The sequence below is a fragment of the Somniosus microcephalus genome, chromosome 28, assembly GCF_052327205.1.
Source record: "Somniosus microcephalus isolate GS21.2 chromosome 28, FLI_Smic_1.0, whole genome shotgun sequence".
NCBI lineage: Eukaryota > Metazoa > Chordata > Chondrichthyes > Squaliformes > Somniosidae > Somniosus > Somniosus microcephalus.
The window spans coordinates 19,446,876-19,518,406 of record NC_141014.1 but is presented as its reverse complement, the minus strand read 5'-3'; the positions used below and the strand labels follow the sequence as shown (position 1 = coordinate 19,518,406).

Genomic DNA, 71,531 nt, shown 5'->3' with positions numbered 1-71,531 from the left:
GTGAGAGAGAGGATGGTGAGAGAGAGGATAGTGAGAGAGATAGTGAGAGAGAGGATAGTGAGAGAGAGGATAGTGAGAGAGAGGATATTGAGAGAGAGAGGATAATGAGAGAGAGGATAGTGAGAGAGAGAGGATAGTGAGAGATAGAGGATAGTGAGAGAGAGGATAGTGAGAGAGAGGATAGTGAGAGAGAGGATAGTGAGAGAGGATAGTGAGAGAGAGGACTAAGCGACCACCAACTGGAAATTGAAAAAGGCAGATACAAGAAATCCTGGCAGCCTAGAGAGAATAGAATATGCGATCAATGTCTGGCTGGCGAGGTTGAAACAGAAATGCATTTCCTCCTAAAATGCGAAAAATTCAACACATCAAGAAACATATTATTCAACAAGCTAAGCCAAACAACCCCAGATTTCAAGGAATTGGATGATCTGTCAAAATTGAGATTAGTCCTAGGAGAAGGAGACAGACCATACCTTGGGGCCAAATATGTAACAACATGTCACAACCTGAGGACTGTTTAAAATTAAGACTGTTTAAAATTAATATTGAACGTACCAAATGAAGTACAAAGACTGTTTAAAATTAATATTGTTTAAAAGTAATATTGTATGTACCCAACAAATGTCAAATCGATTGACACCTACAGAATGTTGGAAAACTGTACCTTTTTGCTATGTAAGCTTTGGCAATATGGTTCTCTGTAAACTTTCATGCCAATAAAGCATTTTAATTGGAATTGGAATTGGAATTGGATAGTGAGAGAGAGAGGATAGTGAGAGAGAGGATAGTGAGAGAGAGGATAGTGAGAGAGAGGATAGTGAGAGAGAGGATAGTGAGAGAGAGAGAGGATAGTGAGAGAGAGGATAGTGAGAGAGAGGATAGTGAGAGAGAGGATAGTGAGAGAGAGAGGATAGTGAGAGAGAGGATAGTGAGAGAGAGGATAGTGAGAGAGAGGATAGTGAGAGAGAGGATAGTGAGAGAGAGAGGATAGTGAGAGAGAGGATAGTGAGAGAGAGGATAGTGAGAGAGAGGATAGCGAGAGAGAGGAGATAGTGAGAGAGTGGATAGTGAGAGAGAGAGGATAGTGAGAGAGAGGATAGTGAGAGAGAGGATAGTGAGAGAGAGGAGATAGTGAGAGAGAGGATAGTGAGAGAGTGGATAGTGAGAGAGAGAGGGGATAGTGAGAGAGAGAGAGGATAGTGAGAGAGAGGATAGTGAGAGAGAGGATAGTGAGAGAGAGGTTAGTGAGAGAGGATAGTGAGTGAGAGGATAGTGAGAGAGAGGATAGTGAGAGAGAGGATAGTGAGAGAGAGGAGATAGTGAGAGAGAGGATAGTGAGAGAGAGGATAGTGAGAGAGAGGATAGTGAGAGAGAGGATAGTGAGAGAGAGGATAGTGAGAGAGAGGGTAGTGAGAGAGAGGATAGTGAGAGAGAGAGGATAGTGAGAGAGAGGATAGTGAGAGAGAGGATAGTGAGAGAGAGAGGATAGTGAGAGAGAGGATAGTGAGAGAGTGGATAGTGAGAGAGAGGATAGTGAGAGAGAGAGGATAGTGAGAGAGAGAGGATAGTGAGAGAGAGGATAGTGAGAGAGAGAGGATAATGAGAGAGAGAGGATAGTGAGAGAGAGGATAGTGAGAGAGAGGATAGACTGGAAATTGAAAAAGGCAGATACAAGAAATCCTGGCAGCCTAGAGAGAATAGAATATGCGATCAATGTCTGGCCGGCGAGGTTGAAACAGAAATGCATTTCCTCCTAAAATGCGAAAAATTCAACACATTAAGAAACATATTATTCAACAAGCTAAGCCAAACAACCCCAGATTTCAAGGAATTGGATGACCTGTCAAAATTGAGATTAGTCCTGGGAGAAGGAGACAGACCATACCTTGGGGCCAAATATGTAACAACATTTCACAACCTGAGGACTGTTTAAAATTAAGACTGTTTAAAATTAATATTGAACGTACCAAATGAAGTACAAAGACTGTTTAAAATTAATATTGTTTAAAAGTAATATTGTATGTACCCAACAAATGTCAAATCGATTGACACCTACAGAATGTTGGAAAACTGTACCTTTTTGCTATGTAAGCTTTGGCAATATGGTTCTCTGTAAACTTTCATGCCAATAAAGCATTTGAATTGGAATTGGAATTGGATAGTGAGAGAGAGGATAGTGAGAGAGAGAGGATAGTGAGAGAGAGGATAGTGAGAGAGAGGATAGTGAGAGAGTGGATAGTGAGAGAGAGGATAGTGAGAGAGAGGATAGTGAGAGAGAGAGCATAGTGAGAGAGAGGATAGTGAGAGAGAGGATAGTGAGAGAGAGGATAGTGAGAGAGAGGATAGTGAGAGAGAGGAGATAGTGAGAGAGAGGATAGTGAGAGAGAGGATAGTGAGAGAGAGGATAGTGAGAGAGAGAGGATAGTGAGAGAGAGGATAGTGAGAGAGAGAGGATAGTGAGAGAGAGGATAGTGAGAGAGAGGATAGTGAGAGAGAGGATAGTGAGAGAGAGGGTAGTGAGAGAGAGGAGAGTGAGAGAGAGGATAGTGAGAGAGAGGATAATGAGAGAGAGGATAGTGAGAGAGAGGATAGTGAGAGAGAGGATAGTGAGAGAGAGGATAGTGAGAGAGAGAGGATAATGAGAGAGAGGATAGTGAGAGAGAGGATAATGAGAGAGAGGATAGTGAGAGAGAGCATAGTGAGAGAGAGGATAGTGAGAGAGAGGATAGTGAGGGAGAGAGGATAGCGAGAGAGAGGATAGTGAGAGAGAGGATAGTGAGAGAGAGAGGATAGTGAGAGAGAGGATAGTGAGAGAGAGGATAGTGAGAGAGAGGATAGTGAGAGAGAGGGTAGTGAGAGAGAGGAGAGTGAGAGAGAGGATAGTGAGAGAGAGGATAGTGAGAGAGGATAGTGAGAGAGAGGATAGTGAGAGAGAGAGGATAGTGAGAGAGAGGATAGTGAGAGAGAGGATAGTGAGAGAGAGGATAGTGAGAGAGAGGATAGTGAGAGGGAGGATAGTGAGAGAGAGGATAGTGAGAGAGAGGATAGTGAGAGAGAGGATAGTGAGAGAGAGGGTAGTGAGAGAGAGGATAGTGAGAGAGAGAGGATAGTGAGAGAGAGGATAGTGAGAGAGAGGATAGTGAGAGAGAGAGGATAGTGAGAGAGAGGATAGTGAGAGAGTGGATAGTGAGAGAGAGGATAGTGAGAGAGAGAGGATAGTGAGAGAGAGAGGATAGTGAGAGAGAGGATAGTGAGAGAGAGAGGATAATGAGAGAGAGAGGATAGTGAGAGAGAGGATAGTGAGAGAGAGGATAGACTGGAAATTGAAAAAGGCAGATACAAGAAATCCTGGCAGCCTAGAGAGAATAGAATATGCGATCAATGTCTGGCCGGCGAGGTTGAAACAGAAATGCATTTCCTCCTAAAATGCGAAAAATTCAACACATTAAGAAACATATTATTCAACAAGCTAAGCCAAACAACCCCAGATTTCAAGGAATTGGATGACCTGTCAAAATTGAGATTAGTCCTGGGAGAAGGAGACAGACCATACCTTGGGGCCAAATATGTAACAACATTTCACAACCTGAGGACTGTTTAAAATTAAGACTGTTTAAAATTAATATTGAACGTACCAAATGAAGTACAAAGACTGTTTAAAATTAATATTGTTTAAAAGTAATATTGTATGTACCCAACAAATGTCAAATCGATTGACACCTACAGAATGTTGGAAAACTGTACCTTTTTGCTATGTAAGCTTTGGCAATATGGTTCTCTGTAAACTTTCATGCCAATAAAGCATTTGAATTGGAATTGGAATTGGATAGTGAGAGAGAGGATAGTGAGAGAGAGAGGATAGTGAGAGAGAGGATAGTGAGAGAGAGGATAGTGAGAGAGTGGATAGTGAGAGAGAGGATAGTGAGAGAGAGGATAGTGAGAGAGAGAGCATAGTGAGAGAGAGGATAGTGAGAGAGAGGATAGTGAGAGAGAGGATAGTGAGAGAGAGGATAGTGAGAGAGAGGATAGTGAGAGAGAGGAGATAGTGAGAGAGAGGATAGTGAGAGAGAGGATAGTGAGAGAGAGGATAGTGAGAGAGAGAGGATAGTGAGAGAGAGGATAGTGAGAGAGAGAGGATAGTGAGAGAGAGGATAGTGAGAGAGAGGATAGTGAGAGAGAGGATAGTGAGAGAGAGGGTAGTGAGAGAGAGGAGAGTGAGAGAGAGGATAGTGAGAGAGAGGATAATGAGAGAGAGGATAGTGAGAGAGAGGATAGTGAGAGAGAGGATAGTGAGAGAGAGGATAGTGAGAGAGAGAGGATAATGAGAGAGAGGATAGTGAGAGAGAGGATAATGAGAGAGAGGATAGTGAGAGAGAGCATAGTGAGAGAGAGGATAGTGAGAGAGAGGATAGTGAGGGAGAGAGGATAGCGAGAGAGAGGATAGTGAGAGAGAGGATAGTGAGAGAGAGAGGATAGTGAGAGAGAGGATAGTGAGAGAGAGGATAGTGAGAGAGAGGATAGTGAGAGAGAGGGTAGTGAGAGAGAGGAGAGTGAGAGAGAGGATAGTGAGAGAGAGGATAGTGAGAGAGGATAGTGAGAGAGAGGATAGTGAGAGAGAGAGGATAGTGAGAGAGAGGATAGTGAGAGAGAGGATAGTGAGAGAGAGGATAGTGAGAGAGAGGATAGTGAGAGGGAGGACAGTGAGAGAGAGGATAGTGAGAGAGAGGATAGTGAGAGAGAGGATAGTGAGAGAGAGGATAGTGAGAGAGAGAGGATAGTGAGAGAGAGGATAGTGAGAGAGAGGATAGTGAGAGAGAGGATAGTGAGAGAGAGAGGATAGTGAGACAGAGGATAGTGAGAGAGAGGATAGTGAGAGAGGATAGTGAGAGAGAGGATAGTGAGAGAGAGGATAGTGAGAGAGAGGATAGTGAGAGAGAGGATAGTGAGAGAGAGGATAGTGAGAGAGAGAGGATAGTGAGAGAGAGAGGATAGTGAGAGAGAGGATAGTGAGAGAGAGGATAGTGAGAGAGGATAGTGAGAGAGAGGATAGTGAGAGAGAGAGGATAGTGAGAGAGAGAGGATAGTGAGAGAGAGGATAGTGAGAGAGAGAATAGTGAGAGAGAGAGGATAGTGAGAGAGAGGATAGTGAGAGAGAGAGGATAGTGAGAGAGAGGATAGTGAGAGAGAGGATAGTGAGAGAGAGGATAGTGAGAGAGAGGATAGTGAGAGAGAGGATAGTGAGAGAGAGAGAGGATAGTGAGAGAGAGGATAGTGAGAGAGAGAGAGGATAGTGAGAGAGAGGATAGTGGGAGAGAGGATAGTGAGAGAGAGGATAGTGAGAGAGAGGATGGTGAGAGAGAGGATAGTGAGAGAGTAGTGAGAGAGAGGATAGTGAGAGAGAGGATAGTGAGAGAGAGGATATTGAGAGAGAGAGGATAATGAGAGAGAGGATAGTGAGAGAGAGAGGATAGTGAGAGATAGAGGATAGTGAGAGAGAGGATAGTGAGAGAGGATAGTGAGAGAGAGAGAGGATAGTGAGAGAGAGGATAGTGAGAGAGGGGATAGCGAGAGAGAGGATAGCGAGAGAGAGGATAGTGGGAGAGAGGATAGTGAGAGAGAGGATAGTGAGAGAGAGAGGATAGTGAGAGAGAGAGGATAGTGAGAGAGAGAGGATAGTGAGAGAGAGGATAGTGAGAGAGAGGATAGTGAGAGAGAGGATAGTGAGAGAGAGAGGATAGTGAGAGAGAGAATAGTGAGAGAGGGATAGTGAGAGAGGATAGTGAGAGAGAGGATAGTGAGAGAGAGAGGATAGTGAGAGAGAGAGGATAGTGAGAGAGAGGATAATGAGAGAGAGGATAGTGAGAGAGAGGATAGTGAGAGAGAGGATAGTGAAGAGAGAGGATAGTGAGAGAGAGAGGATAGTGAGAGAGAGAGGATAGTGAGAGAGAGGATAGTGAGAGAGAGGATAGTGAGAGAGAGGATAGTGAGAGAGAGGATAGTGAGAGAGAGGATAGTGAGAGAGAGAGGATAGTGAGAGAGAGGATAGTGAGAGAGAGGATAGTGAGAGAGGATAGTGAGAGAGAGAGGATAGTGAGAGAGAGAGGATAGTGAGAGAGAGGATAATGAGAGAGAGGATAGTGAGAGAGAGGATAGTGAGAGAGAGGATAGTGAGAGAGAGGATAGTGAGAGAGAGGATAGTGAGAGAGGATAGTGAGAGAGAGGATAGTGAGAGAGAGAGGATAGTGAGTGAGAGGATAGTGAGAGAGAGGATAGTGAGAGAGAGAGAGGATAGTGAGAGAGAGGATAGTGAGAGAGAGGATAGTGAGAGAGAGAGGATAGTGAGAGAGAGAGGATAGTGAGAGAGAGAGGATAGTGAGAGAGAGGATAGTGAGAGAGAGGATAGTGAGAGAGAGGATAGTGAGAGAGAGAGGATAGTGAGAGAGAGGATAGTGAGAGAGAGGATAGTGAGAGAGAGGATAGTGAGAGAGAGGATAGTGAGAGAGAGGATAGTGAGAGAGAGAGGATAGTGAGAGAGAGGATAGTGAGAGAGAGGGTAGTGAGAGAGGATAGTGAGAGAGGATAGTGAGAGAGAGGATAGTGAGAGAGAGGATAGTGAGAGAGAGAGGTTAGTGAGAGAGAGAGGATAGTGAGAGAGAGGATAGTGAGAGAGAGGATAGTGAGAGAGAGGATAGTGAGAGAGAGGATAGTGAGAGAGAGGATAGTGAGAGAAGAGGATAGTGAGAGAGAGAGGATAGTGAGAGAGAGGATAGTGAGAGAGAGGATAGTGAGAGAGAGGATAGTGAGAGAGAGGATAGTGAGAGAGGATAGTGAGAGAGAGGATCGTGAGAGAGAGAGGATAGTGAGAGAGAGGATAGTGAGAGAGAGAATAGTGAGAGAGAGAGGATAGTGAGAGAGAGGATAGTGAGAGAGAGAGGATAGTGAGAGAGAGGATAGTGAGAGAGAGGATAGTGAGAGAGAGGATAGTGAGAGAGAGAGAGGATAGTGAGAGAGAGGATAGCGAGAGAGAGGATAGTGAGAGAGAGAGAGGATAGTGAGAGAGAGGATAGTGGGAGAGAGGATAGTGAGAGAGAGGATAGTGAGAGAGAGGATAGTGAGAGAGAGGATAGTGAGAGAGAGAGGATAGTGAGAGAGAGGATAGTGAGAGAGAGGATATTGAGAGAGAGAGGATAATGAGAGAGAGGATAGTGAGAGAGAGAGGATAGTGAGAGAGAGAGAGGATAGTGAGAGAGAGGATAGTGAGAGAGGATAGTGAGAGAGAGGATAGTGAGAGAGAGGATAGTGAGAGAGAGGATAGTGGGAGAGAGGATAGTGAGAGAGAGGATAGTGAGAGAGAGAGGATAGTGAGAGAGAGAGGATAGTGAGAGAGTGGATAGTGAGAGAGAGGATAGTGAGAGAGAGGATAGTGAGAGAGAGGATAGTGAGAGAGAGGATAGTGAGAGAGAGGATAGTGAGAGAGAGAATAGTGAGAGCGGATAGTGAGAGAGAGGATAGTGAGAGAGAGGATAGTGAGAGAGAGAGGATAGTGAGAGAGAGAGGATAGTGAGAGAGAGGATAATGAGAGAGAGGATAGTGAGAGAGAGGATAGTGAGAGAGAGGATAGTGAGAGAGAGAGGATAGTGAGAGAGAGGATAGTGAGAGAGAGGATAGTGAGAGAGAGAGGATAGTGAGAGAGAGAGGATAGTGAGAGAGAGAGGATAGTGAGAGAGAGGATAGTGAGAGAGAGGATAGTGAGAGAGAGGATAGTGAGAGAGAGGATAGTGAGAGAGAGAGGATAGTGAGAGAGAGGATAGTGAGAGAGAGAGGATAGTGAGAGAGAGGATAGTGAGAGAGAGGATAGTGAGAGAGAGAGGATAGTGAGAGAGAGAGGATAGTGAGAGAGAGAGGATAGTGAGAGAGAGAGGATAGTGAGAGAGAGAGGATAGTGAGAGAGAGAGGAGAGTGAGAGAGAGGATAGTGAGAGAGAGGATAGTGAGAGAGAGGATAGTGAGAGAGAGGATAGTGAGAGAGAGGATAATGAGAGAGAGAGGATAGTGAGAGAGAGGATAGTGAGAGAGAGGATAGTGAGAGAGAGAGGATAGTGAGAGAGAGGATAGTTAGAGAGAGGATAGTGAGAGAGGATAGTGAGAGAGAGGATAGTGAGAGAGAGAGGATAGTGAGAGAGAGGATAATGAGAGAGAGGATAGTGAGAGAGAGGATAGTGAGAGAGAGGATAGTGAGAGAGAGGATAGTGAGAGAGAGAGGATAGTGAGAGAGAGAGGATAGTGAGAGAGAGGATAGTGAGAGAGAGAGGATAGTGAGTGAGAGGATAGTGAGAGAGAGGATAGTGAGAGAGAGGATAGTGAGAGAGAGGATAGTGAGAGAGAGGATAGTGAGAGAGAGAGGATAGTGAGAGAGAGAGGATAGTGAGAGAGAGGATAGTGAGAGAGAGGATAGTGAGAGAGAGGATAGTGAGAGAGAGAGAGGATAGTGAGAGAGAGGATAGTGAGAGAGAGAGGATAGTGAGAGAGAGGATAGTGAGAGAGAGGATAGTGAGAGAGAGGATAGTGAGAGAGAGGATAGTGAGAGAGAGAGGATAGTGAGAGAGAGGATAGTGAGAGAGAGGATAGTGAGAGAGAGGATAGTGAGAGAGAGGATAGTGAGAGAGAGAGGATAGTGAGAGAGAGGATAGTGAGAGAGAGGATAGTGAGAGAGAGGATAGTGAGAGAGAGAGGATAGTGAGAGAGAGGATAGTGAGAGAGAGGATAGTGAGAGAGGATAGTGAGAGAGGATAGTGAGAGAGAGGATAGTGAGAGAGAGGATAGTGAGAGAGGATAGTGAGAGAGAGAGGATAGTGAGAGAGAGGATAGTGAGAGAGAGGATAGTGAGAGAGGATAGTGAGAGAGAGGATAGTGAGAGAGAGAGGATAGTGAGAGAGAGGATAGTGAGAGAGAGGAAAGTGAGAGAGAGAGGATAGTGAGAGAGAGGATAGTGAGAGGATAGTGAGAGAGAGGATAGTGAGAGAGAGGATAGTGAGAGAGAGGATAGTGAGAGAGAGAGGATAGTGAGAGAGAGAGGATAGTGACAGAGAGGATAGTGAGAGAGAGGATAGTGAGAGAGAGGGTAGTGAGAGAGAGGATAGTGAGAGAGAGAGGATAGTGAGTGAGAGGATAGTGAGAGAGAGGATAGTGAGAGAGAGAGGATAGTGAGAGAGAGAGGATAGTGAGAGAGAGGATAGTGAGAGAGAGGATAGTGAGAGAGAGAGGATAGTGAGAGAGAGGATAGTGACAGAGAGGATAGTGAGAGAGAGGATAGTGAGAGAGAGGATAGTGAGAGAGGATAGTGAGAGAGAGGGATAAACCAGGGAATTACAGGCCAGTGAGCCTAACATCTGTGGTAGGGAAATTATTGGAAAAAATTCTGAGAGACAAAATTAGTCTCCACTTGGAGAGGCAAGGATTAATCGGGGATAGTCAGCATGGCTTTGTCAAGGGTGAATCATGTCTGACCAATCTGATTGAATTTTTCGAGGGGGTGACTAGGTGTGTGGATGAGGGAAATGCTGTGGATGTGGCTTACATGGACTTCAGTAAAGCTTTTGACAAAGTCCCGCATAGGAGACTGGTCAAGAAGGTAAGAGCCCATGGGATCCAGGGGGCCTTGGCGCGTTGGATCCTAAACTGGCTGAGTGGCAGGAGGCAGAGGGTGATGGTCGAAGGTTGTTTTTGTGACTGGGAGCCTGTGTCCAGTGGGGTACGTCAGGGATCGGTGCTGGGTCCCTTACATTAATGATTTGGATGAGAATGTAAAGGGTATGATCAGTAAGTTCGCGGATGACACGAAAATTGGTGGGGTGGTAAATTGCGAGGAGGAAAGCCTCAGGCTACAGGACGATATTAACGGGTTGGTCAGATGGGTGGAAAAGTGGCAAATGGAATTTAACCCAGAAAAGTGCGAGGTGATGCATTTTGGACGGACAAATAAGGCAAGGGAATACACAATGAGTGGTAGGACCCTAGGAAGTACAGAGGGTCAGAGGGACCTTGGTGTACATGTACATAGATCCCTGAAGGCAGCGGAACAGGTAGATAAGGTGGTTAAAAAGGCATATGGGATACTTGCCTTCATTAGCAGAGGCATAGAATATAAGAGCAGGGAGGTTATGATGGAGCTGTACAAAACGCTGGTGAGGCCACAGCTGGAGTACTGTGTGCAGTTCTGGTCGCCTCACTATAGGAAGGATGTGATTGCTTTGGAGAGGGTGCAGAGAAGATTCACCAGGATGTTACCTGGGATGGAGCGCCTCAGCTATGAAGAAAGACTAAACAGGCTGGGGTTGTTTTCCTTGGAGCAAAGCAGGCAAAGGGGGGACCTGATTGAGGTGTACAAAATGATGAGGGGCATAGATATGGTAGATAAAGAGGAACTTTTCCCCTTAGTAGGGGGGTCAATAACAAGGGGGCATAGATTCAGGGTAAGGGGCAGGAGATTTAGAGGGGATTTGAGGAGGAACTTTTTCACCCAGAGGGTGGTTGGAAGCTGGAACTCACTGCCTGAAAGGGTGGTAGAGGCAGGAACCCTCACAACATTCAAGAAGCATTTGGATGGGCACTTGAAATGCCATTGCATACAAGGCTATGGACCGAATGCTGGAATATGGGATTAGACTGGACAGGGATTGATGGACGGCGCAGACACGATGGGCCGAAGGGCCTCTTTCTGCGCTGTAAAACTCTATGGCCTAGAAATTCAGTTGCGTTTGCGCCCAATTAGGGGCGAAAGAGTGGGTTGCGCCGGAAGTTGCGTCGCGCCCGAAATTAGGTGGGCCCTAACATCGGCGTTAGCCGGTAGCGCTGCGCCGGCACCGATGACGTCATCGGTGTGCGCAGTGCCCCGGTACCGCCCGAAACCACGCCGATCCCCATCTTCAGTAGCGGCCGCCTCTTCCGTGGCGGGCGCTAACAACATCTGGAGACCGGGTCCTTACTGCAGCCTTAGCGGCGCAAGTTAAGGTGGAGGTGCGGGGCGGCCGCTTTTTCGGCGGCCGCCTGCCCGCACCTCCTTCCCCGGCCTCCTCCACCCCCCGCCCCATTGCCAGCTGGTTTCCGTGGAGCCCGGCACTTCTCCGTTGTGCCGGGCTCTTTGGCCGGCACTTGCAATCGGGGCTCCGGCCGTTGCAGGCACCTCCCCCTTAAGAGAAGGGGGAGGCCTGCAGTACAGCAGCCTGCCGCACTGCATCGGGTGGCGCAGCGGGACCGGGAGCGCTGAAATTCACTTTCAGCGCCCCAAGCGGGGCGGACACACCCTGTACCAGTGCCCGGTTCCGCTTTGGGGCGCTGAAAGTGAATATGGGGCGGGCACAACTGGCTCCGCGAAATTTTCGGCGCAAACGTGCTGGCGGGGCTATACCCAATTTCTAGGCCTATGATTCTATGACTCTATGAGAGGATAGTGAGAGAGAGGATAGTGAGAGAGAGAGGATAGTGAGAGAGAGGATAGTGAGAGAGAGGATAGTGAGAGAGGATAGAGAAAGAGAGGATAGTGAGAGAGAGGATAGAGAGAGAGAGGATAGAGAGAGAGGATAGTGAGAGAAAGATCCAAGTGAAAGAGAAAGATTGCGAGTGGTTTTAGAAGAACCTCCCAAACACAAGTTTAGTGCAGGTTTACCTCAGTCAACAGTTTGGGGGTTCAAGCCCCACTCCAGCACTTGAGTGCATAACTGTGGCTGGCGCTTCGGGCCAGTGCTGAGGGAGTACGCGAGGTTAGAGGGGAAGCTTTTATTCAGATGACAGGTTTATTTGAGCTCCTATTCTGGTGACATTGAAGGTCTGCTGGCACTGTCTGAAGGAGACCAGGTGGTTGACTGTTACCTGCCCTCTGATGCAGCCTGGCAAGCCACACATTTGTTTCTCGGGGCAGCCAACAAATGCCAGCCTTGCCCACATCCTAAGAATGAATAAAAAGGACAGTTGCACTTCAAGGCTAAAGAGGATAATCTTGGGAGAAAGTATTGGGTTTGGGAAAGAAAAACTAACATCTTTGAGATACAAACATTGTGCCTGTAGTTCTCCTGGGAGGGCGCTGCTGGTTTCAAACGCTGGCGGCCCTCCGGCCTCTGGGTGTCGCTGTGACTCTCCAGCGCTCGCTAATTTTATTCATCGATTGCCAAAGGCGTCATCCGGCCCTGACGTCAGCATTAGCATATTACGCTGACGGCGCGCAGGGAGACGGTTGGCGGCGAGCGGTTCGCGCGCTGGCAGGGATGTCGGTGCTGAGAGCGCTGAGCAAACACCCGGACCTCAACACCGCCACCGCGCTGGTGCGGACCTGCCCCCCTCTCTCTCCATCCCTCCCTCCCTCTTTCCTCCCTCCCTCCCTCTCTTTCTTTCTTTCCTTCCCTCCCTCCCTCTTTCCTTCCTTCCCTCCCTCCCTCTTTCCTTCCTTTCCTCCCTCCCTCCCTCTTTCCTTCCCTCCCTCTTTCCTTCCTTCCCTCCCTCCCTCTTTCTTTCCTTCCCTCCCTCCTTCTTTCTTTCCTTCCCTCCCTCTCCCTTTCTTTCCTTCCCTCCCTCCCTCTCTCTTTCCTTCCCTCCCTCCCTCTTTCCCTCCCTCCCTCCCTCTCTTTTTCCCTCCCTCCCTCCCTCCTTCCCTCTTTCCTTCCCTCCCTCCCTCTTTCCTTCCCTCCCTCCCTCTTTCCTTCCTTCCCTCCTTTCTCCCTCCCCTGTCGCTCTCTCCTCTGTCCCTCTCTTCCCCTCTCTCCCATCTCCCTCCCCTCCCTCCCTATCACCTCGCCTCTCCCATCCTCTCTGTCCCACATCTCCACCCCGCTCTCTAACCAGTTAATGAATCTGCCTCCGGGGGTAATGGTGGACTTCAGTGCCCTCAGGTTCAGGGAAGAGCAGGATCAGGCTTGGCCATGAGTCTCCTCTTTCCCCCCTGGGTTGAATATCCTGCCAAGGCTTCGTATGAAGGATAGCCACTTGGGTGACGGTACCAAGCGTGCCCATCAAGAATTGGCGTCTTCAATCTGCGTGGTTGTATGTCACGATAGATGGTTAATGCATGTAGGATAATTCAGAATTGAAGAGATTAATATATTTCTTCACTTTGCAGTTAGTTGGGGCGGACAGTCTTCATCTGGATCAACTTGCGGCGGCGATTCTGAAGGAGAACAAGTCCTTTGAAGTGAATATGTAAGTTCTGCTGACGATCACAAAGGGGCACCAAAATCATTTAAACATGCTCCTGACTTACACTGTAGCAGTCATTGGCTGAACCAAAGAGCTGGCACAGGCATGATGGGCCGAATGCCCTGTGCTGTATCATTCTATGACCACAGATGGATAGGGCCTGTTTCAAAATGGGGAAATTGCTATTACAGGAACAGAAGGAGCCCAGTCAGCCCCTTGTGCCTGTTCCGTCATTCAGTTAGTTTGTGGCTGACCCGTGCTTCAATTCCATTTAAAGAAAGAAAGACTTGCATTTATCTAGCGCCTTTCATGACCACCGGACATCCCAAAACACTTTACAGCCAATGAAGTACTTTGTTGAAGTGTAGTCACTGTTGTAGGAAACGCAGCAGCCAATTTGAGCACAGCAAGCTCCCATAAACAGCAATGTGATAATGACCAGATAGTTTGTTTCAGTGATATTGATTGGCCAGGACACCGGGGAGAACTCCCCAGCTCTTCTTTGAAATAGTGGCTGTGGGATCTTTTACGTCCACCTGAGAGGGCAGACGGGGCCTCAGTTTAACGTCTCATCCGAAAGACGGCACCTCCGACAGTGCAGCACTCCCTCAGTACTGCACTGGAGTGTCAGCCTAGATTTGTGCTCAAGTCCCTGGAGTGGGACTTGAACCCATGACCTTCTGACTGAGGCGAGGGTGCTCCCAACTGAGCCACTGGCTGACGCTAACTAACAATTTACCTGCCTTTGCCCCATGTCCCTTGATACCCTTATCCAACAAAAATCTATTGATCTCAGTCTTGAAAATTCCAATAGACCCAGCCGCCACAACCTTTTGCGGGGGAGAGTTCCAGGTTTCCACTACCCTTTATGTGCAAAAGTGCTTCCTGATTTTCAATCCTAAATAGTCTCGCTCTTATTTTAAGATTGTGTGCACTTCTGGATTCCTTCACCAGAGAAATAGTTCCTCTGTGTCGATCCCTTTAACATTTTAAACACCTCGATTAGATCACCCCCCTCAACCATCTAAACCCAAGATAACACAAGCCAAGTTTAAGCAACCTTCCCTCATAAATGAATCCATTGAGCCCTCGTCACATTCTGGTGAATCTGCGCTGTACTCCCTCCAAGGCCGATATATCTTTCCTGAGGGCTGAATGCGGTGCTCCCGATGCAGTCTGACCAACGCTCTCTACAACTGAAGCCTCACTTCCTCACTTTAGAATTCCAATCCCTTTGAGATAAAGCCCAGCATCCCATTCGCCTTTTCGATTAGCATGTGCACTATCTTTTAGTGATTTGTGTGCTTGAGAGACTCAAATCCCTTTGCTTTTGCACAGTTTCGCACCATTAAGAATATATTCTGATTTGTCTTCCTCAGATCCGAGGCGGGTGACCACACATTTCTCCACAGTGATCTCCATCTGCCAGTGTTTCGCCCGCTCACTTAGTCTGTCAAGTCCCTTTGTAAATTCCTGTTACCAGACACGCCACTGACTGTGCCTCCTTACTGAGTGCCATTTGCAAACTTGAATATGCAGCTCTCACTCTCGCTTCACCCAAGTCATTAATGCATATGGTGAAAAGCTGAGGCTGCAGAACAGAGCCCCGGGGAACGCCGCTTGTCACTTCCCGTCAGTCAGAGAAGGAACCCTTTATCCCTACTCTCTGTCTCCTACCCGCAAACCAATTACTGACAGTTTGGGGATGTTTTGGAAACTTATACATCAAGTTTTTTTTTTTGAGACTGTGTGGTGCTATAATCAGCACACTGCCCTTCTGGGATTTTGGTATGAGTCGAAATCAGACTGACAGGATCCAAGTCAACTTTGTCATTGCTGTAAAAGGTCTTTAATGCCGCTGTAAGTATTAACAACCTCTTTCCATCGAAGGCATCAAAACCCACCTGGGCCCGGCTTTTCATTTGCTGTCTGATGGAAACCGCAATAGTGATGTTTAGGCACAGACATGGTGATTACTCAGCCCAGGGGCAAAGGCCAGGAATATACTTTCCGTGTTGCTGGACTGAGCTTGGACTGGCAGTCGCAAGTGTGACTTTACAGTAACTGCACCTGTGCAGTTTGCCCTATCTAATCTGCTTGGAATATAAATAGGGCACATTTCGCACAACCGAAATTGGTATATCTTACTGAAGCAACTCTAGTTTCAGTAATATGAGGTATAACGGGGAAGAGGAAAATGTGGCGGGTGATTATCACAAAAAAGGTTTTTAAACTTTAACCTCTCTTTTCCCCCCCCCCCCCCCCCCCGGGTGACTGGTACAAGAAAAATCCGCATTCTGTAGAATAAACATCAAAGAGAATTCAGGTCCTAAAGGCTATCCGAGGCACAGAGTTCATGTCTGGCTGTTGTCGGGTGAACAAGTGTACTGTGCAGGTTTGCACAGTGGCAGATTATCATGAGCTGGCTTAGAGTGGCACAAAAAAGCAAACAAACGACTGCTTTAAAGTAAGTGCAGCTAGTTTCGTGCGAGAGCTCGCTGGGTAAATCTCTCTGCAGTGGGAGTTACCCTTTGTATTCGATGTGCCAGATAAATAGGGAAGTAGTTTTTCTGCCCAGTTCCAGGCCATGCACTTCTGTAAGCTCGCATCACTTTTTCAGTCCTTTGCGAGTGCGGCTCTAAGCCAGCCACAAGGAGTCACGTTACACAAAATACGAGGGCAACTCGTCCTCTCCCTCATTTTAACATTGTGGGATGTCAACAGTAGAAAAAACTCACTGACGTTGTGCAACTGGCCCTATCAAACTTAACCAAAGATCAGCTAATTAACAAAAAACACACAACCCCCCCCCCCCCCCCCCAACCTAAGGCTTTGACTAAAAATTAATATTCATGTGTCTATTCACTGAAGAAATGACAACTGACGCGTCGTCACCTTCAGGTATTAGATGATTTGCAGTCGAGGTCCCAGTATAACACGCCAGCTCTTTTCTTTCAGTCATTTGGCGAAGCGACTGCCGTTACCTGTGGAGAATGAGCACACCAGGCCGAGGATCGACCTCATTGTCTTCCTCATGGATCTGCGGAGTCAGCACAGGTGAGCTGAAGTTGCCTTTAAAGCTGCGTCGCCTGTAGCAACTTTAATCCATTTTACTGTGTAAAAAAAATAATAATCTGGCAGTGGTATATTGCCCCACGATGCTGGGTGAGCAGCACTCGTGGAAACGGGCTACCTGCGAGGGTGGCTCTTCTGATTTTTTTCTTTGGCAGTGTGCTCACCATTCTTACTGAGCCAGTTGATCAGAGGTCTGAGTGTCCCACTGCCTCAACAGCCATAAAAATCAGATCGCTCATGGCCCCGACTTCATTTTATGCCAGTAGTGTGTTGTTAACATGGGACGACGGACCTCTTTGACTCGATCATCTTACTGTAACACATCTGAGATTTAACAGACTATTTTTTGAAAAGTACAGGAAACTTTTTTTTACCCGGCACCAATGGGACCGGCGCGGTGACGGTTTATCAAAAAGTCCGGATTACAGAGCGGTATAGTAAAAGGTACGAGAGCTTCGTACACAGCAACAAATCCAGGCTTCCCTGTTGCTTAGCAACAGGTGCAGGAACTCTGGCCACAAGATCCAAGCATCTCTGTTGCTTAGCAACAGGTGCAGGAACCCGGCCACAGATCCAGGAACGGCCACTAATATGAAGTAAAACTTAGCTGAACCTACTCCTGAATATTGCCGGTTAACAGAGATTTCCGGTTATTTAGGTGCCGGCAAATCGAGAGTTTCCTGTATTATATTTGAAATATTAAACAGGCAAAGTTGAAGGCACTTTATCTAAATGCACGCAGCATTCGCAACAAGGTGGATGAATTCATGGCACAAATAGAAGTCAATGGGTATGATGTAATTGCCATTACAGAGACATGGTTGCAGGGTAACCAAAGCTGGGAACTGAATGTTCCAGGGTACTCAACATTTAGGAAGGACAAAGGAAAAGGAGGTGGCGTAGCGCTGTTAATAAGGGATGAGATCGGCACGATAGAGATAAAAGATCTTGGCTTGGCAGATCGTGATGTAGAACTGGAATCAGTTTGGGTGGAGCTAAGAAACAGCAAAGGGCGGAAAACATTGGTGGGAGTTGTGTATAGGCCACCAAACAGTAGTGGTCATGTAGGGCACAGTATCAATAAATTAGAAGTGCATGTAACAAGGGCAATACAGTAATCATGGGGGGACTTTAATCTACATATTGACTGGGGAAATCAAATTACCACTAATGGTGTGGAGGACGAATTCTTGGGATGCATGCGAGATGGTATGTGGAGGAACCAACCAGGGAACAGGCTATTCTGGATCTGGTACTGTGTAATGAGAAAGGGCTAATCAATAATCTTGTGGTAAAGGGGCCTTTAGGGACAAGTGATCATAATATGATTGAATTTTACATTAAGTTTGAGAATGATGTAGTCCAATCTGAAACTAAGGTGATAGCAAAATACTGCAGATGCTGGAAATCCGAAATAACAACAGAAATTGCTGGAAAAACTCAGCAGGTCAGGCAACATCTGTGGAGAGAAATTTGAGTTGACGTTTCGGGTCGAAACCCTTCTTCAAAACTGGAAAGAAAAGAAAATAGATTGAAGGCAGGGCTGCGATCGAACAAAAGAAGTAAAAGAGACAATAAAAGGTATTCGAAACCAGACGAGATGGTAATAGGCCTGTGGAGACAAAAGGCAGCTGAGATTAGGTGTGAAGTGTACTGGCAGGATAGGAGACAGCTGCCAGGTGGGAGAGAGAAACAAAAGGAAAGGGGGGGGAAAAAGGAAGACCCAAAACAAAGGGGTGGAAAAAATTATAAGTAAAAAAGTAATAGGGGCCGAGGTTATGATCTGAAATTGTTGAACTCGATATTGAGTCCGGAAGGCTGCAAAGTGCCTAATCGGAAGATGAGGTGCTGTTCCTCGAGTTTACGTTGAGCTTCCGTGGAACAATACAAGAGGCCAAGGACGGTGAGGCCGAGTGGGAATGGAGCGGTGAATTGAAATGACAGGCGACCGGAAGCTCGGGGTCACCCTTACGGACTGAACGGAGGTGTTCCGCAAAGCGGTCACCCAATCTGCATTTAGTCTCCCCAATGTAAAGGAGACCGCATCGTGAGCAGCGAATACAGTATACTAGATTGCAAGAAGTACAAGTAAATCGCTGTTTCACCTGGAAGGGGTGTTTGGGGCCCTGGACAGTGGGAAGGGAGGTATAGGGGCAGGTGTTACATCTCCTGCGCTTGCACGGGAAGGTGCCAGGCGAAGGGGAAGGGCTGTTTGGAGTGAGAGGAGTGGACTAGGGTGTCTCGGAGGGAGCGGTCCCTACGGAATGCTGAAAGGGGAGGGGAGGGGACGATGCGTTTGGTGGTGGGATCACTTTGGAGGTAGCGGAAATGGCGGAGGATGATCCGTTGAATGTAGAGGCTGGTGGGGTGAAAGGTGAGGACAAGGGGAACCCTATCGTTGTTTCTTCCCCTTCGCCTGGCACCTTCCCGTGCAAGCGCAGGAGATGTAACACCTGCCCCTATACCTCCCCCCTCCCCACTGTCCAGGGCCCCAAACACCCCTTCCAGGTGAAACAGCGATTTACTTGTACTTCTTGCAATCGAGTATACTGTATTCGCTGCTCACGATGCGGTCTCCTCTACATTGGGGAGACCAAACGCAGATTGGGTGACCGCTTTGCGGAACACCTCCGTTCAGTCCGTAAGGGTGACCCCGAGCTTCCGGTCGCCTGTCATTTTAATTCACCGCTCCATTCCCACTCGGACCTCACCGTCCTTGGCCTCTTGTATTGTTCCACGGAAGCTCAACGTAAACTCGAGGAGCAGCACCTCATCTTCCGATAAGGCACTTTGCAGCCTTCCGGACTCAATATCGAGTTCAACAATTTCAGATCATAACCTTGGCCCCTATTACTTTTTTACTTATAATTTTTTCCACCCCTTTGTTTTGGGTCTTCCTTCCCCCCCCCCTTTCCTTTTGTTTCTCTCTCCCACCTGGCAGCTGTCTCTTATTCTGCCAGTACACTTCACACCTAATCTCAGCTGTCTTTTGTCTCCACCGGCCTATTACCATCTCGTCTGGTTTCGAATACCTTTTATTGCCTCTTTTACTTCTCTTGTTCGATCGCAGCCCTGCCTTCGATCTATTTTCTTTTCTTTCCAGTTTTGAAGAAGGGTTTCGACCCGAAACGTCAACTCAAATTTCTCTCCACGGATGTTGCCTGACCTGCTGAGTTTTTCCAGCAATTTCTGTTGTTATTTCTGAAGTCTTCAATCTAAACAGAGGAAACTACAAGAGTATGAGGGGCAAGTTGGCCATGGTAGATTGGGAGACTACACTATAAGGTATGAAGGTGGACATACAATGGCTAACATTCAAGGAAATAATGCATAATTTGCAACAAACATATATTCCTCTAGGGCATTAAAAACCCAAAAGGAAAAGTGATCCAACCATGACTAACAAAATAAATTAAAGCTAGTATTAAGTCAAAGGATGAAGCTTATAAAGTTGCCAGAAAAAGCAGTCAGCCTGAGGATTGGGATCTTTTCAGAAATCAGCAAAGGGGGACCAAGAAATTGATAAAGAGAAGGGAAAATGGAATATGAGCACAAACTAGTGAAAAATATTAAAACGGATTGTAAAAGCTTCTATAGGTATGTGAAAAGGAAAAGACTGGCGAAGGTAAATGTAGGTCCTTTACAGTCAGACGGGAGAATTTATAATGGGGAATGAGGAAATGGCAGAGAAATTAAATAAATACTTTGTTTCTGTCGTCATGGAGGAAGGCACAAAAAAACTCCCAGAAATACGAGAAAACCAAGGGTGTGGTGAGAATGAGGAACTTAAAGAAATTATTATTAGTAAAAAAAAAAAGGTACTAGCAAAATTAATGGGACTAAAAGTCGATAAATCCCAAGGACCGGATGACCTACATCCTAGGGTTTTGAAAGAGATGGTCATTGGGATAGTGGACGCATCGGTTGTCATCTTCCAAAATTCTATAGATTCTGGAACGGTTCCTGCAGATTGGAGGATAGCAAATGTAACCCCGCTATTTAAGAAAGGAGGGAGAGAGAAAAGGTGGAACTACAGACCTGTTAGCCTCACATCAGTAGTTGGTAAAATGCTGGAATCTATTATAAAGGATGCAATAACTGGGCACTTAGAAACTAATAGTAAGATTGGGCAGAGTCAACATGGATTTATGAAAGGGAAATCCTGTTTAACAAACCTATTGGAGTTCTTTGAGGATGTAACTAGTGGAGTAGACAAAGGGGAACCGGTAGATGTGGTGTATCTGGATTTTCAGAAGGCCTTCGATATGGTCCCACACAAGAGGTTGGTGAACAAAATTAGGGCACATGGAATTGGGGGTAATAAACTAGCATGGATTGAGAATTGGTTAACAGACAGAAAACAAAGAGTGGGGATAAACAGGTCTTTTTTAGGATGGCAGGCTGTGACTAGTGGGGTACCGCAAGGATCGGTACTTGGGCCCCAGCTATTCACAATCTATATCAATGATTTGGATGAGGGGACTAAATGTAACATTTCCAAATTTGCTGATGGCACAAAGCTAGGTGGCAGTGTCAGTTGTGAAGAGGATGTGAAGAGGCTTCAAGGGGATCTCGACAGGCTCAGTGAGTGGGCGAGAACATGGCAAATGGAATATAATGTGGATAAATGTGAAGTTATCCACTTTGGTAGAAAAAACAGAAAGGCAGAGTATTTCCTAAATGGTGAAAGATTGGGGAATGCAGATGCTCAAAGGGACCTGGGTGTCCTTGTACATGAGTCACTGAAAGTGAATGTGCAGGTGCGGCAAGCCATTAGGAAGGCAAATGGTATGCTGGCCTTCATTACAAGAGGATTTGAGTACAGGAGTAAAGAAGTCTTACTCCAATTATATAGGGCCTTGGTGAGACCACACCTGGAGTATTGTGTACAGTTTTGGTCTCCTTACCTAAGGAAGGATATACTTGCCATAGAGGGAGTGCAACGAAGGTTCACGAGATTGATTCCTGGGATGGCGGGACTGTCGTGTGAGAAGAGATTGAGTAAACTAGGCCTGTATCTCTTGAATTCAGAAGAATGAGAGGGGATCTAATTGAAGCATACAAAATTATTACAGGGCTTGATAGGGTGGATGCTGGGAGAATGTTTCCCTTGGCTGGGGAGTCTAGAACCAGGGGCCACTGCCTCAGGATAAAGGGTCGGCCATTCAGGACTGAGAGGAGGAGAAATTTCTTCACACAGAGGGTGGTGAATCTTTGGAATTCTCTACCCCAGAGGGCGGTGGAGGCTCAGTCATTGGGTATATTCAAAACAGATAGATTTCTGACTAGTAAGGGCATCAAGGGATATGGCGATAGGGCCGGTGAATGGAGTTGAGGCAGAAGATCAGCCATGATCTCATTGAATGGGCCGAATGGCCTACTCCTATTTCTTATGTTCTTAAGTCTTAAACTTGTGTACCCTGATGCTGAAACAAAGCTTAATATTTTATAGTAATAAAGTAATTCGTCTATCAGAAGTAGCGTTAATGTTGTAATTTTAACTCGCTACTGCCAGAATAACACCCCACACACTTGTCGATAAATGTATTTTAATGTCTTCTGCTTGCACTGTTTTCCCTTCTTCCCCTATTGCTCTTATATTTTTATTTTAGCTTTACTTTCTCTTTATTTCTAAGTAATGTTTCCTGATTTAAATCTTGTATTGTTTATATATAACGAAAGAACGAACTTGCAGTTCTACAGTGGCTTTCACGACCTCAGGACGTCCCAAAGCACTTTACAGCCAATGAAGGACTTTTGAAGTGTGGCCACTGTTGTAGTGCAGGAAACGCGGCAGTGACTTTGAACAACAAGGTCCCACAAACAGCAGTGAGATAAGTAACCAGTCAGCCAGTTTGAGCTGGTGGGTGAATATTGGCCAGGACACCGAGGAGAGCGGCACTGGTCTTCGAATAGTGCTGTGCATTTTTTTACGTCTACCTGAGAGGGCAGACGGGGCCTCGGTTTAACGTCTCGCCTGAAAGGTGGCACCTCTGACAGTGCCGCACTCCCTCAGTACTGCACTGGAGTGCCAGCCTAGATTACATGCTCACGTCTCTAGTGGGACTTGAACCCACGACCTTCTGACTCGGAAGATGAAAATGCTACCATTGAGCCAAGGCTGACACTTATGCTTAATTTATCCCCTCAAGTTGTTCATATTACACAATCTTAAAGTGTTGAATTCAATGTGATATTTCTCCTTTAGTATATCAGGACCAACACACTAAATAAACTCTGATAGCACTGAATAATATAATAGCAATTCTCTATGAAAGGGTCACTCTCCCTGCTCTGTTAATCAGTGCTAAAATTATGTCTGAATATAGCTGATATGACTTAATTCAATTCATGATGGGCTATAACGTTTGCCCCTGATTATTACCCCACAAGAATTATGCAAGTGGATTATCCTGCCTTCCAGCCTATCACAGACCTTCCCTTTTGTTCTTTCCTCCCCTCCCCCCTTTCCCTGCCCCTACACTTGCTTAAAAACCTGTTACATCTCTTAATTTTTTCCAGTTCTGATGAAGGGTCATCGACCTGAAACGTTAACTCTGTATCTCTCTCCACAGATGCTGCCTGACCTGCTGAGTATTTCCAGCATTTTCTGTTTTTATTTCAGGTTCCCAGCAGCCGCAGTATTTTGCTTTAATATAAACCGGTAGCTTTAATCAAAAACAGGTGAAGATCTTGAAAGTATGGATCTGTTTTTATACAAAGGGGCATAAAACTGCGAAGAACTGTAATCATGTTTCTGTGCCATTGTGTCAGCTGTGGCTCAGTGGGCAGCACTGTCTCGCCTCTGAGTTGAAGGTTGTGGGTTGAAGTCCCACTCCAGAGACTTAAGCTCAAAAATCTAGGCTGACACTCCAGTGCAGTGCTGAGGGAGTGCGGCACTGTTGGAGGTGCAGTCTTTCAGATGAGACGTTAAACCGAGGCTCCGTCTGTCCCCCTCAGGTGGGTGTAAGAGATCCCATGGCACTATTTCGAAGAAGAGCAGGGGAGTTATCCCTGGTGTCCTGGCCAATATTTATCCCTCAATCAACATCATTAAAAAAAAAACCCAGATTATCCCGTCATTATCACATTGCTGCTTGTGGGAGCTTGCTGTGCGCAAATTGGCTGCCGCGTTTCCTACATTACAACAGTGACTACACTTCAAAAAGTACTTCATTGGCTGTAAAGCGCTTTGGGACGTCCGGTGGACATGAGAGGCGCTATAGAAATGCGAGTCTTTCTCTTATTAGCACCATTGTACTGTTTCTTTTTTTCTTGTCTTATGTGAGTGACCAATAAAGTCTGAGAAAACGGTGGTATAGTGGTTAGCACTGTTGCCTCACAGCGCCAGAGACCCGGGTTCGAATCCGGCCTCGGGCGACTGTCTGTGTGGAGTTTGCACATTCTCCCCGTGTCTGCGTGGGTTTCCTCCGGGTGCTCCGGTTTCCTCCCACAGTCCAAAGATGTGCAGGTTAGGTTGATTGGCTATGATAAATTGACCCTTAGTGTTAGGGGGATTAAATACGTGGGGTTACAGGGATAGGGTGGGATATGTGTTGGTGTAGGGGTTACAGGGATAGGGTGGGATATGTGTCGGTGCAGGCTCGATGGGCCGAAATGGCCTCTATCTGCACTGTGGGGTTTCTGTGATTCTGTGATACATTAAGCCCTATTTGTTTTAATTTCAGTGTCGAAACTGTGAGGTCATCGCTTGCCTACGTTGATGTGAATTTCTTTCTTGGGAAAGTTTGCTTTCTTGCAGTTGGGGGTAAGTTCTAAATGAAAATCCGGTGGAATCTTTGAGAGGCTCCCATCTGCTGTCACAGTCTGATGTCGCTCCTACTTTCCTGGACCGTAGTACTGTGGAACTGCTCACCTTTTCCCTTTTCTCTTGCACTCCCCAGGCTTTTAAAAGCCAAATTTGTGCTAACCTAATCCCTGGTACTTGATTCACCTTGTCTTCTCGCACTCCTTGGTGTCCTGCGTGCTGGGTCTTGGCCTCTCAAGTTGACTCCTCAGTTGCTGTTCTATTTTGACAGTTTAATCAGCTTAAATACAATTCTGAAACTCAGTAATGACCAGAAGTCAAGTCTAGATTAGTAGAACCTGCTGGGGGAGTGGGTGAACAGAAAGTAAGGAATAATGGAACCGGAGAAGATAAAGGTCAGATGCTGTAGAACGGAGGACCAGAGATCGACAGCACGGAGTACAGTACTGAGGTAAAATTGCTGCATCTGTAAAGTCCTGCTCGGTGCCGATCGAGGCGTAATCGGGGCGAAGTCCACCGTGTGAACTCCAGGTCAAGTAAACTGCTTTGAAGTGGCCAGGGCAAAGATCAGTTGAACAGCATCCACCTGAGACTTTGGTATTCCAGTTCAAATCCAGTTCAGTGGTGTTCCTCAGGGGTCGGTACTAGGACCACTGCTTTTCTTGATATATATATAAAATATAAAAACAGATAGTAAGAGTTTTTATAGTTATATAAAAAGAAAAAGGGTGGCTAAAGTAAATGTTGGTCCCTTAGAGGATGAGACCGGGAAATTAATGGTGGGAAATATGGAGATGGCAAAAACACTGAATGAATATTTTACATCAGTCTTTACAGTAGAAGACACTAAGAATATCCCAACACTGGACAAACAGGGGGCTATAGGGGGGGAGGAGCTAAACACGATCAAAATCACTAAGGAAGTGGTACTCGGTAAAATAATGGGACTCAAGGCGGATAAATCACCTGGACCTGATGGCTTACATCCTAGGGTCTTGAGGGAAGTGGCGGTAGGGATTGTGGATGCATTGGTAATAATTTTCCAAAACTCCCTGGACTCAGCAAAGGTCCTGGCAGACTGGAAAATTGCTAATGTAACACCCTTATTTAAAAAGGGCAGTAGACAGAAGGCTGGAAACTATAGACCGGTTAGCCTAACATCGGTGGTAGGTAAAATTTTGGAGTCCATTATTAAGGAGGCAGTAACAGGACATTTGGATAATCATAATTTAATAGGACAAAGTCAGCATGGTTTTATGAAGGGGAAGTCATGTTTGACAAATTTGCTGGAGTTCTTTGAGGAAGTAACATATAGGGTGGATAAAGGGGAACCAGTGGACGTAGTGAATTTAGACTTCCAAAAGGCATTTGACAAGGTGCCACACAAAAGATTATTGCTTAAGATAAAAAATCACGGGATGGGGGTAATATTCTGGCATGGATAGAGGATTGGCTATCTAACAGAAGGCAGAGAGTTGGGATAAATGGTTCATTCTCAGACTGGCAATCAGTAACTAGTGGTGTTCCGCAGGGGTCAGTGCTGGGTCCCCAACTCTTTACAATCTATATTAACGATTTGGAGGAGGGGACCGAATGTAACATATCAAAGTTTGCAGATGATACTAAGATGGGAGGGAAAGTAGTGAGTGAGGAGGACATAAAAAACCTGCAAGGGGACATAGACAGGCTAAGTAAGTGGGCAGAGATTTGGCAGATGGAATACAATACTGGAAAGTGTGAGGTTATGCACTTTGGCAGGAAAAATCGTAGAGCAAGTTATTATCTTAATGGCAAGAAACTGGAAAGTACTGAAGTACAAAGGGATCTGGGGGTCCTGGTGCACGAAACTCAAAAGGTTAGTATGCAGGTGCAGCAAGTGATTAAGAAGGCCAATGGAATGTTGGCTTTCATTGCTAGGGGGATAGAATATAAAAATAGGGAGGTATTGCTTCAGTTGTACAAGGTATTGGTGAGACCGCACCTGGAATACTGCATACAGTTTTGGTGTCCATACTTAAGAAAAGACATACTTGCTCTCGAGTCAGTACAAAGAAGGTTCACTCGGTTAATCCCGGGGATGAGGGGATGGACATATGAGGAGAGGTTGAGTAGATTGGGACTCTACTCATTGGAGTTCAGAAGAATGAGAGGCGATCTTATTGAAACATATAAGATTGTGAAGGGGTTGGATCGGGTGGATGCGGGGAGGATGTTCCCGATGATGGGTGAAACTAGAACTAGGGGGCATAGTCTTAGAATAAGGGGCCGCTCTTTCAAAACTGAGATGAGGAACTACTTCACTCAGAGGGTGGTAGGCCCATGGAATATGCTGCCCCAAAAAGCTGTAGAAGCTACATCATTACATAAATTTAAAACAGAAATAGACAGTTTCCTAGAAGTAAAGGGAATTAAGGGTTACGGGGAGCGGGCAGGAATTTGGACATGAGTCTAGGTTCGGATCGGACATGGCCCTGTGGGTAGCGGAGCGGGCCCAGGGGCTGTGTAGCCTGATCCTGCTCCTGTTTCGTGTGTCTAATTCTGTTAGATTCAGGAGATGGTTCTGTGATAGTAGATTGGCAGTTAGGATCAGATCAGCCATGATCTGATTGAATGGTGGAGCAGGCTCGAGGGGCCGATTGGCCTACTCCTGCTCCTATTTCTTATGTTCTTATATATAAATGACTTGGATGTGGGTGTACAGGACACGATATCAAAATTTGCAGATGACACAAAGCTTGGAAGTATTGTGAACAGCGAGGAGGATAGTGATAAACTTCAAGAGGACATAGCTGGTGGAATGGGCGGACACATGGTAGATGAAATTTAATGCAGAAAAGTGGTACATTTTGGTAGAAAGAATGAGGAGAGGAAATATAAACTAGAAGGTATAATCCTAAAGGGGGTGCATGAACAGAGAGACCTGGGCGTATGTGTGCACAAATCGTTGAAGGTGGCAGGGCAGGTTGAGAAAGCGATTTAAAAAGCTTATAGGATCCTGGGCTTCATGAATAAAGGCATAGAGAACAAAAGCGTGGAAATTATGATGAACCTTTATATAAAACACTGGTTCAGCCCCAACTGGAGTATTGTGTCCAATTCTGGGCACCGCACTTTAGGAAGGATGTGACGACCTAAGACAGGGTGCAGAAAAGATTTACGAGAATGATTGTAGGGATGAGGGACTTCAGTTACGTTGATAGACTGGAAAAGATTGAGAGGAGATTTGATAGAGGTGTTCAAAATCATGAGGGGTCTGGACAGAGTAGAGAGAGAGAAACTGTTCCCATTGGCGGAAGGGTCGAGAGCCAGAGGATACAGATTTAAGGCGATTGGCAAAAGAACCAAAGGTGACATGAGAAAAAACCTTTTTACTCAGCGATCTGAAATGCGCTGCTTGAAAGGGTGGTGGAGGCAGACTCAATCACGGCTTTCAAAAGGGAATTGGATAAGTACCTGAAAGAAAAACTTTGCAGGGCTACGGGGAAAGGGCAGGGGAGTGGGACTGGCTGAGGTGCTCTTGCAGGGAGCCAGCACGGGCTCGACGGGCCGAATGGCAGCCTTCCGTGCTGTGACCATTCTATGATTCTAATCTTCTTTCCATTTGCTTTCCTGGCACAGACAAGGCTGTTAAGCACCAGTCGATAGAGATGTACACTCTGAAGCAACTGGCAGATTCCTACTCAAGCCCTCTGATTCATGCCGAGCTGGAGGTAAGAATCATTCCGAGACCGTTCTTGTGTTGGTCGCGGTGTCACTGCCACATGCAGGACATTATTTCCCTGTTGGGGGGATCACCTGTCGCTGTATCTTGCTTCTCTTGATTGACTTTCATCTGTTCCCTGGGTCTGGCTGCATAGTGGGGAATGCTTTACGGAAGTGTGGTGTTCTCTTTCAGAGAGGGAAGAAGATAAACCAACTTCTCATTGCTATTCTACATGGCCAATCAGAGGTGGCAGTTGTAGGGAAGCTGTGCCTGTCAGCTGCAGTCTGTGCGAGAAAGGAAAGACCATTTTAAGAAAAGAGCTGCCATTTTCATCACTGGCAAACTGAACTCTTTCCCGATAATGTATGCTGCTTCCTGGTTTATGATGGTGCGGTCTTGCAGATCCATTCTGATGTTTTTCATGCAAAATGGTAGCAAGCTGGTTTCTTTCCAGGATTCCCCATTTGAGAGTCTCGGCTCTCCGCTGTGCTGCTGCAGGGAGAGCTCGAGCAGCGACCATTCACTGCCCGACGGGGAAAGCAGGCGATCTGTAGGAAAGTTGCCCGGAGCTGTGGTGACAATCTGGGATTGGAAGACCTTGGAACAGGTTTTGTCCTCTCCTCTGCTTAGTATAAAGGGCTGGGGGATTTTTTAATGTTGGTATTGGTGCTATGCAGAGTCACGTAAAGGAAGAAGAAATGAACGAGTTAGAATTTTCAGTTTGAGGGCCAAAAGCTTGAATCATTCAGTAAATTATATCTACTTTTTCATACTAAGGCCTGGCTCTTTCTGTCGAGGCCCGAACATTTTAATACTACTGGTTTTGCATTATAGACTGATTTGGAATTTTCTTTCAACCACTATGCAAAGATGTGAATCAGAAAATATCGTACAGCACTGAGATGCTGTTTCACAATGGGCGTGGGGGCGGGGTGAGGTGAGGTGGGGAAGAGGAAGAGTGACACCAAAGCAGCAATGGACTGGTCTCATTATTGGGTCAATATTAAACCAGGAGAAAGTGGTGCTTTTAGTATGCTCATTCCTGGGGAAGGGGATTGGCTCAGTGTCATCAGTAGCTTTCTTGCCTATATTGCTGTGAGCTACGTCTGATGTGGGATTCACTGCTCCTTACACATGTGACTATATGACTGCCAAGGCACCTTGATTGAGAAAGTATACGGCGAGTCGTTGACAGTATCCTTTGTGATAGACATTGTAGATGCTCTAACTCCTAGGGGAGAATTTTAACTTTTTGACCGGGGTGGGTGGAGGGTGGCAGTCGCAATCTTAGTTTCCCCCGCACGCTGTGGGGTTTTAACTCCACAGAGTTCGTCTGATGTCACTGAAAGATCCCTTGCCCGGAAGTCAGCCTGATTGACAGGCCTGGCTTCCAGTCGGAAAGGAAACGCTGGAGAAGAGGCCGCAGGACCGTGTAGGTCCGATCCCTGTCCACGGGGGGGGGGTTGGGTGGAGGGGTCTCTGATGGTGGGGGAGCTTAGAGAGGAAGCACTCCTCCTCCCCGGCCTACAAGGAGTGCTCCGCGGGGATATCCTCGCCTCGCTGCAGCTGCCGGGTTTCCCCGAGGCCCAGGAAACCCAGCCGGCCACAGTTAAACCTGTACAGCAGGTTAAATCCGAGGCTTCCAGCCTCATTAACATATTTAAAATGCCAACCCGTCTCCTGGGAGTGGCTTGGCTTCCCGCCCCTTGCCCCGCCTGAGTAAAAGCCGAAAGTCGGCGGTTTGGAGCCAGCTTTCCGACACGCTTCTATTTTTTGGCAATTTAACCCCCACCTGTACCCAATCCCCCCCCCCCAGAGGCTGATTTAACAGTGCAAAGTATTAGACTAGGGTTAGTGCCCAATTTCTGGCATTTTTAAAGCATTTGTGAAGAAGGAGGATTTTTGGGGTTTATTTTTTGCAACATTTAATTCCTTTTTTGCAAATACGGAGGGGCCAAGTGTTAGTTTCTTGAGGAGAGGGGTGACGACGGCAGGTTTGAAGGAGAGGGGGACAGTACCTGAGGCGAGTGAACCGTCAACAATGTCAGCTAACATGGGAGTCAGAAAGGGAAGTTGGGCGGTCAGCAGTTTGGTGGGAATAGGGTTGAGGGAGCAGGAAGTGGGACTCCTGGACAAGATGAGCGCGGAGAGATCATACGGGGTGATCGGAGAGAAACTGAACAAGTTCAGGGCTAGGGCAGGGGGGAGCCTTCGAGGTGGTTTTGGACTCGAGGGGAATCGAGGGATATGGAGATCGGGCGGGAAAGTGGAGTTGAGGTCGATGATCAGCCCTGATCTTATTGAATGGTGGAGCAGGCTCGAGGGGCCGTATGGCCGACTCCTGCACATATTTCTTATGTTTTCCCCCCCCCCCTCCTTGCTTCACAACCCTGCACCCATTGTGTTCAGTCCCAAGCTAGAATACCTGTACTGTGTACAGAACTGCATTTACTGACGCCTTGTTCCAAAGATCACTAACATCTAATAGAGGAACGAGTGCGCAGAGCTGAGCAGATTCACAATTTTTATCTTTGGGTGTGAACATATTTATACGTTTGGAATAAATATAATTTTTTAAAATCCAGCTGGTGCCCATGAGATTCTCATACCCAGCTTTGGGGCTGTTCTCGGTCATATTGGGAGGGAAAATGACTGAGTGGATCTGGCAGCAGGTTGCCTGCTCACACTCTCGATGGTTTGAAGCCAGATCAAAAGGAACAACTACTTGTCCTCCTTGGTTTGGGAATGGTACATGATACAGAGTGAAAAGGTTAAATGTTGTAAAAAGTGGGCCCAATAAAACCCATCAACCTTTGTGGGTAACTAGGCACGAAAAGGACTTCTTGTGCGGGTTGTGGAGTTTGTAATTTGATCCTTGTTTATTGCAGTATGCCAACAGGATAAAACGGGGCCGGAGTAATGAACATTTTATTATTTAGTCCACAGAGAGGAGAGCTGTGATCGCCCAGAGACTTCTCCAGATGTTGAAGGTTGCGGCAGGCCTGGTACCCGGTGTCTCTGCCCTTGCTCTCAGCTCTTTGATCAGACCCTCCTTCATGACCGAAATAGAGAGATGCTAAGCAGCATAGTGTGTTATGGGCAACTCTTCTCTTCAGCTTAGTTATGCTTACGGAGCCACCCAATTTTCTTTTTACCATATTCACGTGTGTGTGCCATTGAACTTCAGTTTATCTTTTTACTTTAATGTCCTGCCCCATAAATATACTTTGGAGCTTGAGCAGGGTGCAAGGCCTTGGGAGCGCTCACCTGCAACTTTGTCTCCCTTAACTATAATCCAGATGTTGACCGTGTCCTTTGCTGGTGTGGCTGAATTGGTGGTCTCGCCATTTAGGAAATTATTGGTCAAAACGCGTACCTTGCTGCTCCGTGATGCAGCATTTCTGGAGCAGCGCTGTGCTGTCTGTGAACAAATCTGTATTAGAGAGAGGATGGAGGAAAGAAAGAGCTTATATCCAAAATGGAGAAAGTTTGAGTGAGAAAAACGCTATTAATCGTTACAGTTCTAGCCTCATTGTGCTTAGAATCTCTTTATTCAAAAAATCATTGTAATGTAGATTCATCTGTGGGATTCTCCAAGGAGATTGTTTCTTCCAATTACTTTTGTGAAAATATTTGTATATAATGCCGAGCACAATAGAAATAAAGTGTATATAAAACATTTGTCCAGTTTGTTTCATTCAGGTTATGCCATGTGTCTCCATAGGTTTTTCTAATTCTGCTGGTTAGCGTGCAGTATTCAGAAAGGATGGCTGGAGTAGCCAGTTGCAGTGTAACCAAACAGTACAGCCTTGAACTTTGGCCTTGGCCAACATTCAAACTCTTTAATAATTAAAAACAGAAAATGCTGGAAACACTCAGCCGGTCAGGCAGCGCCTGTGGAGAGAGAATCAGAGTTAACGTTTCGGGTCGATGACCCTTCGTCAGAACTGGAAAAAGTTGGAGATGGAACAGGTTTTAAGCAGGGGCCGGGAAAGGGGGGGAGGGGACAAAAGAACAAAAGGGAAGGTCTGTGATAGGATGAGGCAGGAGCGATTAAATGCCAAGGGATGAGGGTGCGAGGCAAAAGGAGATGGTAATGGGACAAGTTAAGAAACAAGATGAGTCGTCTCCTTTGACTGCACTCACTTCCTCATTCACTTTCCTGCCCAATTTCATATCCCTTGATTCCCCTAGAGTCCAAAAATCTATCGATCTCAGCCTTGAATACACTCAATGACGGCATCCACAGCCCTCTGGGGCAGAGAATTCCACAGATTCACAGCCCTCGGAGTGAAGAAATTCCTCCTCTCGGTCTTAAATGGCCGACCCCTTATCCTGAGACTATGCCCCCTAGTTCTAGACACTCCAGCCAGGGGAAACAACCTCTCTGCATCTACCCCGTCAATCCCCCTCAGAATCTTGTATGTTTCAATCAGAACACCTCTCATTCTAAACTCCAGAGAGTATCGGCCCAATTCAAACACAAGTTCCTTATGAGGCTAAAGCTCCTGTAGCTGACAACAGCCGAATTGACTTGGCATAGGGTGATTCGTCCCAAAATGGCACATCACCATGGATATACTGAGCTATGTTTAGGTGTCAGAGCTGTGGCTCAGTGAGTAGAACTCTCGCCTCTTGAATCAGAAGGGTCTGGGTTCAAGCCCCACTCCAGAGACTTGAGAACAAAACCTAGGTTGACACTTCAAAGAGATACTGAGAGGTGCTGTCTACCCTCTCAGGTGGACGCAAGAGATCCCGTGGCACGGTTATGAAGAAGCGCAGGGGAGTTCTCCACGGTGTCCTGGCCAATATTTATCCCTCAATCAACATTGCTAAAACCATTTGTCTAGTCATCATATTTGTGGGAGCTTGCTGTGTTCAAATTGGCTGCTGCGTTTCCTACATTGCAACAGTGAATCATAGAAATTTACAGCACAGAAGGAGGCCATTCGGCCCATCTTGTCTGTGCCGGCCGACAGACAAAGTGCTATCCTCCCTAATCCCACTTTCCAGCACTTGGTCCGTAGCCTTGTAGGTTACCACACTTCAAAAGCTCTTCATTGGCTGTAAAGCCCTGAGGTTGTGAAAGAAAGTGGAGAACTTGGGGGACCAGATGGGACAGTTCAGTAATGTATAGAACAGCATTAAGAACATAGGACGGAGCGGGAGGAGGCCATTCAGCCCCTCAAGCCTGTTCTGTCATTCAGTTAGATCCTGGCTGATCTGTATCCTAACTCCATCTGCTGGCTAAAAAGCAACAGTGGACTCCGTTGAAAAGTTAAGGGAGATGTTAAATTGAAAATAAGAAAGTTGACGGGAAGTGTCACGGGGCTAGAATGGAAAAGATAACAACGGAAGGGCAGCAGCGGAGTAACCAGAAGGAGCAGGGGAAAATAGGAGAGGAAGAGGAAGGTATTAAACGGGTCGTAATTTGACAGATTTTGTTACTAATTAGCTCAGTCTTGTCGAGAATTGCTCAGCCCTGCTCTTTAACCCCCTAACCGTCCACCTTTAACAACCTCAAAAGCCACCTCTTGAACCCTCCTCATCTCCTGCTCCATGGCTCAGTCCCCTGTGTATTTCCATTTGTTAAGAACCTTGGGATCTATATTGCCCTATAGTTTCCACATAGTGATTTGTGAAATATATATAAGCAATAAAGACCTTGAGAGAGGTGAATCTACAATAGGACAGTTTAAAATATATGTTTAAGTGGGAACACTGAACAATCTGTGTTTTGATGTAGCTTTTTGAAGACCTTGTGTGCATCAGTGGAATTCATCAACATTCATCAACCCCCCAAAGACAGTTTCAGCAATCGGAGGCACTGCAGCAACTACAGCTTGTCAGAAGGTGGCGCTGTTGCTCTACAGTCTCTGAATACAGCCGTCTGCCATATTTTTAAATCGAGGCATAGAGTACAAAAGCCAGGAAGTATGCTGAATCTATATAAAACACTAGTTCGGCCCCAGTACTGTGTTCAATTTTGAGCACCGCACTTTAGGAAGGACCTGAAGGCTTTGGAGAGGGTGCAGAGGAGATTTACTGGAATGGTTCCAGGGATGAGGGATTACAGTTACACGGAGAGACTGGAGAAGCTGGGGTTGTTCTCCTTGGAGCAGAGAAGGCTAAGAGGAGATTTGATAGAGGTGTTCAAAATGATGGAGGGTTTGGATAGAGTAGATAGAGAGACACTGTTTCCAATGGCTGAAGGGTCGATAACGACAGGGCACAGATTTAAGGTGATTGGCAAAAGAACGAGAGGCGACAGGAAAAACTTTTTCATGCAGCGAGTGGTTAGGATTTGGAATGCACTGCCTGATAGGGCGGTGGAGGCAGATTCAATAGTAGACTTCAAAAGGGAATTGGATAAATACTTGGAGAAACAATTGCAGGGATCTGGGGAAAGAGCGGGGGAGTGGGGCTAACTGGATTGCTCTTTGAAAGAGACTCAATGGGCCGAATGGACTCCTTCTCTGCTGTACTATTCCGTGATTCTATGATTTCAGGGATTCATTCTTGGGATTGACGGTTGCGCCCTGCATTTCTTCCACGTTTTAAAAATAAACCTTCCACATTGCGATTGAGGGTGCTGCAGCCGAGTCCAGTTCGTGGATAAATGCGAGGTTATCCACTTTGGGGGTAAAAACAGGAGGGTAGATTATTATCTAAATGGCAATAGATTGGGAGATGGGGAAGTGCAGAGGGACCTGGGTGTTCTTGTGCACCAGTCACTGAAGGAGAGCATGCAGGTGCAACAGGCGATTAAGAAGGCAAATGGTATGTTGGCCTTCATATCAAGGGGGTTCGAGTATAGGAATAGGGATACCTTACTACAGCTGTACAAGGTGCTGGTGAGACCGCATCTGGAGTATTGTGTACAGTTTTGGTCGCCCCATCTGCGGAAGGATGTTCTTGCCATGGAAAGAGTGCAACGGCGATTCACCAGGCTGATACCTGGAATGGCGGGAATGACCTACGAAGAGAGATTAAATAGTTTGGGCTTGTACTCACTGGAGTTTAGAAGATTGAGAGGGGATCTCATCGAAACATATAAAATTATGGCAGGCCTGGACAGGCTGAATTCAGAGAGAATGTTTCCAATGGCCAGGGAGCACAGAACCAGGGGCCACAGTCTAAAAATAGCGGGCAAATCATTTAAAACAGAGATGAGGAAGAATTTCTTCACTCAAAGAGTGGTGAGCCTGTGGAATTCCCTGCCACAGAGGGCTGTGAAGGCTAATTCAATAAATATTTTCAAGAGAGAATTGGATATATTTCTGAAGGCTAAGGGGATTAAGGGTTACGGAGAAAAGGCGGGGACGGGGTACTGAACTGGTAAGATCAGCTATGATCTCAGACGAGGATCAGCCATGATCTCATTGAATGGCGGAGCAGGCTCGAAGGGCCGAATGGCCTACTCCTGTTCCTATCTCTATGTTACTATGCTTCCTGCCCCATACAAGTGCACTTACCCGCAGCAGAGAAAGAACCTTGGCTGACTTCATTTGTTGTTACCAGCTGTGGGACAGTGCAGCGCCCTACCATTACGCCTTGGCCTTCCCTTGACATGCCGAGACTGGGCGGCCAGCCTGCAGGTCACCAGGGAGTGCGTGGTAAAGACTTGGGCTGACCTTGCAATCGATTGTCACCCCTACTCCTCTGTGGAAACCATGGCTCCTGTCATTCCTCAACAGCACAGCTGTCTGAAGGGGCGAAAGCCTGTCGTGAAGGGCACCATCGAGGTTGAACAGAATAGGATAGAGGATGAGATAAGTCAAGAAGTAATTAAGTAACATCAAGCCTGGGTTTAAAAACAAGAAAGACTAGCATTTATATAGCATCTTTTAACAACCTCAGGACATCCCAAATCACTCTACAACCCACTGAAGTACTTTTCTGAAGTGTAGTCACTGTTAGAACATGGGAAACGTGGCAGCCAATTTGCGCACAGCAAGGTCCCACAATCAGCGATGTGACAATGACCAGATCTTCTGTTTTTAGGTGTTGGTTGAGGGATAAATATTGGCCAGGACACCGGGGAAGAACTCCCACAGTCTTCTTTGAAATAGTGCTAGGATCCTTTTCATCCACCTGTGAGGGCAGACGGGGCCTCGGTTTAACATCTCATCTGAAAGACGGCACCTCCAACAGTGCAGCGCTCCCTCAGCACTGCACTGGAGTGTCAAGTCTCTGGAGTGAGACTTGAACTCACAACCTTCATGATGCAGAGGTGTGAATGCTACTAACTGAGTCACGGCTGAAAGCCTGTACAGCGGGAAAGGAAAGTATTATGTCCGTGAATGATTGAGACACGGACAGCAGGAGTTGAACAGAATGAGTCTTTACTGATGGAAGTCAATAGTGAAACTGAAAACAACAGAGACTCACTAGTGCCTTTTATACAGGGGTGGTCACTGCCGGTACTGCAGTCTGAGACCAGTTATTCTCTTAAAGGTACATACACAACAATTCCTCCCCTTTTAGATAAACAGTACATAACATTCATTAAACAACTAAATGATAACTAATTACAATCACAATTACGGTTGCTAGATACATTGGTTAAGTTTAAGCAATTATAAGTTCAGTCTTTGAGGAGGCTTCCTGATTCTGTCTGGATAACGCCTCTTTGGGGTATCAGGTTCTTCTGGCAATGTTGAGTCGGGATCAATGTCATTGTTTGGTTCATCTGCTTCCAATATTACCGGTTCTGCGGTAGCTGCAATTGGAACGTCAATTTCATTACCAGGTGTATCAGATCGTGGTGTGGAGTTGACGTTTTCCAGTGACTCTAGAATCTGGTCAGCATAGCGTCTTACAATGCTCTCTCCAAGGTCCACGGTATACATGCGAGGTCCTTGCCGTGTACAAATCGTTCCTGGCTGCCATTTCTCAGTGCGGTAGTCCCGGGCCAAAACTGGTTGACCTATCTTAAAACTCCTGGTCAGCCTTTCATTCATATTCTGAAACTGCCTGTTCTCCACATCTCTTCGGACGTTTGGCTTAACCAAATCCAAGGGGCATCGTAGTCTTCGATTGAAGAACATCATGGCTGGAGTTTGGTTGGTAACCGCATGTGTCGCTCCGGTAGGCAAACAAGAAGTTGTCCACCTTGTGTTGTAGGGGTATATCTTCATTACACATTGCCTTGATAGCCTTCTTGAATGTTTGGACAAACCTCTCGGCCAATCCATTAGTGGCTGGATGATATGGGGCAGATGTGTAATGCTTAACACCATTGTTCTTTAAGAACCTCTGGAACTCTTCAGACACAAACTGTGGTTCATTGTCAGAGCAAATCTGTTCAGGCAGCCCATTCCTGGCGAATATGGTTCGTAAAACCGTGATAGTTTTTTCCGTGGTGGTTGAGGACATTTTTATTACCTCTGGCCACTTTGAATGTGCATCCACCGCAATTAAAAATATCGAGTCCATGAAGGGACCAGCAAAATCAATGTGCACCCTTTGCCATGGAGATGAGGGCCACTCCCATGGATGCAGAGGAGCTTGTGGTGGGGCGTTTTGGACCTTCTGGCATCCTGCACAGCTCTTGGTCATCTCTTCGATTTCTCTATCGATTCCTGGCCACCACACAAACGCTCTGGCTAAGTTCTTCATTTTTACCCCACCCAGATGACCCTCATGAAGCTCATTGAGCACTCTATCCGTCAACTTAGGTGGAATTACTACTCTGGATCCACACATCAAGGTTCCTCTGCACACTGACAGCTGTTCTCTTCTCGGCGAGAATGCTGGCAGCAGTGGTTCGCCATGTGCTGGCCATCCCTTCACCGTTAAATCATAGACCCGTGATAGTGTCGGGTCATTCTGTGTTTCCTTTTCTATGTTTGCATTCGTCACAGGGAGACATTCGACTATGGTCGAGTGGAATAACTCCATTGGATCCACTGCAAGGTCTTCTTCTTCCACCGTCAGCAACGGTAGGCGTGACAATCCATCAGCATTCCCATGCTGTTTAGTTCCTTTGTACTCAATGTCATATTGGTGTGCCCCTAGGAAAAGGGACCACCTCTGCAGCCGTTGTGCTGTCATTATCGGTACGCCCTTCTGAGGGTTGAAAATGGAGACAAGAGGTTGATGGTTGGCTAGTAGAGTAAATTTTTGACCGTGCAGGTAGTGATTGAACTTCTTCACCCCCCACACTAGGCTGAGGGCCTCTCTGTCAATCTGGGCGTAGTTACGCTCGGCAGAAGTTAACGAGCGTGACGCAAAAGCTATCGGCCTCTCTAAACCATCAAGGAATTTATGTGACAGTACCGCCCCAATGCCGTAGGGAGACGCATCACACGCCAGTCTGATCGGCAGTGCTGGGTTGTAGTGAGCCAATACTTCCCTTGAAGTGATTAAGTCCTTACTCTTCTGAAAGGCCCGCTTACAATCATTGCTCCATTCCCATGCTACTCCCGTTCGTAGCAGGGCGTTCAGTGGGTGCAGAATTGTCGACAAATTCAGCAAAAACTTATGATAGTAATTCACCAATCCGAGGAATGACCTCAGTTGCGACACATTTTCAGGCGCTGGGGCCTTAACAACCGCTTCAATTTTGTCAGGGGACTTATGTAACCCCTCTTCATCAATCACGTGGCCACAATACGATATCTGTTTCTTAAAAAACTCGCACTTGGGGCAGTTGGCTCGTAGCCCATGTTCCCGTAGTCTAGTGAGCACCTGTTCTAGGTTGTTAAGGTGTTCACTGTCATCTTCACCTGTCACAAGGATGTCGTCCAAGTAACACTGAGTCCCCGGAATCCCTTGCAGGACTTGTTCCATCGCTCTTTGCCATATCGCCGGAGCCGATGCTACTCCGAATACCAATCAATGATACTGGTAAAGACCTTTGTGAGTGTTTATCGTGAGATACTTCCTAGAGGACTCTTCAACCTCCATCTGCAAATATGCTTGTGCTAGGTCAATTTTTGTAAAACGCTTCCCTCCAGACAGTGAGGTGAAGATGTCTTCTATCCTTGGAAGAGGGTATTGTACTGTGTGAAGGACTGGGTTCACCGTCACCTTGAAATCCCCACAGATGCGAATCTTCCTTGGCTCCCTGGACTTATTGCTTAACGTTTTCTTCATGACAGGAACGATGGGTGTCGCCCACTCGCTCCAGTCGACCTTAGACAACACGCCCGCCTTCTCCAGATTCTCCAGCTCTGCCTCGACGGCTGGGCGAATTGCATATGGTACCGGTCTTGCTTTGAAAAACTTGGGAACTGCATTCTCTTCTATTTTTATCGAGGCGTTTACGCCTTTAAGCGTGCCCAGTTCTTGTTGAAATACCTCTTTGGCGTTAGCTAAGATTGTTGACAATCGTCCAGGAGTGACGTCTTCATCATTTTTACCGTCCACCGTCATTGCATGAATGGAGTGCCAATCTAAGTTTATCTTCCTGATCCATTCCCGTCCCAATAACGGTGGTCCACCATTTGGCAGTATGTAGAGATACAATTTCCGTATTTTCTTGCCGTTGTATTCGACAGGCACCCTTATTTTTCCTCTGGGGTATACTTTTTGCCCCGTATACGTCGTCATGATGATGGATGTCTCTCTCAAGGGTATGTGTGAGAATAGCCGCTCGTAGTCTCGTCGATTCATGACGGTTAGCGCTGATCCTGTATCCAATTCCATTTTAACTTGGGACCCTGCTATCGTGAGGGTGACCCAAATGGTTCGGTGATCCTCTTTTGCGAATTCATTGTGAAGTTTGAGACAGCTTAGTCTCCTGTTCCCAGATTCACTATCGCTCATCTGGTCTTCGGAACTACTGTCCGTCATCTTTTGTACCTTCTTGTACGGTTCCTTAGTAGCCTTTTTGTTGTCGCTGGTCTTCTTCCCAGACCTGCAAACTCGTGCAATGTGTCCCATCTTTCCGCATTGCCTGCATATTTTGTCTTTGGACCAACAGTCCTTCTGGTCATGGTTAGTTCTGCCGCAGCGATAACATTTTGCAAATCCCCGTGTCATTTCGTGGGTGCCGTATTCCTGTGGTTTTTGTTGAATTTCTGCAGCTCCCCTGGCTGCTGCTTCATACGATACTGCCACGCTGAAAGCCTTATCTAGCGTCAGCTCTTTCACAGAATCACAGAATCACAGAAACCCCACAGTGCAGATAGAGGCCATTTCGGCCCATCGAGCCTGCACCGACACATATCCCACCCGATCCCCGTAACCCCTACACCAACACATATCCCACCCTATCCCCGTAACCCCACGTATTTAATCCCCCTAACACTAAGGGTCAATTTATCATAGCCAATCAACCTAACCCGCACATCTTTGGACTGTGGGAGGAAACCGGAGCACCCGGAGGAAACCCACGCAAACACGGGGAGAATGTGCAAACTCCACACAGACAGTCACCCGAGGCCGGATTCGAACCCGGGTCCCTGGCGCTGTGAGGCAACAGTGAGAGTAGCTTCTTCTGGGTTCCTTCACTCAGGAGTCCACAGACAAATTTGTCCCGTAGGGTATCTGCCAGTCCTGCTCCGAACTGGCAGTGCTTTGATAGCTTGCGCAGTTCTGTAAGGTACTCAGCATTGCTCTCATCTTTATGCTGAGTTCTCCTGTGAAATTTAAATCTTTCTGCTATCAACAGCGGTGCAGGGTTTAGGTGTTCCTGTAGGACAGCAACAATTTCGTTAAAACTCTTCGCCTTCAGTTTGGCTGGAGTAATCAGGTCCCGCAATAGGCCGTACGTTCTAGCGCCCATTAAGTTTAGCAATATCGATGCCTTTTTCTCCTCAGCTATTTCGTTTGCCTCGAAATATACCTTGACTCTTTCCACATACGTGGTCCAGTCCTCTATTGTATTATCAAAAGCAGTGATACAGCCAGTCTTCGGCATCTTGCAAATCTAAAATGGCACCTCCCGCGCTTTGCCTTCTTCCCCGATTTAACAAAATGGCGCCTCCCGCGCTTTGCCTTCTTCCCCGCTGATTAAGATGGCGCCTCCCGCGCTTTGCCTTCTTCCCCGCTGTTGCTAGCGCTGCTTTCCGCAGTTCCCGTTGCAACCTGCAGCTCCTCGCGGTTTCTTGCGCGTTTAATATTTCTTTTTTTATTATTTTCCCGTCGTGGAACAACCCTGTGGGACTGTTGCCTCCCTCTTCTCGGGTCTATACGCAGCCCGGCTTCGTAGCACCGGCCGCGCCCTGTGTGCTCCACCCTCTCTCTCTCTTCCCGACAACGCTGCTCGGCCCCGTTGCAAACCACCCGCTCGAGTTCGCGACTGCCGCAGCCCAGGAAGGATCAGTGCACTACCTGCCACCAGCCCGATTAGCTGAAGCACCGTCGACAGGAACCAGGCCCCGCTTCTGACAGCTTCTCCAGCAATCTTCAACTCCGCTAACACAGGGGCGGATGCCCACGGTCGACGCCTGTTTCTACTGCCTCTTACTTTCTTTTCTTTCTGGCCTCAACCTCTGCTCACTTCGCTGTAGGAATGGATCCCAGGAGGTGGTGCAGACTGTAGGTAGGTTCGTATCTGCTCGTCGCCAGTATTATGTCCGTGAATGATTGAGACACGGACAGCAGGAGTTGAACAAAACGAGTCTTTACTGATGGAAGTCAATAGTGAAACTGAAAACAACAGAGACTCACTAGCGCCTTTTATACAGGGGTGGTCACTGCCGGTACTGCAGTCTGAGACCAGTTATTCTCTTAAAGGTACATACACAACAGAAAGGAAGACTGAGTGCGGTAAGGATCTCCATAGAGGTTCCCGAGAAAGGATGAGTTCGACTATGCTGTCTTGCAGAATGAGGTCTTGTGGCCTGATGATCATGAGACAGCTACAGGTGGGGTACCTCGTCCACCAGCAGTGCGTATCAGAAACTCGGGTGTGCACCGTTCATGGTTTTGTGAGTGTGTGTGTGAGTGTATGTGAGTGTTTGAGTATGTGTGTGTCAGTGTGAGAGGGTGTGAGTGTATGTGAGTGTTTGAGTATGTGTGTGTCAGTGTGCGAGGGTGTGAGTGTATGTGAGTGTTTGAGTATGTGTGTGTCAGTGTGAGTGTGTGTGTGTGTGAGTGTGAGAGGGTGTGAGTGTGAGAGTATGTGTGTGTCAGTGTGAGAGGGTGTGTGTGTTTGAGTATGTGTGTGTCAGTGTGAGAGGGTGTGAGTGTGAGAGGGTGTGAGTGAGTGTGTGTGTGTGTGTGTGTGTGTGTGTGAGTCAGTGTGTGTGTGCGCATAAGTAATACATATTAAATAAAAGAGAAGAGTCTGTTGCCTCACAGCGCCAGGGACCCGGGTTCGAATCCGGCCTCGGGTGACTGTCTGTGTGGAGTTTGCACATTCTCCCCGTGTTTGCGTGGGTTTCCTCCGGGTGCTCCAGTTTCTTCCCACAGTCCAAAGATGTGCGGGTTAGGATGATTGGCTATGATAAATTGACCCTTAGTGTTAGGGGGATTAAATACATGGGGTTACGGGGATAGGGTGGGCTATGTGTTGGTGTAGGGGTTACAGGGATTGGGTGGGATATGTGTCGGTGCAGGCTCGATGGGCCGAAATGGCCTCTATCTGCACTGTGGGGTTTCTGTGATTCTGTGATTCTGTGATGAGCTTTATCTTGTATCCTGGCCAGCAGTGGGATGGAGGGGCTCTCTTGCTGTGGGTACAGGATTGAGGGGCTCTCTCGCTGTGGGCACAGGATCGAGGGGCTCCCTCGCTGTGAGTACAGGATCATGGGGCTCTCTAGCTGTGGGCACAGGATCGAGGGGCTCCCTCGCTGTGGGTACAGGATCATGGGGCTCTCTAGCTGTGGGCACAGGATCGAGGGGCTCCCTCGCTGTGAGTACAGGATCGAGGGGCTCTCTCGCTGTGGGCACAGGATCAAGGGGCTCCCTCGCTGTGGTTACAGGATCGAGGGGCTCCCTCGCTGTGAACACAGGATCGAGGGGCTCTCTCGCTGTGAGTACAGGATCGAGGGGCTCCCTCGCTGTGAGCACAGGATTGAGGGGCTCTCTCGCTGTGGGTACAGGATCGAGGAGCTCTCTCACTGTGGGTACAGGATCGAGGGGCTCCCTCGCTGTGGGTACAGGATCGAGGGGCTCCCTCGCTGTGGGCACAGAATCAAGGAGCTCCCTCGCTGTGGGTACAGGATCGAGGGGCTCTCTCGCTGTGGGCACAGGATCGAGGGGCTTCCTCGCTGTGAGTACAGGATCGAGAGGCTCCCTCGCTGTGAGTACAGGATCGAGGGGCTCTCTCGCTGTGGGCACAGGATCGAGGGGCTCCCTCGCTGTGAGTACAGGATCGAGGGGCTCCCTCGCTGTGAGTACAGGATCGAGGGGCTCCCTCGCTGTGAGTACAGGATCGAGGGGCTCCCTCGCTGTGGGTACAGGATCGGGGGGCTCCCTCGCTGTGGGTACAGGATCGAGGGGCTCTCTCGCTGTGAGTACAGGATCGAGGGGCTCTCTCGCTGTGGTTACAGGATCGAGGTGCTCCCTCGCTGTGAGTACAGGATCGAGGGGCTCTCTCGCTGTGGTTACAGGATCGAGGGGCTCTCTAACTGTGGGTACAGGATCGAGGGGCTCCTTCGCTGTGGGTACAGGGTCGAGGGGCTCTCTCGCTGTGGGCACAGGATCGAGGGGCTCCCTCGCTGTGGGCACAGGATCGAGAGGCTCTCTCGCTGTGAGTACAGGATCGAGGGGCTCCCTCGCTGTGAGTACAGGATCGAGGGGCTCTCTCACTGTGGGTACAGGATCGAGGGGCTCCCTCGCTGTGGGTACAGAATCGAGGGGCTCCCTCACTGTGGGCGCAGGATCGAGGGGCTCTCTAGCTGTGGGTACAGTCTCTAAGTCTTGGGCTTTATAGAATTAAGAGTTAGCGAGGGGCAAAGATGTGTTTGTCTTGAAAGAGGATGCTGCTTCTCAGTGGCAGCGTTAGTGATGGGGGTGAAGGGATGATGTGGGTGTTTGTTTGACATCAGAGGCTGCTGATTGAATGCGTATGTCTTAATGTCATTTCCATACAGTAATTCTTCGTGTTTTGCTGAGATGACTAATCAGCTTTCTCGTCCTCGAACTATTTTTGTCCTCAGCATGTGTGTGTGTTGTTTTCTTTACTGTATTCAAGTTCATTTCAAAACTATTTTAAAAACTGGCTGCAGCACAGCGGGCCTCAGCTCTAGCGGGGAGAGTATGGGCTACGGCGTTCCCGGGAGGCGAGTGGGAAAGTAACTAGTGCTTGGGGTGGGGACTCCCTGGTCGGGAGACTGCCGGCCAGGGTGACCTGTACCCTGGCTGTTGCTTGGCTTTTTCATCAGACTCCTGGGGCAGTGGAACCGGTTCCACTTTGACTGCTATTCATGCTTCCCTTTCCATCTACCTATTCATGCACTCTGTGCCTCATATATATCTTTCATGTCTCTCATTATGTCTCCCGTTCACTAAGGCTTCTTCGGCAGCACCTCCCAAACCCGCGACCTCTTCCAGCTAGAAGGACAAGGGCAGCAGGCGCATGGGAACACCACCACCTCCAAGTTCCCCTCCAAGTCACACACACCATCCTGACTTGGAAATATATCGGCCGATCCTTCATCGTCGCTGGGTCAAAATCCTGGAACTCCCTCCCTAACAGCACTGTGGGAGCACCTTCACCACACGGACTGCAGCGGTTCAAGAAGGCGGCTCACCACCACCTTCTCAAGGGGCAACTAGGGATGGCCAATAAATGCTGGCCTTGCCAGCGACGCCCACATCCCAAAAATGATTTTTTTTTAAATCGCATAGCATCATAGAATGATACAGTGCAGAAGGAGGCCATTCGGCCCATCGTGCCTGTGCCGGCTTCTCTGAAAGAGCGATCCAATTAGTCCCATTCCCCCTGCTCTTTCCCCCTAACCCTGCAATTTTCTCCTCTTCAAAAGTATTTATCCAATTCCCTTTTGAAAGTTACTACTGAATCTGCTTTCACCGCCCTTTCAGGCAGAGCGTGCCATGATATCACCGTCTGTTTCCCAGCGAAGTACTTCACACGTCACTCGCTGTCTTTTCCTGTGTGTGTGAGGTCAATGTGTTTCTTTTAACCCCTTTCCCTTGTTCCGTTCCTTTTGAAAGGCTGTTCACCTGTAATCTGTTCCAGTTGTGAGAATGGGTTTCCTGCCCGAAACGCCGGCCGTTGTTTCTCTCCCCACAGAGGTTGCCTGACCTGCCGAGCGATTCCAGCGTCAGGGTCTCGGCGGCCCCAGTTCTATTTTGCTCTCTTGGGGAGTGGGTGTATGTGGGCTGAGGGATCCAGGGTTGAGCATCAGTGGGGGCATCGCTCAGCTACCAACACACACACTGCCCAGGCAAACCTCTGAACAACAGCCACATCTGAAAGGTTCAGGAGGGCAACATTCTAATTCAGAAGCTACTCCAGTATAGGGCCTACCACTGGTCCCGTCCCTGTGTATCACAGACAGCCGTCCATGTTGAGCAAATGGGTACAGAGGAGATTTACAAGGATGTTGCCAGGACTGGAGAATTTTAGCTATGGGGATAGATTGGATAGGCTGAGGTTGTTTTCTTTATAACAGAGGAGAACATAAGAAATAGGAGCAGGAGTAGGCCATTCGGCCCCTCGAGCCTGCTCCACCATTCAATGAGATCATGGTTGGTCTTCTCCCTTATCTCCACTTTCCTGCACTATCCCCATATCCCTTGAGTCCCTTAATATTCAAAAATAATGAGGCTGAGGGGCCCCCTCATAATTTTATACACCGCAATTAAGTCTCCCCTCAGCCTCATTATTTTTGAATATTAAGGGAATCAAGGGATATGGGAATCTTATTGAATGGTGGAGCAAGGTCAAAGGGCCAAATGGCCGACTCCTGCTCCTATTTCTTATGTTCTCCTCTGTTATAAAAAAAACAACCCCAGCCTATCCAATCTATCCTCATAGCTAAAATTCTCCAGTCCTGGCATAAGGTCCTCGTAAATCTCCTCTGTACCCATTTGCTCAACATGGACGGATAGAAAGGACCTATTTCCCCTAGCAGAGAGATCAATAATCAGGGGGCCTAGATTTAAAGTAATTGGTAGAAGGATTAGAGGGGAGTTGAGAAATGTTTTCACCCAGAGGGTGGTGGGGGTCTGGAACTCACTGCCTGAAAGGGTGGTAGAGGCAGAAACCCTCATCACATTTAAACAGTACTTGGATGTGCACCTGAAGTGTTGTAACCGACAGGGCTACGGACCAAGAGCTGGAAAGTGGGATTGGGCTGGAGAGCTCTTTCTTGGCCGGCACGGACATGATGGGCCGAATGGCCTCCTTCTGTGCCATAAATTTCTATGATTTTATGATTTCTGACCATTTGTCATTAGCATTGGAGTCAATTATAAAGGCGCTGCTTATAACGTATTAAGCTCACTGCTATTTCCGATAGACTTTGTCATGGGAGCCTTCTTTTAGCTGATTTTCCTGCTTCAGTATATTATATTCGTCCCGCATCCACTTCCCGTCTTCCGGTTTGGTTTTCCTCCTTCTCTCGCTTTCCTTTCTTGCTCTTCGCTACTCTCCCATTCGGTTCTCCAGATGGTCTCAGCCACAGGAGTCGAGTGAATCAGCTTTGCTTCTGATCTGTTCAAGGAGCAACATTCAGCAGAAGAAGCTGGGCTGAAACTGGAATCCCAAAAGCATCGCGAGTGCAGCGCATCTGGTAAAAACGCAACGGATGTTTTGGAAATTTTAAACATATGCCGCTTGTTGGATCGGCCTCCTGCCTTGTTGAGACTTGTTTTACTGCCCACTGCCTATAGCGGGCAAACCGCGTCAACACCAGCACCTCCATTATACACAGTGGGGGCTATACCACGTGCATCACAGTGGTAGCCCAAGTTCATCTGTCATCTCGCAGCATTATAAAGAAAGAAAGGCTTGCGAGGTTATCCACTTTGGTGGCAAAAACAGGAAGACAGATTATTATCTGAACGGCAATAGATTGGGAGAAGGGAAAGTGCAACGAGACCTGGGTGTTCTTGTGCACCAGTCGCTGAAGGTAAGCATGCAGGTGCAGCAGGTGGTTAAGAAGGCAAATGGTATGTTGGCCTTCGTAGCGAGAGGGTTTGAATACAGGAACGAGGATGTCTTGCTGCAGTTGTACAGGGCCTTGGTGAGACCACACCTTGAGTATTGTGTGCAGTTTTGGTCGCCTTATCCGAGGAAGGATGTTCTTGCCATGGAAGGAGTGCAGCGGAGATTCACCAGGCTGATACCTGGGATGGCAGGAATGACGTATGAGGAGAGATTGGGTCGATTGGGCTTACACTCGCTGGAGTTTAAAAGAATGAGAGGGGATCTCATTGAAACTTATAAAATTCTAACAGGACTGGACAGACTAGATGCAGGAAGGATGTTCCCAATGGCCGGGGAGTCCAGAACCAGGGGTCACAGTCTAAGGATAAGGGGTAAGCCATTTAGGACAGAGATGAGGAGGAATTTCTTCACCCAGAGAGTGGTGAACCTGTGGAATTCTCTACCACACAAGGCAGTTGAGGCCAATTCATTAAATATATTCAAGAAGGAGTTGGATATATTTCTTAAGGCTAAAGGGATCAAGGGATATGGGGAGAAAGCAGGTACAGGGTACTGAGTTTGGATGATCAGCTCTAGGGGCCGAATGGCCTACTCCTGCTCCTATCTTCTATGTTTCTATGTTTGCAATCCTATAGCACCTTTCATGACCACAGGACATTCCAAAGTGCTTTACAGCCAAATACTTTTGAAGTGTAGTCACTGTTTTAATGTAGGAAACACGGCAGCCAATTTTTTGACAACAAGCTCCCACAAACAGCAATGAGATAATGACCAGATCCTCTCTTCTAGTGATGTTGCTAACGATACTGGCTAGAAGACCAGGAGAACTCCCCCCGCTCTTCTTTGAAATGGTGCCATGGAATCTTTTACATCCACCTGTGAGGGCAGACGGGGCCTCGGTTTAACATCTCATCTGAAAGATGGCACCTCCGATAGTGCAGCACACCCGCAGTGCTGCCCTGGCGTGTCAACCTGGATTATGTGTTCAATTCCCTGGAGTGGGACCAGAACCTGCAACCTTCTGACTCAGAGGCAAAAGCCACGGCTGATACTATTATACACCGTGCCATTAAATACATAGGATTACATTGGATATACGGCACAGAAACAGGCCATTCGGCCCAACCAGTCCGTGCCGGCATTTATGCTCCACTCGAGCCTCCTCCCGTCTTTCCTCATCTCAATCTATCAGCGTAACCCTCGATTCCCTTCTCCCTCATATGCTTGTCCAGCCTCCCCTTAAATGTATCTATACGATTCGCTTCAACCACTCCCTGTGGTAGCGAGTTCCACATTCTCACCACTCTCTGGGTAAAGAAGTTTCTTCTGAATTCCCGATTGGATTCCTTGGTGACTATCTTATATTGATGGCCTCTAGTTATGCTCTTCCCCACAAGTGGAAACATTCTCTCTGTATCCACTCTATTAAAACATTTTCATAATTTTAAATACCTCTATTAGGTCACCCCTCAGCCTTCTTTTGTAATATTTATATCATTTAGAATATAATCATAATTCAAATCATAATTTAAATTCTTTTTATAATGTTTGAAATGGACATTTTGTACAGAGCTTCTGATGCGCACTGTCTCTGAGGTCGTGTACTGTCTGCAAGATATAATTTCTAGAGTAAATTATCTCCTGGAGGGATTCAGTGAAGCAGTGGGTTAAAAATAAGTGAAAAAGTGCCTCTAAGTTTCAGAGAATTCTGACAAATGTAACAGTCAGATTGAAACTTTAAAGGTCTTGCCAGTGACTCGCTGTGGTTTTCGTATCCTGAATGTGACAGCCTCTTAACCTTATGCTATGCACCCAGGCTCCAGTCTTTCCCCCCAATTCTCTTCCCTGCTCTCCTCTCCTGCAGGTACGGACTCTTCCTGTACACTTCCACAGACACCAACACCACGCCCAAGTGGCCATCCATCCGCCAGTCCAGAGGTCAGTTGACCATGTCTGTGAGCACTGGGCCGACTGAAGCGGTGCCTGAATGAGTAGGAGCTGGTTTGGGTGCGATTGAGTAGGTCTCGTGGAAGAGATGAATCTGATGAGGGCTGGTAGGAGGTTGGGAACAAGCTGGGGAATATTGCACAGTCAAGGCTGGGGTAGAGGGGAGGGCTTGGGAATAGTGGGAGGGGGGGGGAAGGAGGCCATTGGACAGCTGAGTGGATGTTTTGCAATTTGGAGATGAAATCCACACGTTTCTAACCCCTGGCATCAGAGGTGAGGACAGAGGACACAAGAGAGGGAGGTCAAATGAAGGAGTACTTTGGGTTATTTTTACCTTTAAGGGTGATCCTAGATGACAAAAGCTGTCAGCTATGGCTCGGTGGATAGCACTCTCACCTCTGAGTCAGAAAGATGTGGTCTTGAGTCCCACCCTGGAGGCTTGAGCATATAATCTAGGCCGACACTCCAGCGCTGCCCTGTCGGAGGTGCCGTCTTTCGGATGAGACGTTAAACCGAGGCCCCGTCTGCTCTCTGAGGTAGATGTAAAAGATCCTGTGGCCACTATTTCGAAGAAGAGCAGGGGAGTTCTCCCGGGTGTCCTGGGGCCAATATTTATCCCTCAACCAACATCACTAAAAACAGATTATCTGGTCATTATCACATTGCTGTTTGTGGGAGCTTGCTGTGTGCAAATTGGCTGCCGCGTTTCCTACATTACAACAGTGACTACACTTCAAAAAGTACTTCATTGGCTGTAAAGTGCTTTGGGACGTCCTGAGATCATGAAAGGTGCGATAGACATCAATTTCCCAATACCTTAGAGAGTACAAAATTCATAATGACTATATTTTTAAGAATTAGCAATTTATAGGGACGATATACAGAATCCCCAGTAAAGTAATTGTTCAGCTTGAAAGGTAACAAATCACTCTGAGGGTGCCTCAGGCTAATGGACCCTTCATTCAGCTTCTGGTACTGTATGATGCATCATACAAGGGAACTAAAAGAAAGATTGTTTTAAAAAGTAAATGCAGAAAAGACCAACACACGTAGTAGCATCCCGCGGAGGGAAATCGCTACTGCCTGATGCTAATTGATGTGAGCAGGAATCAAGGCGGGTCAGAGACTGACCAAGGGTCGGACTGCCGACTGTTTCGGCGAAGCTCCTCCAACACAGAATTGCTGCACTTTCCCGCGTGGCCATTTTGTCTCTTCACTGAGGCTAAAAGAAAACCAAAGGTCATGTTGCAGATCAATTCACTTGTTCACAGAATGGGCTTCACACGTTCACAGAATGGGCTTCACACGTTCACAGAATGGGCTTCACACGGTCACAGACTGGGCTCCACACGTTCACAGAATGGGCTTCACATGTTCACAGAATGGGCTCCACACGTTCACAGAATGGGCTTCACACGGTCACAGAATGGGCTTCACATGTTCACAGAATGGGCTCCACACGTTCACAGAATGGGCTTCACACGTTCACAGAATGGGCTTCACACGTTCACAGAATGAGCTTCACACGGTCACAGAATGGGCTTCACATGTTCACAGAATGGGCTTCACACGTTCACAGAATGGGCTTCACACGTTCACAGAATGGGCTCCACACGTTCACAGAATGGGCTCCACACGTTCACAGAATGGGCTCCACACGTTCACAGAATGGGCTCCACACGTTCACAGAATGGGCTTCACACGTTCACAGAATGGGCTCCACACGTTCACAGAATGGGCTCCACACGTTCACAGAATGGGCTTCACACGTTCACAGAATGGGCTCCACACGTTCACAGAATGGGCTCCACACGTTCACAGAATGGGCTTCACACGTTCACAGAATGGGCTTCACACGTTCACAGAATGGGCTTCACATGTTCACAGAATGGGCTTCACACGTTCACAGAATGGGCTCCACACGTTCACAGAATGGGCTCCACACCTTCACAGAATGGGCTCCACACGTTCACAGAATGGGCTTCACATGTTCACAGAATGGGCTCCACACGTTCACAGAATGGGCTTCACATGTTCACAGAATGGGCTCCACACGTTCACAGAATGGGCTTCACACGTTCACAGAATGGGCTTCACACGTTCACAGAATGGGCTCCACACGTTCACAGAATGGGCTTCACACGTTCACAGAATGGGCTCCCCACGTTCACAGAATGGGCTTCACACGTTCACAGAATGGGCTCCACACGTTCACAGAATGGGCTCCACACGTTCACAGAATGGGCTCCACACGTTCACAGAATGGGCTCCACATGTTCACAGACTGGGCTTCACGTGTTCACAGAATGGGCTCCACACGTGCACAGAATGGGCTTCACATGGTCACAGAATGGGTTTCACACGTTCACAGAATGGGCTCCCCACGTTCACAGAATGGGCTTCACACGTTCACAGAATGGGCTTCACACGTGCACAGAATGGGCTCCACATGGTCACAGAATGGGCCTCAAACGGCCACAGAATGGGCTCCACATGTTCACAGAATAGGCTTCACACAGTCACAGAATGGGCTTCACACGTTCACAGAATGGGCTTCACACGTTCACAGAATGGGCTCCACATGGTCACAGAATGGGCCTCAAACGGTCACAGAATGGGCTCCACATGTTCACAGAATGGGCTCCACATGTTCACAGAATGGGCTTCACATGTTCACAGAATGGGCTTCACACATTCACAGAATGGGCTTCACATGTTCACAGAATGGGCTCCACTCGTTCACAGAATGGGCTCCACACGTTCACAGAATGGGCTTCACACGTTCACAGAACGGGCTTCACTCGTTCACAGAATGGGCTTCACATGTTCACAGAATGGGCTTCACACGTTCACAGAATGGGCTCCACATGTTCACAGAATGGGCTTCACACGTTCACAGAATGGGCTTCACACGGTCACAGAATGGGCTCCACACGTTCACAGAATGGGCTTCACACGTTCACAGAATGGGCTTCACACGTTCACAGAATGGGCTTCACATGTTCACAGAATGGGCTCCACACGTTCACAGAATGGGCTCCACACGTTCACAGAATGGGCTCCACACGTGCACAGAATGGGCTCCACACGTTCACAGAATGGGCTTCACACAGTCACAGAATGGGCTCCACACGTTCACAGAGTGGGCTCCACATGTTCACAGAATGGGCTTCACACGTTCACAGAATGGGCTGCACACATTCACAGAATGGGCTCCACACATTCACAGAATGGGCTCCACACGTTCACAGAATGGGCTCCACACGTTCACAGAATGGGCTTCACACGTTCACAGAATGGGCTTCACATGTTCACAGAATGGGCTTCACATGTTCACAGAATGGGCCTCACACGTTCACAGAATGGGCTCCATACGGTCACAGAATGGGCTCCACACGTTCACAGAATGGGCTTCACACGTTCACAGAATGGGCTCCACATCCACGCCATTGGCCGGGAATTTCCTAGGACCTGCTCCTGCTCTGTACCTTCGCCAGAAACCCTGCACATTAAAAGGGCTCAGGCTGCTCTTACGGCCAAGTTACGGCGGCCGAGTGGAAGCAGCTCCCTGTGTAATTGAGGGTTGAGTGCTCTATAAGTAGGTTTTACTGTACAACCTTCTGTGGATCAATGGCTGCCAGTGGGATAATGGCCACAGACTCCCCTCCTAACCGAGGGGTTGTACCTCAGTCCGACCGCAGGTGATTAAGACATTTTTGGTCTTTTGTAGTCCTCGACATTCCTGTCTCCTTGGGTGAGGAAAGGGGAATGAAATTAAGTACTAAAAGAATTAGAATAGAATAAGGCAGTTACTGATAAATTTAAGGGAATTGGCAAAAGAACCAGAGATGAGGAGAATTTATTTTACGCAGCGAGTTGTTGTGATCTGGAATGCGCTGCCTGAAGGGCGGTGGAAGCAGATTCAATAGTAACTTTCAAAAGGGGAGTTGTATAAATACTTGAAAAGGAAAAATTGCAGGGTTACGGGGAAAGAGCAGGGAGTGGGACTAATTGGATCGCTCTTTCAATGATGGGCCGAATGGCCTCCTTCTGTGCTGTAAGATTCTATGATTCTATGTGATATTAGTGAAAGGGAGACATAGGCCGGAATTTATTTTACATAGGCGGGTCGGGAGCGGGTGGTCGGCGTGGCGGGTCATGACCCCGTTCTAGCTTCCCTCCTGCTGCAGAAATCGATTTTGCGCTAATGGGGCCGACTAAGCCCACCCAGCGTGTTACCCGGTCCAATTAAATGGTGCGGGTCTGATGACGTCATCCATTTGCATTTGAAGGTTCATCTCGGATTGTGCAGTCAGCACACTGGAGCTTTTGACTGTTCCAAACACTTGGAAACATGACTGCACGGAGGCAGAGGGCTGCACCCAGGTTCTCCGATGACTCCCTCCATCTGCTTGTGGAGGGAGTCAGAGCACGAGGGAGGTCCTCTTCCCATCCGATGGGTGGAAGAGACCTCCCCAGGGCACAAAAAGAGCCTGGCTCCAAATTGCAGAGTAGATCGACAGCAGGGATGTGGTCAGGAGGACCTGGGTGCAGGGCCGGAAATGTTTCAATGATCTCATTATATCAGGAAAGGTGAGTGCAAAGCCACACTCAACTTCATCCTGCCGTGCCTCTCGTCACATAAGAACATAAGAAATAGGAGCAGGAGTCGGCCATTTGGCCCTTCGAGCCTGCTCCGCCATTCAATAAGATCATGGCTGATCTTCTACCTCATCTCCACTTTCCCCATATCCCTTGATTCCCTTAATATCTAAAAATCTATCAATCTCTGTCCTGAATATACTCAGCGACTGAGCCTCCACAGCCCTCTGGGGTAGAGAATTCCAAAGATTCACCACCCTGTGAGTGAAGAAATTTCTCCTCATCTCTGTCCTAAATCACATCCCCATCACTCTGCCTTCCCAGCCCTACTCCTGCACATCCTTACTCACACCAACGTACCTTGCCCGTCCACCCAGCCCTCTCTCTCTATCTACATTATCACATCCCCATATTACCCCATACACTCAGGCCAACATCCCCAGCATCGAAGCTTTGACCATGCTCAATCAGCTCCGATGGACGGGTCACATTGTCCGCATGCCCGATACAAGACTCCCAAAACAAGCGCTCTACTCGGAGCTCCGACACGGCAAGAGAGCCCCAGGTGGGCAGAGGAAATGCTTCAAGGACACCCTCAAAGCCTCCTTGAAAAAGTGTAACATCCCCACGGACACTTGGGAATCCCTGGCCCAAGACCGCACAAAGTGGAGGAGAAGCATCCGGGAAGGTGCCGAACGCCACGAGTCTCTTCGCCGGGAGCAAGCGGAAGCCAAGCACAGGCAGCGCAAGGAGCGCACGTCAACCCAAGCACCCCACCCACCCGCCCCTTCAACCACCGTCTGCCCCACCTGTGACAGAGACTGCATGTCCCACATTGGACTCATCAGTCACCTGAGAACTCATTTTTAATGTGGAAGCAAGTCATCCTCAGTTCCGAGGGACTGCCTAAGAAGAAGAAGAATTACTAGCCACCCCTCACACTCATCCTCATCTTAACGCCATCATACCAACTGACAACCCACAAGGAGGCCACTTGGCATTGCCACCCCACTCACTCATAGTCACCCTCTAAAGATGTAACCCATCCATTCCTTACACTCATTCCATCTCACTCAACCTTCTCTTCTTTCCCTCCTTGCAGGAAAAGAGAGCCCACAATAAGAGGGAGAGGGAGAGAACCGGAGGTAGCCCTTCATCATTGGCCACCCTCACAACAGCAGAGGAGGCTGCCTTGGAAGTATTGGGAGTCACCGAACTGCTGGAGGTGGGAGACGGAGAGAGGGGGACATCTCAGCAGCCTGGTGACAGAATTACATCTCATACAGCCACATGGCATACAGCAGTCACTCATATGGGGGCTGATGTCAGCAGCCACTGAATATTCATCATGTGCAGAATGGTATCTGTACCCATTCTTCATATGACATATTTACCACATCTCTTTACTCTCCCACAGGTCCATCAAGAACACCCCCTTCCCCCACTGTCCAGGAGGAAGAGGAAGACGACTTCTCAGAGGAGCCTCCAGCCTCTGAGGGCACAGCGTCACCAGACATAAGCGCACCCAGCAGTAGCACAGAAACGCACAGCTCGGTGAGTCCTACACGAGATAGTGTAGTGTTGTCACCGGGTGTCTCACAACTCACAAGTGAGCAAGAGCAGATGGTGGAGTTGGGGACAGCAGTGGAGACCCCTTGCTGGAGGGTGCAGGGCGCTCCTAGCTCTGCTCAGCTGTATGCAGACACTGAGCCTCGGGGGCCAGCCAAAAAGATCCTGGTGGTGCAGGAAGAAGTGCAGGAAGCTGTGACAAGTTTTGCGAGCGCGTTGCCTGCAAATGTTCGGAGAATGGAGGAATCCATCTCCAATATGAGCATCACCGTGTTGCCAGCGATGGCGACTGCAGGCTCCTCCATGGATAGGATGGGATGGCCACCTACATGGAGTAGCTAATGCGCCACTCACAGGAGCACATGCTATCTATGGAGAATAGATGGCAGACGCTCATAGGCCTCCTGTCTACGAGGGATATCAGCGTAGACGTGGGTCCTCATGGCCCCACTGCTGTGCAGCAAGTTGCTCTCCAGCTCCTTGCTAGCAGGGAAGTGCGGATTGTCCATGAGAGGGATGATAATGAGAGGGGAGAGGGAAGTGTGGGCTCCTCTCAAAGCACTCACACTTCTCCCCCGTTGCCACTCCCTCAGTCAGAGCCCCAGATGCCTCCTCGGATTGCGATGGCCGAATCTGCCCCTGCACAGTCACAGGAGGAGCAGACTTTGGCGGGGGCCATCACAGGCTCCAAAGCCCAGAGGACGTTCACCAAGAGTGTCTAAGCAGTCGCAGCAGGGAAGTGAGCAGCCTGTCTCTACTCTGCTGAGGCCACAGGGGTAGCACCTCGTAAAAGCACATGTAAGAGAAAGATGAAACACAAGTAGATTCACAAGGGTAGTCACTTGTGTGTTTTAATCAATGTTAATATCAGGTTTCTGGTTAATGGGATCTCAACCATAAAAATCTTTATTTTCACCACTTTCTGGTCTTGGACAAATTTGTGTGCACCTTTGGAAGTGGCTTAGTGAGTTGCATTGACTAGTGAGACATAACGTTACCTCCAGCAATGGTGATCAGTGTGAAAGGAATGGCTTGGTCACTGTAGGGATCCTTTATGGTGTTGCTGTGGGGTGGTGCCAACCTGGCGCAGCATGTGGCAGCCATATGGGTGTTCTGCGTAAAGTTAAGTAAATCTGGCCATGATGAGGCCATGATGGCCTCCCGGGCAGCAGTGTGCTCGGGTGCTGATGCCCTCTGTTCCGTGGAGCATCAGGTGATTGTGGAGAAGGTTGGTGGTGTTTTGTTGGTGCTGCTGGTGTTGGGGCTCATCATGGTCAGGTTCTGAGGACCAAGTTGAGACAGTATAAACAGCACCCATGCTGATGGAATAGATGGCAGGCCAAGTAGAGTTGACAGATAAAATCTGCCAATTCTGAGAGAGGTTCTTCCAATGAGGTGACACTGGATGGAGACTTTGCTGGAAACACTTGCAGCCTGCAGAAAGTTAAATCTGTGCTGACAATGTAGTCAGCAACAGCTTCTGCCTGAGGAAAGTGATCAGCTGTGAGGTGGGAGCTTTTATAGTACATTTCATGCTGGATCAATGGCCATTCAACTCCCGCCTCAGGCTGTCAGACGTGGTTCCCGTGCTGCGTGAGTCCCGTGGGCAACCAGTGAAATTTGAAAGGTGGGGGGAAAAAGGTGCTTAAGTGTCTGATAACAAGCTGATAATGATTTCAATTAGGCCGCCCGCCTCTGCCGGTCGGGTCGCTGCCGCACCGGCAAACGCGCCTGAGGGAAAGGCGCGTGGGAGCGGAATGATGGCGGGTTCGCGACCCGCGCTGACTCTTGTTAATTTTCCCACCCAGCCCACCTCCAATCACGCCCGCACGGATCTCTGTGTCTGTGTGCATTCTCGTCTACAAAACCTCACTTCCTCTTGTGACCTTTTGTCACACTTGTATGTCACTTTTTCCCATTATAAATCCCTCTGTCCTCATTTATAATGCAACAGCCTATGAAGACTGGTCACGCTGTTATTACACCCTCCTGCTCGTTGTGCATGTAGCGTCTCAGCCCTGCATCTCCCAAGTCCTCAGCTTACACTGCCGGGAAACCTCTATAACCCAACAAACTCTACATCTCTGCTTCCAAGTTTTGCTATTTAGCTATAAATAATATCAAACCAAAGTATTATATGTAAAATTATGAGGGGTTCTGATAGAGTAAGTAGGGAGAAGTTGTTTCCACTGGCAGGAGGGTCAGTAACCAGAGGACACAGATTAAAGGTAACTGGCAAAAGAACCAGAGGGGAGGTGAGGAGAATTTTTTTACGCAGCGAGTTGTTGTGATCTGGAATGCGCTGCCTGAAAGGGCGGTGGAAGCAGATTCAATAGTAACTCTCAAAAGGGAATTGGATAAATACTTGAAGGGAAGAAAATTGCAGGGCTACGGGGAAAGAGCGGGGGGGCAGTGGGACTAATTGGAGAGCTCTTTCAAAGAACCAGCACAAGCACGATGGGCCGAATGGCCTCTTTCACTGCTGTATCATTCTATGATTCTATGCATGACTTTAAAATGGGAACTGAATAGGAGCATAGGAACAGGAGGAGGCCATTTAGCCCCTCGAACCTGTTCCGCCATTCAATGACCATGGCTGATCTGCGACCTAACTCCATATACCCGCCTTTGGCTCATATCCCTTAATACCTTTAGTTAACAAAAAGTTATCAATCTCAGATTTAAAATTAACAACTGATCTAGCATCAATTGCCATTTGCGGAAGAGAGTTCCAAACTTCTACCACCCTTTGTGTATAGAAGTGTTTCCTAATTTCACTCCTGAAAAGTCTGGCTCTAATTTTTAGACTCTGCCCCCTAGTCCTAGACTCCCCAACCAGCGGAAATAGTTTCTCTCTATCGACCCTATCTGTTCCCCTTAATATCCTGAAAACTTCAATCAGATCACCCCTAAATTCTAGGGAATACAACCCTAATTTGTGTAATCTCTCCTCGTAACTTAACCCTTGAAGTCCGGGTATCATTCTGGTAAACCAACGCTGCACTCCCTCCAAGGCCAATATATCCTTCCTAAGGTGTGGTGCCCAGAACTGCTCCCAGTGCTCCAGGTGTGGTCTAACCAGGGCTTTGTACAGTTGCAGCATAACTTCTACCCCCTTGTACTCTAGTCCTCTAGATATAAAGGCCAGCATTCCATTAGCCTTTTAAATTATTTTCTGTATCTATTCAAGACATTTTAATGATCTATGTACCTGGACCCCCAAGTCTCTTTGAACCTCCACTGTTTCTAGCTTTTTACCATTTAGAAAACACCCTGTTCTATCCTTTTTAGATCTAAAGTGGACGACCTCACATTTGCTGACATTGAAATCCATTTGCCACAGTTTTGCTCATTCACTTAATATGTCGATGTCCCTCTGTAATTTTATCCTTCCATCTACACAGCCTACAATGCCGCCTATCTTTGTGTCATTGGAAAATTTGAATATATGACTTTCTATACCATCATCTAAGTCGTTAATAAATACAGTGAATAGTTGAGGCCCCAACATCTGCGGGGCACCATTAGTCACCTCCTGCCAATTAGAGTACCTGCCCATTATCCCTACTCTCTGTCTCCTGCCGCTCAGCCAATCTCCTAACCAGGTCAATAATTTGCCCTCAATTCCGTGGGCTTCAACCTTAGTTAACGGTCTCTTAGGAGGCTGTGGAGAATGAAGTTAATACGTCCTGACCCAATTATTCCTGGCTCTAACCCACTCCTGGGAGCAATGCCAAAGGAGGTTGGCTGGGATTGTATATGTACTTATGGGAATACAAAGATTTGCATTAATGTGCCACCTTGTGACATCTATCAGAAAGATCTCAAAGCACTTCATGCAATGAATTACTTTTTGGAATGTATTGCCAGTTCTGTAGGCAGATGCAACAACAACAACTTGCATTTATACAGCGCCTTTAACATAGTTCAACGTCCCAAGGTGCTTCACCGAGCCACATAGAGAGATATTTGGACAGGCGACCAAAAGCTTGGTCAAAGAGGTAGGTTTTAAGGAGCGTCTTAAAGAAGGAGAGAGAGGTGGAGAGGTTTAGGGAGGGAATTCCAGAGCTTAGGGCCCGGACAGCTGAAGGCGCGGCCGCCAATGGTGGAGCGATGAAAATTGGGGATGTGCAAGAGGCCAGAATTGGAGGAGCGCAGATATCTGGGTGGGTTGTAGGGATGGAGGAGGTTACAGAGATAGGGAGGGTTGTAGGACTGGAGGAGGTTACAGAGATAGGGAGGGTTGTAGGGCTGGAGGAGGTTACAGAGATTGGGAGGGTTGTAGGGCTGGAGGAGGTTACAGAGATAGGGAGGGTTGTAGGGCTGGAGGTGGTTACAGAGATAGGGAGGGTTGTAGGGGCTGGAGGCGGTTACAGAGATAGGGAGGGTTGTAGGGGCTGGAGGCGGTTACAGAGATAGGGAGGGTTGTAGGGGCTGGAGGCGGTTACAGAGATAGGGAGGGTTGTAGGGGCTGGAGGCGGTTACAGAGATAGGGAGGGTTGTAGGGGCTGGAGGAGGTTACAGAGATAGGGAGGGTTGTAGGGGCTGGAGGAGATTACAGCGATAGGGAGGGTTGTAGGGCTGGAGGAGGTTACAGAGATAGGTATGGCCGAGGTCACAGGGATTGAACGCAAGGATAAAAATTTTAAATGGCAGCGGCCATTTTGCACACAGTAGCTGCCACAAACAACAATGAGATGGTTGGCCAGTTAATCTGTTTTCAGTGAGGTCGGCTGGGAGAGAATCGTTGTCCAGGAACACCGGGAATGATTCTCACCTATTCTTCAAGTAGGGCCGTGTGATCTTCAGTTCCCCGCCTGAACCACAGAGGAGGGCAGTTTAACGTCTCATCAGACAGACGACACCTCCAACAAAGCAGCACTCCCTCGGTACTACACTGGAGGGCCAGCCTTGTGCTTGAGGGCAAGTCTCAGGGTAGGCGTGGCTGCTCAGTTTAGGGCTGGCACCACACAGCCTTCTGACTCAAGGTGAGAGAGAGCCAATCTTTTCCTACTCTCAGATATCTGGTCTTTCTGCAGTCAGCCAGTGCGGACCTGATGCATTATGGGGTGGGGGTCACACAGCACCAGATGTGAGTGGGTGGCCAGCTGTTGTCCCATGTGTCCCAGCAAAAGCTTCAATAAACAGTAATTTCTTACATGCGAAGAATAAAAATTTACTTTAAGAACATTTTCTTCCCTGGAATCCCCCAGCATTTCTCATTCCACATGCAGTGTCCCCACAGAGTTCGAGTTTACATGCGCGCCTGATGAATAAGACTTCGAAAGCAAACCTGGAGCACAAGCTGCTGTTGTGATTAACTCTGGTCACAAAGGGGAACGCCCTGTTCTTCTTTAAGATGGGACTTTGAAGACTAGGCCTCGGCTTAGTACCTTACCCGCAGGATTGTACCTCAGACTGTAAGATACCCTAAAATAAAAACAGAAAATGCTGGAAATACTCAGCAGGTCAGGCAGCATCTGTGAAGAGAGAAACAGAGTTAGCGGGCAGGATTTTCATTGGGCCGTGGAGTCGGGATTGGAGGCGTGCGGGGGGGTTAAAATCCCGAAATCAGGGGTCCCGACCCCATCCCGCACCCAAACCCGCCTCCATGCCAGTTTAAAAGGAGGCAGGTACCCGTCCTGCACTGGGACCCGCCTACCCAAGGCGGGAAGGGATTAGTGCCAATTAACTGCCTGTTAACAGGTAGTTAACAGGCAGTTTTTAGCCTAATCCCTATTTTTAAGGTTGAAGTGTGGGATTCTCGACGGCTCCAAACCATGCCAAGTTAGAGGAGTCGGGCCGTCGGGTTGAAGGACTTGGAGGGGTCGAGATGCCGATGTTCAGGTGAGTGATGTGTGCATGAGTGCAAAGGTAAGTGTGTTTGGTTTGTCTAAAGTGATTAAATAAGTTTTACATACATTTTCTTACCTTTTCAGCCTTCCTTCCTTTATGGCTCGGGAGTCCCTCATCTCACCGGCACAGAAAGCAGAATGGCTGCGAACTGTCAAAAGTGAAAGCCTTCAGTTTTCTGTGCAGGAGAGATTTCTAACTGAGTCTGTGGAGAAGGACTCATGTTAGAAGTAAGACTGTCAGTGTTTGACAGCTTCAAACAACTGTGAAACGCTGATATTTCACCTGTCAAAACCTCTTGACAGATGAAATTTCAGTCTGTGACGTCACCTGTTGCTGGGAGGCCCTTAATTGGCCTGCTGAGCCCACTGGGCGGGTTCAACAAGGTCAATCAAGTTAAAATCGCATGGATTGGCCGCATCTCGATGGAGGCGGGACTACAACCCCGAAACTTGTAGTCCCGCCTCCAACCCGACTCCTGAATGAAAATCCTGCCCAACGTTTCAGGTCGATGACCTTTCGTCAGAACTGGAAAAAAGCAGGAAATGGAACAGATTTTTAAGCAAGTGTGGTTTCACAGTTCTGACGAAAGGTCATCGACCTGAAACGTTAACTCTGTTTCTCCACGGATGCTGCCTGACCTGCTGAGTATTTCCAGCATTTTCTGTTTTTATTTCAGATTTCCAGCATCTGCAGTATTTTCTTTTTGTGTAAGATACCCGAGTTGTGTATATTCATATATACGTAGGGTTAGGATTTACTTTAATCTCACCTGATTAAGGTTCTGGTTTCTTTTTACTTCATGAAATGGTTAAGAAGTTGTTCATTACCAGGATGCTTTAGGGTTTGATTGGTCAAGGTACAATTTATCTGACACAGTGGTTTAGGTGGTTGCTGAAAGGACAGGATGTGTAAGATTTGCGTCGCTTGAACTTGTTTTCATGGCCACATTGGGAAACAGCCAAGGCCACCTTGAGATAAGAAATGGAACAGTGGAAAACCGGATTAAACAAGTTGGCACCTGTTGTTTGGAAGGAAGTCCATCCTTTCTGGGGGCCTTGTTCACAATAACACTTGTGAACGAATCAGCAATGACAGTAATTCCGTGAGAAACAGGCTATAAAGATCTCAAGCTTTTCTTAAGAAGTTGTAGAGAAAGTCGGGGCGAAAGGAACAACACCGAGGGTCGCGTCTCTACTGGGGGAAAGGACATGTGGCAGTGCTGTCTGTTTATCTGTATGTCTACTGATTCAGGATATTGTGCATATCTGGACTTGGTCGAATACAAATAAATGGAGAAATGTTGCAAACCATATTATGGGGTCAGAATCAAACTCACTGCATTGCAGTGTCATCTTAGATTATGGGGCTTGAATCCAAACCCTCTGTAAGAATACATCATTTACTGTAAAAGTTTGCTGTAACTTGACCAAACTTAAAAGTTGACCAGATTTAATGTACTCGCATGCCTTGTGAGGCCAAGAGACTTTCTGCTGAACAAATGCTAAAAATAAAATTGCTGCGGCTGCAAGCTGTTACTCAGATAAGGAAGCAACAGACCCTGAGCAGGAGCCAATGGTTGGGCGTTACAAAGACAGGAACATTTTCAGGCAAATGGTGTGAACGGCCTTGGGGGCCCCACTGATTAACTAACTAGGTGCTAAGAAGAAGAGGAAAGCAACCATTTGTCACCCAGTTTGGGACACATACGCATTGAGAGGCCTGCCCAGGTTTCGGGGTATAGAAAGTGCTGCTAAAAGACACTCGGGGCGGCAGTCCGGGCAACCTGGTCGGTTGCCAGTTAACGTCGTACATCTAGTCGTCGCCGAACCGACCACTCACTGGTGTTAGCACGTATGCGGTGTTTGCGTATAATCGCTTGAGTTTAAAGTAAAGGAATAGATCTGTGTATGCTGAAGTATAATCGGGAATTGTTATACGCAACTATTAGATATAAAAACAGAAAATGCTGGAGCTACTCAGCAGGCCAGGCAGCATCTGTGAAGAGAGAAACAGAGTTAACGTTTCAGCTCGATGACCTTTCGTCAGAACTGGAAAAAAGCAGGAAATGGAACAGATTTTTAAGCAAGTGTAGGGGCTGGGAAAGGGGGCAGGGGAGGAAAGAACAAAAGGGAAGGTCAGTGATAGGATAGAAGGCGGGATGCGGTCTCCTCTACATTGGGGAGACCAAACGCAGATTGGGTGACCGTTTTGCGGAACACCTCCGTTCAGCCCGTAAGGGGGACCCCGAGCTCCCGGTGGCCTGTCACTTTAATTCACCACTCGACTCCCACTCAGACCTCACCGCCCTCGGCCTCTTGCGTTGTTCCACGGAAGCTCAGCGTAAGCTCGAGGAACAGCACCTCATCTTCCGATTAGGCACTTTACAGCCTTCCGGACTCAACATAGAGTTCAACAATTTCAGATCATAACCTCGGCCCCTATCATATTTATATTTTTCATCCACACTTTTTGTCTCTGTCTTTTTTTCTTCTCCCACAGGGCAGCTGTCTTTCATTCTGCCAGCGCAATTCACACTTCATCCAGAGCCATCCTTTGTTTCTTAACCTGTCCCATTACCATCTCCTCTCGCCTTGAATGAACACCCCCAGCAAGTACTTACTGGTAATCTGTTGCTGATTTTTAAGTAAAAGAAAGTTTTTCCCTAAAATCCTTGGGTTTCGTGTTGTCTGTTCCCCGGGTCTGAACTCTATAAACTGTTGGACGGGGCGAGGGGTAATTCCACACGTCTTACACCTCCTGACTCAGGGGTGAGTGATGCCAACTGAGAGATGGCAGGAAGAGAGAGTGAGAATCTTTCCATGTGTTATTGGGATGCTGACTACTGTCTGGATAATAGTGTTCGTCTGCTCTGGTTTTCAACGACGTTACTTTACTGTTGTTTATTCTCTCCTTCACTCTTTGAACTCAACATAACCATCAAACATGTCAGGAGCAGGTTTTGAAATGATCTGAGCTGTTAAACTATATATATGTTTTTAGAAAGAATGAACTTGCATTTCTATTGCGCCTTTCACGACCTCAGGACGTCCCAAAGCGCTTTACAGCCAATGAAGTACTTGTTGAAGTGTAGTCACTGTTGTAATGTAGGAAACGCGGCAGTCAATTTGCGCACAGCAAGCTCCCATAAACAGCAATGTGATAATGACCAGATGATCTGTTTTTTAGTGATGTTGGTTGAGGGATAAAAATTGGCCAGAATACCGGGGAGAACTCCCCTGCTCTCCTTCGAAATAGCGCCATGGGATCTTTTATGATCGCGCAGACAGCGCCTGAGCTTAACGTCTCCTCCGAAAGACGGCACCTCCGCCAGTGCAGCACTCCCTCAGCACTGCACTGGGTGTGTCAGGCTAGATTTTGTGCTCAAGCCTCTGGACTGGGGCTTAAACCCACAACCTTCTGACTCAGAGGCGAGAGAGTGCAACCCACTGAGCCATGGCTGACATCTTGTTACCATGAAGTTCCTGTTTAGTCAGCAAGGTAAAGGTTAAAGCATAGATCAAAAGGGGTAAATTTTCCATTAAAGTTAAATATTATTTTCATAACCTGTCATTGGTTTATACCGAGTTTAGTAATTTCGGTAACTTTCAGACAGTGGAAAATAGTGGAGCTGCGCCACATAGGCTGAAGGTCTACCCTGCCCACCAAAGAATCTCGTGAGGTCAGTGTACACTCCTGCTCCTCCTGGCCCCCACAAAAATAAAAGTTAAACATATCTTTGGCCATTTTTTTTTGGGTTAGGCCGCTCATTGCTGATACCAATGGGCAGAGCATTGGTTATACACAATTGGGGTTCTATGGCTTGCTGTGCGCAAATTGGCTGCTGCGTTGCCCACATTACAACAGTGACTACACTTCAAAAAGTACTTCATTTGTTGTAAAGCGCTTTGAGACGTCCGGTGGTGGTGAAAGGCGCTATAAAAATGTAAGTCTTTCTTTCTATGTGCCCTGAAAGAGACAAGCTCTCCTGCTGTCCTTCTCAGAACTCGACCCAGGATGCTGGTGGCCAGAGCGGCAGCGTGAGGGTACGGTAGCACCGTGGTTATGTTACTGGACTAGTAATACAGAGGCCTGGACTAATAATCTGGAGATATGGTGGCATAGTGGTTAGCACTGTTGCCTCACAGCGCCAGGGACCCGGGTTCGAATCCGGCCTCGGGCGACTGTCTGTGTGGAGTTTGCATATTCTCCCCGTGTTTGCGTGGGTTTCCTCCGGGTGCTCCGGTTTCCTCCCACAGTCCAAAGATGTGCAGGTTAGGTTGATTGGCTATGATAAATTGACCCTTAGTGTTAGGGGGATTAAATACGTGGGGTTACAGGATAGGGTGGGATATGTGTTGGTGTAGGGGTTACTGGGATCGGGTGGGATATGTGTCGGTGCAGGCTCGATGGGCCGAAATGGCCTCTATCTGCACTGTGGGGTTTCTGTGATTCTGTGATATGAGTTCAAATCCCACCACGGCAGCTGGGAAATTTAAATTCAGTTAATTAAATAAATCTGGAATAAAAAGCTAGCATGAAACTACCGGATTGTTGTAAAAACCCACGAATGGTCCTTTAGAGAAGGAAATCTGCTGTCCTTACCCGGTATGGCCTATATGTGACTCCAGACCCACAGCAATGTGGTTGACTCTTAACTGCCCTCTGAAACGGCCTAGCAAGACACTCAGTTGTACCAAAACTGCTACAAAGAATTATAAAAAGAATAAAACAGGACAGACCACCACGGCATCGACCTGGGCACCGGACACGACCGCCTAGAAGGGCAGCAGGCACATGGGAACACCACCACCTCCAAGTTCCCCTCCAAGTCACACACCACCCTGACCATCATCGTCACTTGGTCAAAATCCTGGAACTCCCTCCCTAACAGCACTGTGGGAGTACCTTCACCACACGGACTGCAGCGGTTCAAGAAGGCGGCTCACCACCACCTTCTCAAGGGCCTTGCCAGCGACACCCACATCCCATGAACAAATTAAGAACAAAATGGACAGCCCCACTTAAGGAAATCTGCTGTCCTTACCCGGTCTGGCCTATATGTGACTCCAGACCCACAGCAATGTGGTTGACTCTTAACTGCCCTCTGAAACGGCCTAGCAAGACACTCAGTTGTACCAAAACTGCTACAAAGAAGTATAAAAAGAATAAAACAGGACAGACCACCACGGCATCGACCTGGGCACCGGACACGAGGCACGAGGCACTTAAAATTGGCCCCTTTGCATTATGGGCTAGTGTGTGTATAAGTCAACAAACTAAACAACTGAGCAGACTCTTCGATGATGCTCATACGTTGGACTCCCACCTAGTTAAAATCCCAAATCATTTCCTGGCATTTACACTTGGACAGGCCTGGAAGGTTTCTGGGTTTAGGTGTTTCCCGTCAGGCTCCCACCCTTTCTGCTGCGTCTTAGTTTCCCCATTTTCCTTTAATTTGCGCCAGAGATTCACTAGGGAACGAAAAAGGCCACTTGACCCTTCAGCCCCATTCCTTCTGCAGATCGTATATCGTCTGGGATCCACGGCCAGAGCTTCCTTCCAGAATTCACACAAATAATACTTCACGAACAATCTCCTGTAACAACACCCACTGCTAGTGGAGGGATGAATGGAATTTTCTACTTGCATCAAGCACTTTTGCACTTATGTTACCTAAGGGCTCATCAATATAAGATAGCCACCAGTAAATCCACGAAGGTAGTTAGACTGTGGAACCCGGTATCACATGGAATAGTTGAGGCGAATAACATCGATGCCTTTAAAGGGGAAGCTGGATAAGTACACGAGGGAGAAAGGAATGGAAGGATACGGTGATAGGGTGAGATGAAGAGGGGTGGGAGGAGGCTGGTGTGGAGCATAAACACCGGCACGGACCAGTTGGGCCGGATGGCCAATTTCTGTGCTGTCAACTCAATGTAACTCGATGTAAATACACCACAAATTGAATCATTCAGCGCTGTGAGGGGAATTAATTCATGTCCATGAGTGAAGAAGGTGGTCAGATACCTGTGGACTTACATTCTGGACAATCGCCAGCCTGTTTCTATTTAAGTGCAATACTTTTTTTGCTTCTTTTCTCACATCTCCAGTTGCCGCTTCGTAGCCTGTTTTGTTGCAGTTCCTCTACCCCCCCCGCCCCCGCCCCCCGCACCTTCATCCCTCACTCCTCATTAGCGTTAGCTAAGCTGGCAGCGTTGGTCAGACAGTCCTGGGTTCCGTTCCCACTCCAGAGATATAATCCAGGCTGACATTCCCAGTGCGGCGCTGAGGGAGCGCTGCACGGTCGGAGGTGCCATCTTTCGGATGAGACGTTAAGCCGAGGTCCTCTCAGGTGGACGTAAAAGGCCCCATGGCCACTATTTGAAGAAGAGCAGGGGGAGGTCTTCCAGGTTCCTAGGCAACATTTATCCCACAACCAACATCTAAAACAGATGATCTGGTCATTTATTTCATTGCTGTTTGCGGAACCCTTGCTGGGCGCAAATTGGTTACATCACAACAGTGACTTCGCTTCAAAAGTACTTCATTGGCTATAAAGCCCTTTGGGACGTATAAAGCATCTGCCGTTCTGCCAGCGGGGCGATGATGCATGAATGTGGGACGGGGGGCAGGGGGCAGAGGGCGGGGCAGAAGCAGTGGCAAAGAAAAAAGAACGCAACTTGGGCCTGAAATAGTAGTCAAGATGAGCATTAAAGTTTATAATTGGAAAATCCGAAGGAGCGTGAATGGGAAGCGCTAACCTCCGCGGGTCGTCCTGCCACGCCAAGCTCTGTCCAGGGAGCACTCACTCATGAAATCTAGCCCTAAATTTTTCTCCACTCTACCCCAGTAAATCGACCAGCAGGTTAGAATCGGGGGAGGGGGGGGGGAAATTCAGTTGATTAGCGCCTCCCGTTACCGCCCTAAGGGGCGCAAAGCAAGTAGCGCCCGGGCGCGGCGATGTTGGCGCCATTCGCGAAATTGACCAGACATCTTGCGGCGGCGCTAAGCACTACCGCCACGATCTCCTGCGCCCGCAGATCGTGACATCAGTCGAGTGTGCAACACTCCGGTAGCGCCCCGGACCGGATATTGAGTGGCGCACCCTGCCTTTCCGCCTGCCGATAGCAACGACAGATAGAGGGGAGCGTTCTGTAGTCGGGAAGGGACTGGGGGAGTGCTATTTAAAGGCGGCCACTTCCTGTCCTTTTTTTGTCAACAACTTTTGCACCACGTATTCTGAGAGAGAGAGAGAGACTTCTGGAGAGATTCAACGCTGTGTGAAGGAGTTTTGGGTACTGAGCAGCACTTTGCAGGTTCATTTTGATTTGACCTTCCTTGCATCGATTTAGAAGAGACTGTGGGGGCTGCACTCTGAGCTCTTTCCCTGGGCCTCTCCATTGTTCTTTCCAGCAGATTTGATGTACAGGTCTCTCCAGGCCGAGATTCAAGGCTGCAATGAGCAGGATGTGGATGGAGAGCAAGATCAACCCTCGCCTTTAAGAACTGGCCGGCGCCATTGTGTCTGTGTTCCATTGCTGACTGACATCACATGAGCTTTGCCAGCGCTCTGCGGTAGCGCCTCGCTCCTCGGCGTTAGCGCCTTAAGAGAGGTGTGTAGCGCCTGATTTAGCGCTCAAATCACCTTGAGGGGCGATAGAAGCCAAGTTTGCAGTCGGAGGCGATAATTAGCGGCACGCGCTAAACTTTGCGCCCGGCCGATAATTGCGCCCCAAAGGGGACAATACCGAATTTCTCCCCCATAGAGTCATAACGGCACAGAAGGAGGCCATTCGAGTCCGTGCCGGCTCTCTGTAGAGCAATCCAGTCAGTCCCATTCCCCCGCTCTATCCCCGTAGCCCTGCAAGTTTCTTTCCCTCAAGTGCCTATCCAGTCTCCCCTTGAAAACATTTGGGGCGCCAAGCTCGCCTGGGCGCCGGAATTACCGCTGCGTGCGGAGCCACTTGCGCCATCCAGATATTCAGTTTCTGCGCCCCAAATGGAAGCGGGCCGCTAAACGAGGCTTCCCGCGCCCCGCTTGGGGCGCTGAAACTGAATATCGGCGCGCTAAGGGCCACAGCGCCACACGCTGCGGCACGGCAGGCTGCGGTACTGCAGGCCTTCCTCCCACTGTTAAGGGGGAGGTGCCTGCAACAGCGCGATCCCCGCTCACGAGTGCCGGCAAATGAGCCCGGCACCAAGGAGAAGTGCCGGGCTCTCGGGAAACAGCCGGCAATGCCGCGGGTGGGGGGTGTAGGAGGCCGGGGACGGAGGTGCGGGCAGGCGGGCGCCGAAAAATCGGCCGGCCGCACCTCCACCTTAACTAGCGCCACTACCGCCACAGGTAGGCCCCTGTGTACCGGTCGCTATTTGCGGCCGGCGCTGAGGAGGCGGGCGCGACCAAATATGGCCATCGGGGCGATAGCGGGGCGCTGCGCACACCGATGATGTCATCGGTGGCGGCGCAGCGCTACAGGCTAACGCCGCCATTAGCGCCCCGCTAAATATCGCGGTAGGTGTGGCCAGTGGCGCAAAAGCCACTGAGTGCCCTTTTTGGGCGCAAACCGGTGGCGCAGGCCACTGAATTTCTAGGCCTCTCCGCTTCCACCACTTCCGTCGGCAGCGAGTTCCAGGTCCTCACCACTCGCCGTGTGAAAAAAGTTTTTCCTCACATTTCCCCCTTGTATCTCTTGCCCAAAACCTTAAGTCTGTGTCCCCCTAGACCCGGCCGATTCGCAACCCACGGCGTATCTCTTTAACCCCTGAACTTGCTGGCCGATCTTCCGGCCTTAAGAAGCAGGAGACTCAGCCTATCGGTCCAGGATAGCCTCAGTGCTGGGTCTGAGATATTGAAAGACAGTATGGCAAGCCCATACCACTCCCTCCCCATCTAATACCACTTCTCTCTGGCACTCTATGGCTGCATGAAACCTCCTGAATTGAGGCTGTGTCTCAGCCCTCAGACTCAGGAAGCACCTGCCAGAGACTATTTTAGTCCGTCCTCTAACAGGCCCAGATAGCATATCTGCCAGTGCAGCTCACTGCTATATCGGGACCGTCTGTATTTTAATATATTAGTAATCACCTACATTTTTGCAGCTCATTCTGTGCCCCTGGAGGACACCGAAAGGTTCCCATTGGCCGGTGCAATGAAAATATGTAAGAACAAACAACAGATTTCCCACTGCGGAGAGTCTAGTGGTCAGACCGTGCAGCGTTATGAGAGATGCTTTGCATTCCCTTTCCGCTTGTGCAGACTGAGCCTCCTCAATGAGTTGCTGCGTTGTAAGACACTCCCAGAAACGTGCAATCCCCCTGGATATTAGATGGCAGCTCTGCAGCACTCAAGGCATTGGGCGGTGGAATCAAACAGCGCGGCAGTGAGAATCGCAAGATTCCATCGTCGGAGTGGCTGCCGTATCGGCGACCAAATGAATCTCATCGAAAGGAGAATAAAACCGGACCGGGAGCCTTATCTCTTGGCCACGTGTAACACGAGCCTCTCGTCTCTCACTAATGCTTCAAATAACGCCAGGCTCCAGGCAAAGGCAAAGCAAGGCAGCTTCCAGCTTAGCGCTGGTCAGTTCGAAACCAACCCCTCAAATGTGCAGCACTCAAACCAAAAGGAAAAGCATATAATACTGAAATGTTCTCATTCCAAGGAGGACAGAGCTCTGTTTTTGTCACTGTCGGCGTGTCAAGATTTGATTCGTGCCTTAAATCTATTTACGTATATCATTTATAATTCGGCCTGGAGTCACGTATAGTCTAGACACTAAGGCCTAGAAATTCAGTTGTTTGCGCCAGCCGCTAGCGCCTTAGGAGGAGGAGAAGTGGGGTGCTAAGCGGCTAGCACCCGGGCGCAACGCGATCTGCGCCTCTCGTGAACTTCAGTTAAGATTTAGTGGCGGCGCAAAACCTTTGCGCGCGCTCAGCTGCGCGCGGAGATCCTGACGTCATTTCATGGTGCAACGCCCTTTGTGCGCCCCGAACCGGAAATTCAGTGGCGCCGGCCTATTTGTGCGCCTGGCGCCCTTAGCGACTGGTAGAGGGGAACGGTTCCCAGTCGCTGCAGGGCACGGGGGGCGCTAATTAAAGGGGACTCCTCCTGCAGTATAAATGGCAGCCATTTTGCAAAACTCCTTCTTTGTGAGAGACGGATCTTTGGAGAGAGACAAAGGTAGAGAGCTTTCTGGTTTGGCTCAACACTCGCACAGGTACTTGTGGCTTCAGGCCACAGCTTTGCACTTGTCTTTAACTTCAGTGTCATAGCATTGATTGGAAACATATAATGGGGGCTGCAATGGGTGGAAACGTTGGGCTTCTCCATTGCATTCAAAGGGCTCAGAGACGCCGTCAGAGAGTGCCAGTCATGGCCAGACGGAGAAGGGGCAACAGGCGTCGGCAAAGGAGGCCTTACCCACCCAGGGTATACCGCCAGCAGTTCTCATATCTGAACATGTCTGAGGAGCAGTGTGTTCGGAGGCTGCGATTCAGAAGGGCGGTGGTCACTGAGATCTGCCACCTGCTTCGCGGAGATCTGCAGCCACAGCTGAGGAGCAGGACGTCTCTGTCGGTGGCAGTGAAGGTGACGGTGGCTCTCAACTTCTATGCCACCGGCTCCTTCCAATCCGCTACTGGGGACATTTCCAACATCTCCCAGTTTGCGGTACATTGCTGCATCCGCCAGGTGACCAATGCCCTTTTCAGAAGGAGACGTCAGTTCATCTCCTTCCCCATGACCGTTGACAAGCAGCAAGAGTGTGCAATGGGCTTTGCAGCATTAGCGGG

General features: G+C 48.1%; 1 protein-coding gene across 1 annotated transcript; it reads left to right on the top strand.

Annotated features, from left to right (window-relative positions):
* The first annotated feature begins 12,204 nt into the window (after positions 1–12,204).
* cenpm (centromere protein M) lies at positions 12,205–31,414 on the top strand. The gene is made up of 6 exons (XM_085969574.1): positions 12,205–12,319; positions 13,111–13,190; positions 16,146–16,244; positions 23,951–24,030; positions 27,649–27,740; positions 30,673–31,414. Exons 1-6 carry the CDS (start codon positions 12,263–12,265, stop codon positions 30,811–30,813), a joined length of 549 nt encoding a protein of 182 aa, XP_085825700.1. The 5' UTR covers positions 12,205–12,262; the 3' UTR covers positions 30,814–31,414.
* Positions 31,415–71,531: the final 40,117 nt, after the last annotated feature.

Coding starts and splice junctions, on each gene's coding strand:
- cenpm (XM_085969574.1), top strand. CDS start 12,263: ATGTCGGTGCTGAGAGCGCTGAGCAAACACCCGGACCTCAACACCGCC. Junction 12,320..13,110: donor TCAACACCGCCACCGCGCTG/GTGCGGACCTGC, acceptor TTCACTTTGCAG/TTAGTTGGGGCGGACAGTCT. Junction 24,031..27,648: donor TTGCTTTCTTGCAGTTGGGG/GTAAGTTCTAAA, acceptor TTCCTGGCACAG/ACAAGGCTGTTAAGCACCAG.